The 72,089-nt window shown below is 37.0% G+C and overlaps 1 protein-coding gene across 1 annotated transcript; it reads left to right on the forward strand.

The window, feature by feature from the left end:
* The first annotated feature begins 1,101 nt into the window (after positions 1 to 1,101).
* On the forward strand, positions 1,102 to 27,450 carry XKR9 (XK related 9). Its single transcript, XM_032610332.1, is given in 5 exon segments — positions 1,102 to 1,373; positions 20,406 to 20,626; positions 26,824 to 26,907; positions 26,910 to 26,993; positions 26,996 to 27,450. Coding segments are annotated over 5 exon segments (1,116 nt in total).
* Positions 27,451 to 72,089: the final 44,639 nt, after the last annotated feature.

The raw sequence follows: 72,089 nt of genomic DNA on the forward strand, positions 1-72,089 counted from the left end.
TCAATTTTTTGCTATTTTAAAAAAGGTTCTGCAAAGAGCATATATCTTTGTGCACATTTGTAAGCATTTCCCTATGCTTGATTCTTAGATGGAATTGCTGTATCAAAGCACATTAAGAATTTTCGGGACTTCCCTGGTGGTGCAGTGGTTAAGAATCCGCCTGCCAATGCAGGGGATACGGGTTTGAGCCCTGGTCCAGGAAGATCCCACATGCCGCGGAGCAACTAAGCCCGTGTGTCACAACTACTGAGCCTGTGCCCTAGAGCATGTGCCTAGAGCCCGTGCTCCACAACAAGAGAAGCCACCGCAATGAGAAGCCCGTGCACTGCAATGGAGAGTAGCCCCAGCTCGCTGCAACTAGAGAAAGCCCGCGCGCAGCAACGAAGACCCAATGCATCCAAAACTAACTAAACAAATAAATTTTAAAAAATGCTTTAAAAAAAGCATATTAAGAATTTTCACAGCTACTGTACCTTTGTTAAATATATTTTTAGTAGCTTTGTAATATTCCATTTTATGACTCTACCATTATTTATTAATTCCTTTTGTTGACACTTTTAGATGATTTCCAGTTTTTTGCCACTATAAATGGTCCTGTGGTAAATGTCTTTGTGAGCAGGTTATGTGTTTTAAAAGGTAAGTAGTCTGAGAGGAAGTTGTCAACTATTAAGTATATCTCTGACACTTTACTTTCCCAAAGCTATATATTATAAAAAGTATATTTAGTGGTAATATATTATTTTTAGAAAAAGTAGGACTTTGATAAAGTCATGGCCTAGGGTTTTTAATACTATACTCAAGATTTTTAGCATCTTTTATGATGTTTCATTTTAGGTGTTGGCAGCTGTAATGAAGAACACTGTGAGACAGAAGATTGAATAAAGCCTTGTAACAACTGGATTAGAGGTTTAGAAAAGAAAGTTAAAATTAGTCACTTTGGTTTTAGTGTTCCAATTTCATAATATTTATTCTTTTAAATAGATTTAGGGAGTAGAAATTAAAATTCAGTGCTACACGAAAGGATGCACTAATATTTGTTCTTTTTTTTTTCTTTTTGTGTGAGAGAAGGAGGTATATAACCAAGAGATATAGTGATTCATAATGAAATATACTAAGTTAAATTTTATGATGTCGGTTCTTGGCATTATAATCTATGTAACTGATTTAATTGTGGATATCTGGGTGTCTGTCAGGTTTTTCTATGAGGGACAGTATGTTTTCGGTATTTTAACAGTGAGCTTTATGCTCTTTGGAACACTTGTGGTCCAGTGTTTTAGTTATTCTTGGTTCAAGGACGATCTAAAGGAATCAGGCCAAGAAAGTCAGCATTGTTTTCTTCTACTTCATTGCTTGCAAGGAGGAGTTTTTACAAGGTGAGCATATACTTTTGATCATTAACACTATTATTCTTTTATTCAGACAGAAGCTACCTTTCTGTATCTGGGTAGTCAAATGTACAAAGGTTCCCTATTTGCATGTAGCACAAGGGTTACTTGCTTCTCACTAGCAGTGCTTGTGTGAGTCATTGAACTCCCAGAATTTTCCAGGTTCATTAACATAATCTTTTAATTTACCTAATTAAGTTACTTTTTCTAATATGTTATTACTTTTTTATGAGAAGGAAAAGGACTCATTTCTATGTCTTGTGAATCTTTTCTCATCTATTTTATATTTTAAGACTGATTATGTAAATATAGCCTTTCACTTGCAACTCTGATAGAGCACTTAATTTTTTAAGTTAATTGTACCATTGAGTTAATGAAGTGAAATTTTTACTGCAATAACGCAGTAACCATGTGGTTAGCTTGGTACAGAATCATCCACAGAACTAAAAACAACCTTAAGAATCATGTTGTTTAAAGCCTGTTTTCTGGTTAAAGAAAATAGAATCTAAATAAGCCTTGAGAATTCTGTGATTCTCCATATACCTAATTTCATATGACCTTTTCTTCATTATCTTAAGAGATTTAATTCTGTTCAAAGTGATATATATATTAAAGGTAAAGAGAAGAATTAAAGACAGATATAAAATCATTGTTTTTCATAGTAAATTTTATCTGTATAAATAGTTGAATTGAAGCCTAGCTGTTATGGCAACATGGTAATTCAGCTTTTGAAAATGGACATTTACAATGTATAAATGTAAAATTGCAGCTTATAGCTGTTGTCACTTTTTAATGTTATAATTGACCTTGCATGGTGTGAAATAAAAGTTTAAAGACTGGTGTAAAAAAAAAAAAGACATATTAAGAGGATAACGTATTATTTTGCTACAGTTAGGTTTTGAAGTTGGGCCATTTTTTTTTTTTTTTTTTTTGTGGTACGTGGGCCTCTCACTGTTGTGGTCTCTCCCGTTGCGGAGCACAGGCTCCGGACACGCAGGCTCAGTGGCCATGGCTTACGGGCCCAGCCTTTCCGCGGCATGTGGGATCTTCCTGGACCAGGGCACAAACCCGTGTCCCCTGCATCGGCAGGCAGACTCTCAACCACTGCGCCACCAGGGAAGCCCTGAAGTTGGGCCATTTTAATAGTCATCTTTCCTGAGAAGGATTTTAGTGGCAGTAGAATTCTAGATGAGTAGTTATTTTCTCTCTGTATATTATATTCTCTCATCTTTTTGTTTCCATTGTCACTATTGAAGAGTTAAATGTCAATCTTACTGTTGCTCTTTAAAAGTATTTTGTCTTCTTTTTTTCCCTCTGGCTGCTCTTATGATTTTTCTCTTTATCTTTGGGTTTCTAAAGTTTGTGATATATCCAGGTATACATTTACTTTTATTTCTCCTGCTGGGGATTTGCTGGTTCTCTTGATACTATAGATTATTATCTTCCATGAATTCTGCACAATTCTCAGCCATTATCTTTTCTAACATTTTCTTTACCATATTTCTGTCTCTTTTCCTTCTGGGACTCCAAACAAATTTAAGGTAGACCTTCTTGCTGTATCTAACATGACTGTTACATGTTAGATTGTTGATTTGAGATTTTTCTTGTTTTCTGAGGTAAGCTTGTATCACTATAAACTTACCTCATAGAACTGCTTTTGCTGTGTTCCACAGATCATTGTGTTTTCATGTTCATTTGTCTCCAGGTATTTTTTGTTCCTCTTTGATTTTGTCAGTGATCCGTTGATTGATTAGTAGCATATTGTTTTTGTTTTTTGCATTCTTTTCTCATAGTTGATTTCTAGTCTCATGCCATTGTGGTCAGAACAGATGCTTGATATAATTTCAGTGTTCTTAAATTTATTGAGACTTGTTTTGTGGCTTGTCATGTGATCTATCCTGGAGAATGTTCCATGTGCACTTGAAAAGAATGTATATCTTGCTGCTTTTGGATGGCATGTTCTATATATAATCTGTTAAGTCCATCAGGTTTAATGTCATTTAAGCCCAGTGTTTCCTTACTGATTTTCTGTCTGGATCTTATATCTCTCCACCGATGTAAGTGGGTTGTTAAAGTCTCCTACTATTGTTGTGTTACTGTCAATTTCTCTCTTTATGTTTGTTAATATTTGCTTTATGTATTTAGGTGTTCCTATGTTGGGTACATATGTATACCCATATTGTTATATCTTCTTCTTTGATTGATCCCCTTATCATTATGTAAGTCCTTTTTTGCCTCTTGTTACAGTCTTTGTTTTAAAGTCTATCTTGTCTGATATAAGTATTGCTACCCCAGCTTTCTTATGATTTACATTTGCATGGAATACCTTTTCCTATACTCTCTCTTTCAGTCTGTATGTCTTTAGATCTGAAGTGAGTCTCGTGTAGGCAGCATATATACAGGTCTTGTTTTTGTGTCCTTTCAGCCAGTCTATGTCTTTTGACTGGAGCATTCAGTCCATTTACATTTAAAGTAATTATTGTTAGATATGTCTTATTGCCATTTTGTTAACTGTTTGGGGGTTGTTTTGTAGTTCTTTTTGGTTTCTTTCTTCTTCTTTTGCTCTCTTCCCTTGTGATTTTTTTTTTTTTTTAAACATCTTTATTGGGGTATAATTGCTTTACAATGGTGTGTTAGTTTCTGCTTTATAACAAAGTGAATCAGCTATACATATACATATGTTCCCATATGTCTTCCCTCTTGTGTCTCCCTCCCTCCCACTCTCCCCATCCCACCCTTCCAGGCTGTCACAAAGCACCGAGCTAATATCCCTGTGCCTTGCGGCTGCTTCCCCCCAGCTATCTACCTTACTACGTTTGTTAGTGTGTATATGTCCATGACTCTCTCTCGCCCTGTCAAAACTCACCCCTCCCCCTCCCCATACCCTCAAGTCCGTTCTCCAGTAGGTCTGCGTCTTTATTCCTATCTTACCCCTAGGTTCTTCATGACATTTTTTTCCCTTAAATTCCATATATATGTGTTAGCATACGGTATTTGTCTTTTTCTTTCTGACTTACTTCACTCTGTATGACAGACTCTAGGTCTATCCATCTCATTACAAATAGCTCAATTTCATTTCTTTTTAAGGCTGAGTAATATTCCATTGTGTATATGTGCCACATCTTCTTTATCCATTCATCCGATGATGGGCGCTTAGGTTGTTTCCATGTCCTGGCTATTGTAAATAGAGCTGCAATGAACATTTTGGTACATGACTCTTTTTGAATTTTGGTTTTCTCAGGGTATATGCCAAGTAGTGGGATTGCTGGGTCATATGGTAATTCTATTTGTAGTTTTTTAAGGAACCTCCATACTGTTCTCCACAGTGGCTGAACCAATTCACATTCCCACCAGCAGTGCAAGAGTGTCCCCTTTTCTCCACACCCTCTCCAGCATTTATTGTTTCTAGATTTTTTGATGATGGCCATTCTGACTGGTGTGAGATGATATCTCATTGTAGTTTTGATTTGCATTTCTCTAATGATTAATGATGTTGAGCATTCCTTCATGTGTTTGTTGGCATTCTGTATATCTTCTTTGGAGAAATGTCTATTTAGGTCTTCTGCCCATTTTTGGATGGGGTTGTTTGTTTTTTTGTTATTGAGCTGCATGAGCTGCTTGTAAATTTTGGAGATTAATCCTTTGTCAGTTGCTTCATTTGCAAATGTTTTCTCCCATTCTGAGGGTTGTCTTTTGGTCTTGGTTATGGTTTCCTTTGCTGTGCAAAAGCTTTGAAGTTTCATTAGGTCCCATTTGTTTATTTTTGTTTTTATTTCCATTACTCTAGGAGGTGGGTCAGAAAGGATCTTGCTGTGATTTATGTCATAGAGTGTTCTTCCTATGTTTTCTTCTAAGAGTTTGATAGTTTCTGGCCTTACATTTAGGTCTTTAATCCATTTTGAGCTTATTTTTTTGTATGGTGTTAGGGAGTGATCTAATCTCATACTTTTACATGTACCTGTCCAGTTTTCCCAGCACCATTTATTGAAGAGGCTGTCCTTTCTCCACTGTACATTCCTGCCTCCTTTATCAAAGATAAGGTGTCCATATGTGCGTGGGTTTATCTCTGGGCTTTCTATCCTGTTCCACTGATCTATCTTTCTGTTTTTGTGCCAGTACCATACTGTCTTGATTACTGTTGCTTTGTAATATAGTCTGAAGTCAGGGAGCCTTATTCCTCCAGCTCCTTTTTTCGTTCTCAAGATTGCTTTGGCTATTCAGGGTCTTTTGTGTTTCCATACAAATTGCGAAATTTTTTGTTCTAGTTCTGTGAAAAATGCCAGTGGTAGTTTGATAGGGATTGCATTGAATCTGTAGATTGCTTTGGGTAGTAGAGTCATTTTCACAATGTTGATTCTTCCCATCCAAGAACATGGTATATCTCTCCATCTATTTGTATCATCTTTAATTTCTTTCATCAGTGTCTTATAATTTTCTGCATACAGGTCTTTCGTCTCCTTAGGTAGGTTTATTCCTAGATATTTTATTCTTTTTGTTGCAATGGTAAATGGGAGTGTTTTCTTGATTTCACTTTCAGATTTTTCATCATTAGTATATAGGAATGCCAGAGATTTCTGTGCATTAATTTTGTATCCTGCTACTTTACCAAATTCATTGATTAGCTCTAGTAGTTTTCTGGTAGCATCTTTAGGATTCTCTATGTATAGTATCATGTCATCTGCAAACAGTGACAGCTTTACTTCTTCTTTTCCGATTTGGATTCCTTTTATTTCCTTTTCTTCTCTGATTGCTGTGGCTAAAACTTCCAAAACTATGTTGAATAAGAGTGGTGAGAGTGGGCAACCTTGTCTTGTTCCTGATCTTAGTGGAAATGCTTTCAGTTTTTCACCATTGAGGATGATGTTTGCTGTGGGCTTGTCATATATGGCTTTTATTATGTTTAGGAAAGTTCCCTCTATGCCTACTTTCTGGAGGGTTTTTATCATAAATGGGTGTTGAATTTTGTCGAAAGCTTTCTCTGCATCTATTGAGATGATCATATGGTTTTTCTCCTTCAATTTGTTAATATGGTTTATCACATTGATAGATTTGCGTATATTGAAGAATCCTTGCATTCCTGGAATAAACCCCACTTGATCATGGTGTATGATCCTTTTAATGTGCTGTTGGATTCTGTTTGCTAGTATTTTGTTGAGGATTTTTGCATCTATGTTCATCAGTGATATTGGCCTGTAGTTTTCTTTCTTTGTGACATCCTTGTCTGGTTTTGGTATCAAGGTGATGGTGGCTTCGTAGAAGGAATTTGGGAGTGTTCCTCCCTCTGCTATATTTTGGAAGAGTTTGAGAAGGATAGGTGTTAGCTCTTCTCTAAACGTTTGATAGAATTCACCTGTGAAGCCATCTGGTCCTGGGCTTTTGTTTGTTGGAAGGTTTTTAATCACAGTTTCAATTTCAGTGCTTGTGATTGGTCTGTTCATATTTTCTATTTCTTCCTGATTCAGTCTTGGCAGGTTGTGCATTTCTAAGAATTTGTCCATTTCTTCCAGATTGTCCATTTTATTGGCATAGAGTTGCTTGTAGTAATCTCTCATGATTTTTTTTATTTCTGCAGTGTCAGTTGTTACTTCTCCTTTTTCATTTCTAATTCTATTGATTTGAGTCTTCTCCCTTTTTTTCTTGATGAGTCTGGCTAGTGGTTTATCTATTTTGTTTATCTTCTCAAAGAACCAGCTTTTAGTTTTATTGATCTTTGCTATTGTTTCCTTCATTTCTTTTTCATTTATTTCTGATCTGATTTTTATGATTTCTTTCCTTCTGCTAGCTTTGGGGTTTTTTTGTTCTTCTTTCTCTAATTGCTTGAGGTGCAAGGTTAGGTTGTTTATTCGAGATGTTTCCTGCTTCTTAAGGTGGGCTTGTATTGCTATAAACTTCCCCCTTAGAACTGCTTTTGCTGCATCCCATAGGTTTTGGGTCGTTGTGTCTCCATTGTCATTTGTTTCTAGGTATTTTTTTATTTCCTCTTTGATTTCTTCAGTGATCACTTCATTATTAAGTAGTGTATTGTTTAGCCTCCATGTGTTTGTATTTTTTAAAGATCTTTTCCTGTAATTGATATCTAGTCTCATGGCGTTGTGGTCGGAAAAGACACTTGATACAATTTCAGTTTTCTTAAATTTACCAAGGCTTGATTTGTGACCCAAGATATGATCTATCCTGGAGAATGTTCCATGAGCACTTGAGAAAAATGTGTATTCTGTTGTTTTTGGATGGAGTGTCCTATAAATATCAATTAAGTCCATCTTGTTTAATGTATCATTTAAAGCTTGTGTTTCCTTATTTATTTTCATTTTGGATGATCTGTCCATGGGTGAAAGTGGGGTGTTAAAGTCCCCTACTATGAATGTGTTACTGTTGATCTCCCCTTTTATGGTTGTTAGTATTTGCCTTATGTATTGAGGTGCTCCTATGTTGGGTGCATAAATATTTACAATTGTTATATCTTCTTCTTGGATCGATCCCTTGATCATTATGTAGTGTCCTTCTTTGTCCCTTTTAATAGTCCTTATTTTAAAGTCTATTTTGTCTGATATGGGAATTGCTACTCCAGCTTTCTTTTGGTTTCCATTTGCATGGAATATCTTTTTCCATCCCCTTACTTTCAGTCTGTATGTGTCTCTAGTTCTGAAGTGGGTCTCTTGTAGACAGCATATATAAGGGTCTTGTTTTTGTATCCATTCAGCCAATCTGTGTCTTTTGGTGGGAGCATTTAGTCCATTTACATTTAAGGTAATTATCGATATGTATGTTCCTATTTCCATTTTATATATTGTTTTGGGTTCGCTACTATAGGTCATTTCCTTCTCTTGTGTTTCGTGTCTAGAGAAGTTCCTTTAGCATTTGTTGTAAAGCTGGTTTGGTGGTGCTGAACTCTCTCAGCTTTTGCTTGTCTGTAAAGGTTTTAATTTCTCCATCAAATGTGAATGAGATCCTTGCTGAGTAGAGTAGTCTTGGTTGCAGGCTATTCTCCTTCATCACTTTCAGTATGTCCTGCCACTCCCTTCTGGCTTGTAGGGTTTCTGCTGAGAGATCAGCTGTTAACCTTATGGGGATTCCCTTGTGTGTTATTTGTTGTTTTTCCCTTGCTGCTTTTAATATGCTTTCTTTGTATTTAATTTTTGACAGTTTGATTAATATGTGTCTTGGCGTGTTTCTCCTTGTATTTATCCTGTATGGGACCCTCTGTGCTTCCTGGACTTGATTAACTATTTCCTTTCCCATATTAGGGAAGTTTTCAACTATAATCTCTTCAAATATTTTCTCAGTCCCTTTCTTTCTTTCTTCTTCTTCTGGAACCCCTATAATTCGAATGTTGGTGCGTTTCATGTTGTCCCAGAGGTCTCTGAGACTGTCCTCAGTTCTTTTCATTCTTTTTTCTTTATTCTGCTCTGCAGTAGTTATTTCCACTACTTTATCTTCCAGGTCACTTATCCGTTCTTCTGCCTCAGTTATTCTGCTATTGATCCTATCTAGAGTGATTTTAATTTCATTTATTGCATTGTTCATCGTTGCTTGTTTCATCTTTAGTTCTTGTAGGTCCTTGTTAACTGTTTCTTGCATTTTGTCCATTCTACTTCCAAGATTTCGGATCATCCTTACTATCATTATTCTGAATTCTTTTTCAGGTAGATTGCCTATTTCCTCTTCATTTGTTAGGTCTGGTGGGTTTTTATCTTGCTCCTTCATCTGCTGTGTGTTTTTCTGTCTTCTCATTTTGCTTATCTTACTGTGTTTGGGGTCTCCTTTTTGCAGGCTGCACTTTCGTAGTTCCCGTTGTTTTTGATGTCTGTCTCCAGTGGCTAAGGTTGTTTCAGTGGGTTGTGTAGGCTTCCTGGTGGAGGGGACTAGTGCCTGTGTTGTGCTGGATGAGGCTGGATCTTGTCTCTCTAGTGGGCAGGTTCACGTCTGGTGGTGTGTTTTGGGGTGTCTGTGGCCTTATTATGATTTTAGGCAGCCTCTCTGCTAATGGGTGGGGTTGTGTTCCTGTTTTGCTAGTTGTTTGGCATAGGTTGTCCAGCACTGTGGCTTGCTGGTCGTTGAGTGAAGCTGGGTGCTGGTGTTAAGATGGAGGTCTCTGGGATATTTCCACCGTTTAATATTATGTGGAGCTGGGAGGTCTCTTGTTGACCAGTGTCCTGAAGTTGGCTCTCCTACCTCAGAGGCAGAGCCCTGACTCCTGGCGGGAGCACCAAGAGCCTTTCATCCACACAGCTCAGAATAAAAGGGAGAAAAAGTAGGGAGAATTAGTAGAAGTATGAGTAAAGAAAGAAGGAAAGGAGGAAAGGAAGGAAGGAAGAAAGAAGCAAAGAAGGAAAGAAAGGAGGGAGGGAGGGAGGGAGGAAGGAAGGAAGGAGGGAAAGAAGGAAAAAAGACAGAAAGAAAGATGATACAGTAAAAATAAAATAAAGTATAATATAGTTATTGAATTAAAAACTTTTAGAAAAAAAAAAAAAGGGACGGATAGAACCTTAGGACAAATGTTGGAAGCAAAGCTATACAGAGAAAATCTTACACAGAAGCATACACATACACCTTCACAAAAAGAGGTAAAGGGGGAAAAATCATAAATCCTGCTCCCTGAGACCACCTCCTCAATTTGGGGTGATTCGTTGTCTAAAGGAGGGAAGGAAGGAAGGAAAGAAAGAAAGAACGAAGGTAAAGTATAATAAAGTTATCACAATTAAACTTAATTATTAAGAAAAAGAATTTTTAAAAAAAAGTCATGGACGGATAGAGCCCTTGGACAAATGGTGGAAGCAAGAGTATACAGACAGGATCTCACACAGAAGCATACACGTACACATTCACAAAAAGAGGAAAAGGGAAAAAAATCATAGATCTCGCTCCTAAATTCCACCTCTTCAATTTGGGATCATTCCTTGTCTATTCAGGTATTCCACAGATGCAGGGTATATCAAGTTGATTGTGGAGCTTTAATCCGCTGCTTCTGTGGCTGCTGGGAGAGATTTCCCTTTCTCTTCTTTGTTCTCACAGCTCACAGGAGCTCAGCTTTGGATTTGGCCCTGCCTCTGCGTGTAGGTCGCTGGAGGGCGTCTGTTTTTTTCGCTCAGACAGGACGGGGTTAAAGGAGCCGCTGATTCGGGGCCTCCGGCTCACTCAGGCCGGGGGTTGGGGGATGGGGGTAGGAGGGGCACTACGTGCGGGGCGGGCCTGCGGCTGCAGAGGCAGCGTGACGTTGCGGCAGAGGCCGGCGTGATGTTGCACCAGCCTGAGACCCGCCGTGCGTACTCCCGGGGACGTTGTCCCTGGATCCCGGGAACCTGGCAGTGGCGGGCTGCACAGGCTCCGCGGAAGAGGGGTGTGGAGAGTGACCTGTGCTCGCACACAGGCCCCTTGGTGGCGGCAGCAGCAGCCTTAGCGTCTCCCGCCCGTCTCTGGGGTCCGCGGTTTTAGCCGCGGCTCGCGCCCGTCTCTGGGGTTTGCGCTTTCAGCCGCGGCTCGCGCCCGCCTTGGGGGCTCGCGCCCTCAGCCGCGGCTCGCGCCCGTCTCTGGGGTTCGCGCTTTTAGCCGCGGCTCGCGCCCGTCTCTGGAGTTCCTTTAAGCAGCGCTCTTAAACCCCTCTCCTCGCGCACCAGGAAACAAAGAGGGAAGAAAAAGTCTCTTGCCTCTTCGGCCGGTGCAGGCTTTTCCCCGAACTCCCTCCCGGCTAGTCGTGGTGCACTAACCCCTTCAGGCTATGTTCAAGCTGCCAACCCCAGTCCTCTCCCTGAGCTCCGTCCAAAACCAAAACCCGAGCCTCAGCTCGCAGCCCCGCCCGCCCCGGCGGGTGAGCAGACAAGCCACTCGGGCTGGTGAGTGCCGGTCGGCACCGATCGTCTGTGCAGGAATCTCCCCGCTTTGCCCTCCGCACCCGTCGCTGTGCACTACTCCGCGGTCCCGAAACTCCCCCCTCTGCCTCCCGCAGTCTCCGCCCGCGGAGGGGCTTCCTAGTGTGTGGAAACTTTTCCTCCTTCACAGCTCCCTCCCACTGGTGCAGGTGCCGTCCTTATTCTTTTGTCTCTGTTTTTTCTTTTGCCCTACCCAGTTACGTGGGGAGTTTCTTGCCTTTTGGGAGGTCTGAGGTCTTCTGCCAGCCTTCAGTAGGAGTTCTGTAGGAGTTGTTCCACGTGTGGATGTATTTCTGGTGTATCCGTGGGGAGGAAGGCGATCTCCGCGTCTTACTCTTCCGCCATCTTCAAGGTCCCCCCCCTTCCCTTGTGATTTGATGACTATCTTTAGTGTTATGTTTGGGTTTCTTTCTCTTCTTTTGTGTGTATATCTATTATAGATATTTGGTTAGTTATTACCATGAGGTTCATGTATAACAATCTGATCATTATACTGATAAGTGATTATTTTAAGGTGATGATGGTTTAAGTTCAAGCACTTTCTAACAACCGTGCATTTTTGCTTCCTACCACCCATGTTTACTGTTTTGACATCATATTTTACATCTTTCTGTTTTGTGTATCCCTTAACTACTTATTGTGAATATAGATGATTTTACTACTTTTATCTTTTAACCTTCCTACTAGCTTTATGAGTGGTTGATCTACTACCTTTACTGTATATTTGCCTTTACCAATGAGATTTTTCCTTTCATAATTTTCATATTTCTAGTTGTGGTCTCTTTTCCTTAGAGAAGTTCCTTTAACGTTTCTTGTAAAGCTGGTTTAGTGGTTCTGAACTCTTTTAGCTTTTGCTTGTCTGTAAAACTTTATATTTCTCCTTCAAATCTGAATGATATCCTTGCTGGGTAGAGTATTCTTGCTTGTAGGTTTTTTCCTTTCATCACTTTGGCTGTATGGTGCCACTCCCTCTGGCCTGCAAAATTTCTGTGGAAAAGTCAGCTGATAGTCTTATGGGAGTTCCCTTGTACATACAGAGATTCTTCATTCTTACTGATTTCTTTGCTTAGTAGTTAGGGATGTGGGGACAAGTAGGTAGCCATTTGGAAAAAAATATGTGAATTATAACTGGACCTTCACACAAAGTTCAGGGTTAGCCCATGCTCTAACATGGCACGTGATCTTGAAAAGAGTTTAGCCTGTTCTGTGATAAAGGTGAAATCTTTAGAAGTATATTGATAGAAACATAGAGATGAGTACAGTATTGGGAGAGTTTTAAAATGTTGTAGTTTATGTCTTCAGCTTCCCAGTCTTTGATATGACAGAACATGTGCTCTAACTCCTCCTAACCAGAAGAAAATCTGAAAGGATAAACTGGCAGAGTTTTGTTTCTGGAGCAGCACTAGGCACCCCACCCCTCCCCAACCCCCAACACTAAATCCCAAACCACAAGGACAAGAAAATAGTTTTTTCCCCTGTTTGCCATTCAAGTGGACAGACCACAGATTGTAGAAATTGACCAGAATGGAAGTAAGAGGAAGCAATGGCCAGTATATGCAGCATAAGAACAGTAACGGTTTTGATTCACTTTAGAGTTGGGATAATTTCAGATTGCATGTTATGGACTATACATCTAGGTAAAATACCAGACACCAGGATAAATTTCAAATGAATCAAATATTTAATGTAAAAATACTTATATTATAAGAAAACATGGGAAAATTCCTTTATAGCCTTGAAATGGGGAAAGCCTTTCTAACCATAACTTAAAATCCCTAAGCTATAAAAATTATAGATTTGATAATAAAAAATGCATGCTAATTAAAAAAAGCAAAAATCTCCCAAACAAACAAAAGCAAAGCAAAAAGGAAAACAGCTTTAACAGGAGAAAATATTTGCGATTTTGAATAGAAAAAGGGCTAGACTTTTAGTATTTAAAGAGCTTCTGAAGTCAAAAAGAAAAAGGTCATCCATCCAATTGAAACATGGGAAAACAGTGAGGATAGTTCAGAGAAGAGGAAATGCAAATGGCTCTTAAGTTGTCTGAAGGATGCTAAGCCTTGTTCATAATTTTAAAATTGCCAATTAAAACTTCGCTGAGGGCTTCCCTGGTGGCGCAGTGGTTGGGAGTCTGCCTGCCGATGCGGAGGACGCGGGTTCGTGCCCCGGTCTGGGAGGATCCCACGTGCCACGGAGCGTTTGGGCCCGTGAGCCAGGGCCGCTGGGCCTGCGCGTCCGGAGCCTGTGCTCTGCGGCGGGGGAGGCCACGGCAGTGAGAGGCCCGCGTGCCGCAGAAAAAAAAAAAAAAAAAAAAAAAAAAAACTTCGCTGAGATATTCTTCACCTACCAGACTTGCAAAAATCCAAATGATAATACGCTCTCTTGGTAAGGCATGGGAAAACAGGTATTCTCATACTTTGTTGATGGGAGTATGGATTGGTTATGGGAGTATGGATTGCCCACCATCCCTGTGGAGGGCAGTTTGACCATATTTCAAATACACATACCTTTAGGCCAGAGGTTCCTCTTCTGGGAATTTATCGTACTTGCAGACATGTAAAATGACATATGCACAGCTTTTCAATTGTAGTATTCTTTGTAACAGCAAAATATTAGAAACAATTGAAATGTCTGTTGGTAGAGTTTATGGTATACCTATGCAATGGCACACTACATAGCTATTACAAAGGATGATAAAGTAGTTTATGTACTGAAATGGAAAGATCTCCAATATGTACTTTTAAGTGAAAAGACAAGGTGCAGACAGCAGGTATGATATGCTACAGTCTGTGTAAAACAAAGTGGTGAAAAGGCATATATACTTATGCTTGCTTGTATATGCATAAAGAAACTCTAGAAGGGTACACATGAAAGTAGTAACCGTGAATTCTCATGGTCATAGGGGAGGGTGAAAACTGGGTAGTTAGGTCATAGGAGTGGCATGGAGTTTTTTCAGCGAATAACTTTTAAAAAAATGTTTGAATTATTTGAATATTTTGCCTATTCAAACAAAAAAAGAAGAAAAGGAAAAATTGAATTAGGTTTGCTATTAGTGATAAACAGATTCTTGATAAACAGACACTTCCCTCTTTTTGTTTTTCTTTTTCTTTGTATTTTCTTAGTGCAGGAAGTGGCAGAATACTGAGATGAATAGTGAGAAATGAGCAAAAATTAAAACATAATTAATTTAAAACATAAGTTCATAAAAATGGGAAAATTATCCAAGGGTCTGTCTAAACTAAGTATGGAAAAACCTGAGATTTACTGAACTACAGATTCACTTCCCTACAGAATAGATAAATTGAGTTTGTGTTGGTAGATGAAAGACAAGGAATGTCAGCATGAATTATTTATTAGGTGTAAGTGCCTGTTGCTACTAAGTATGTTCTCACTGCTCAGGGGTCTGTGGAGTAGAACATTTCATTTTCCAGAATATAAATTAGATGACACTTCTGTATTTCCATTTTATGTACTATTTGTGATAAAACCTTTCTCCTTGCCAAAGGAGACTTTTCCTTTGATGGGTATATGAAACGCATTTGTATTATTTAAAATATGGAAGTTACTGTTGCTCTTTTAAAATAACTGGTAAAAAAAGTTCAAATCGTGTGAAAGAAAGTACAATGGAGATGAGTCTCCTTCCTTCCGCAGGTCCCTGGGCCCTTCTTTATAGAGTTTCTTAAATGGGCATTAAATAGTTGAACATTTTTTCTTACCTATTCTTCTATTTAAAATGCTTTAGAGAGAGGTCATCTGGTAATGTTCAAATTTCCTAGGGTGCAATATTTATGAAACTTGAGGATCTGGGCCCTTTACTTAAATCTCTAAATATTTGAGGATTTTCCGAGGTATCTTATTGTTGTTGATTTCTCATTAAATGTTGTTTTGATCAGACAACATAATTTGTGTGATTATAGTCTTTTTACATTTATTGATTTGTTTTATGGCCCAACATATAGTCTAACTTGGTGAATATTCCATGTGCATTTGAAAAGAATTTGTAAATTGCTCTTGTTGAGTGTAGTGTTCTATAAATGTATAAATTAGGGCAGTATGTATCAACATATTATTAAACATTATTATAAAACGTATTATTATTAAACATATTATTAAAATCTGCTATATTCTTACTGATTTTTTTCTTTTGGCCTACCTTTTCTTTCAATTACTGAGAGATGAGTGTTAAAACACTCTAATATTGTGGACTTATCTTTTTCTCCTTGTACTTTGACAATTTTTGCTTTGTGTATCTTCAAATGCTATTATCAGGTACATTCAGATGTCTTCTTGAAAAATTGATTCTTATATCATTATGACATGACTCTTTATCTCTGTTAATACTCCTTGATTTGAAATCTATTTTGTCTGGGATACTAATATAGCCATACTAACTATTTTTTTGTGATTTCCTTTCAAACTATTTGTGTCTTTTTTGTTTTTAAATTTTATTTTATTATTTATTTTTGGCTGCGTTGGGTCTTCGTTGCTGCGCGCAGGCTTTCTCTAGTTGCGGTAAGTGGGGGCTACTCTTTGTTGCAGTGCACGGGCTCCTCATTGCTGTGGCTTGTCTTTGTTGTGGAGCATGGGCTCTAGGTGTGTGAGCTTCAGTATTTGTGGCATATGGGCTCAGTAGTTGCAGCTCGCAGGCTCTAAAGTGTAGTCTCAGTAGTTGTGACACATGGGCTTAGTTGCTCCGCGGCATGTGGGATCTTCCCCTACCAGGCCTTGAACCCGTGGCCCTTGCATTGTCAGGCAGGTTCTTAACTACTGTGCCACCAGGGAAGTCCCTCAAACTACCCGTGTCTTTATGTTTAAAGAGAGTCTCTTCCAAATCATATAGAGTTGAATCTTGATTTTTTTATCCAGTTTGACAATCTTTTATTGAAACTTTTAATCCATTTACATTTCATATATTACTGTAATTATTGATATAGTTGTCTTCTGGGCCAACATATTGTTTTGTTTTTATTTTTTCTGTTTGGGTTCGTTGAGCTTTATGTTGTTTTTGATCAAATTTGGAAAATATTTTTCGCCAGTATGTTGTCAAGTTTTTTTTTTTTCCTGCCCCATTCTCTCTCTCTGTTTCTTTTGGAACTTCAATTACACCTTTGTTATTGAGGTTCTGTTAATTTTTTTCACTAATTTTTTCTCTCTGTGTTTTGTTTGCTAATTTCAATATCTGGGTCATCTGTGGCTATGTTTCTATTAACTGATATATTTCTATTAACTGATTATGCTCTTTAGCGTAAGTTACATTTTCCTCTAAATTTGCATATCATTTAATTTTTTATTGTATAGTGGACATTGTGATTGATACCTTGTAGAGACTCTGGTTTCTGTTATCTTCCGTTGAAGAGAAAGCAGATAGTTAAATTATTGGCAAATTACCTTGACGTGATACAGAGGCTTGGTTTAGGCTTTGCTAGGGAAGGTCTATTTTGCTTTTGTTCTTAGTCCTAGGGGAAGTCTTACAGACCTGAAGTATGGTCTTTACTCCTAACGTATCACCCTTTTGGTGTTTCAGTGGGATGCTTGAAGTATTTACCAAGCCCCTCCAGTTTGGTGGAACTTAAACTCCAAACTCTTCCCTGTGGTAGATAGCTGCCAAAATCTCTGCTCATTCTTGCCATTTTTCCTCAGTTCCTTGGAGCCTCACCCTAGATATACATAGTAAGGGGTTGGCCAAGGATTTAAGGAGGGTATATGCAGATTTGGGAGGTTTTTTACTCTGTGGCTCCCTCTTTTCTAGGATCCCTCTTAATTTCTAACCACTCTGGCAGATTCAACCTTAGTTCTCTCACTCTTTGAGCCAGTAATAATTCGACTTTCTGCTTGAGCTGTATCTACTTTTTGCCATTTGGACTGTGGGATGCTGGTAGAGGAAAAGCCAGATAAATGCATCTCATGCAGTGTGGTTCCCTTCTTTCAAGGGTTAAGTGCCCTCATCCTTCTTTCTACTTTTGGTTGCTCTTTAGTGCCTTGTTTTCTTTAATATTTTGTCTGTAATTTATCATTGTCATCAGTAGGAAGATGAGCTTGATACAAGGGAATCTCTCATCACTGGAAGCTGTTTCCTCTTTATCTCAAATAAAAGAATACATTGTGATAAGATATGCTAAGAAAGCTCCTTCTGTTTCTTTTTCTTTGGCCTCTTCATCATTTCTCCCATAAAACTGAAACAATATCCTATTGATTAAAAAATTATATTCATACTCCCCTTCTCATGAAATTATCCTCAGATAAGCAGAACTTTGTATAGGTTTGCTATTAATTGCTACAAAATTGGAAAATATTCCTCTCTAAAGTCACTGGAAATATTAATGTGCACATCTGTAAACAGCTCCATCTTTCTTTTGTTGTTGTTGTTTGTTTAACAGGCCCTGATATATCACTTAACATGTGCCAGTTACTGGTCTAAACATTTTACATGTATTAACTCCTTTAATCCTCATATCAACCCAATGAGGTAGATATGATGATTACCCCCTTTTTCAGATGAGGAAACTGAGGCATCACTAGGAAGTGATGGAGCAAGGATTTGAATCCAAGCGTCCCGGCTTTTTTAGAGTCTGTACACTTCATCACTGTACTCTAGTGGCTTTCTCACTCTATGTGTCTGTACTGATTTTGTTCTAGGCATGTACTTGTTAATATTTGTGAATTTTTCAAGTTTTTCAATTAGCAGTATCTATCCTCCTGCTTTAAAAGGATAGATACCTTTAAGAACATACTGTATTACATATCAGTCTTACATAATATACATACAGGAACTCCCTATTGTGCCAGATACCCAGAAAAGGCTCAAACATAAATTCACTTATAAATCTCACCTATAAATCCTAGACAGTGTTAATCATTTTTTTTCCTATACTTTTACAACATAGTATTTACATTTCTGTTGAGTGGTTATTTCTTCTCCCTTGTATTGCAGCTAGCAGTTTATAGGCTTGACCTTCCTATTAGGTTGTAAGGTCATTGAAAGTGGAGGTCATGTCTTCATCATTTTTGCAGACATTCTACCCTGGCATCTAGTCCACATTGAATATAATGGACCATGTTATTCTAAAACTGTGATGGTAAAAATATACTTTTATTTGCTAGGTGAAGAATCTTTGCATACCCATATATGTATACATCTTGTTTAAAATGAGAATATCTTATATTTATGTTTTACTTTCAACTTTCCAAAGTCCTTTCATATCTACTGTCTCTTTATCTTTATGGAAAGATTGTCATGAGCTCTCATTTATTCATTCATTCAGTAAATATTTTCTTAGAGCAGCTATGTACCGGTACTATTTTAGTTTCTCAGGATATAGCAGTGAACAAAACGAAGTCCCGGCTTTCATGCAGATTTCATTCTTGTGAGAAGGTACAGATAAGCAAAAATGTGTCAAGTGATGATAAAGAAAAATGATGTAGGATAAAGAGATAGAATGTGATGGATGGTGTGATCTGGAAAGACCTCTGTGAGGAACTGGTATTTGAATAGAGACCTGAATGAAGTTAAGGAGTAAACTTGCAAAATCTCTGGGGTTTAGGAGAGTTCCAGGAAGAGGGAGTAGCAAAGACAAAGGCCTTTAACTTGGGAAAAACAGTAAGAAAGGTACACTGAAATTGTGGGAAAATTAGAGGGAAAGGCAGATTATGGAGGGCTTTGTAAGATGGGGTAAAGACTTTGTGTTTTATTCTAAGTATGATGGAAATCATTGGAACATTTCGAGTGGAGGGATAACATCTAAATTATGGTTAACAGGTTCAATCTAGATGCTGTGTAGAGAATAGGATGTATAGGAAGCAGGAGTAGAATCAGAGAGACCAATTATGAGGGTATCAAAGTAATCCAGGCCAGAGATATTGGCTGCTGAAACTAGGATGGAGGTAGTGGAAGTGATAAGATGTGTTTAGATCTGGATATATTTGAAGTTAGAGCTAAGAACCAACAGAACCTGCTGAGGAAGTTTTATAGGGTATGAGAAAAAGAAAGAAGTTGGAAATTATTCCCACATTTTTGGTCTGAGCAACATGGCGCATGTTAGTGCCATTTACTGAAATGGGAAACATTGACAGAAGGAGCAAGTTGAAACAGGATATATATCACTGCCCTCATTTTATATATGGGGAAACTGAGGTGTAGATAAAGAGTTTTGATAAGCTTTGGGCTAGAATCCTGGTTGTCTTATTGCTAGCCTCAGATATTTTTGAAATAAGTGTTTCAGTTATTTTTGTTATTAATTTTACTTGGATGATGATAAGTCATGTTCATTTAAAAATTCTTTGTAAAGAAGAGCCTGAGCAAGGATGTTTTAGGAGACTTTGAAATTTTATGTTTTCCAGGGTGGTAATGGTCACAGAGCCTAGCACCTTGTAGATTATGGAGTACAGCTGACCCTTGAACAACATGGGTTTGAGCTGTGTGGGTCCACTTATATGCGGATTTCTTTCAGTACTAAAGACTACAGTACTACACGATCTGAGGTTGGTTGAATCCACGGATGTGGAACTGAGGATACAAAGGGCCAGCTATCAATTATGTGTGGATTTTTTTGACTGCACAGAGGGTTGGCATCCCTAACTCCACGTGTTCAAGGGTCAACAGTAATTATTTGCTAGATTAAACTGAAAGGAGATTGAATCTCATCTTCAACCTTGACATTATCATAAGGGCATGTATTTGTCTTTTAGTTAAGATAAATTGCATGAAGTGGAAATTGCAGTTTGTCTTTCAGAAAATAGTGGTTAAGACTAGGAATGATAAGATATAGGTTTGGACTTTAGGTCTGCCCCTTACTCTCTGCGTAACTTTCAGCAAATCACTCTACTGTTCTCAGCCTAACTTTTCCTGTCTGTGATTTGGGAATAATACCTACTCATCTCTCATAATAACTGTGAAGATGAAAGAAGATCATGTATGCTTAACAGTGCTAGCACACACTGGCACATCAGACATGCAATAAAAATTGTGGCGTCTTAAACCTCAATAAAGCTACAATGAAATATTTACATAGTTGAGAGAAATTTGTAGTAGAGAAAGTTTGTGGGAAAATTCTATTCTTAAACACATGTTGCTTTTTTTTCCAAAATTATTATGTAATTAACACACATGTTATAAAGAATCTATTACTGAAGATAAATATTCATGTTTACTTTACAGGTATTGGTTTGCCTTGAAAAAGGGTTATCATGTGGCTTTCAAGTACACCAGCAAAACGGATAACTTCGTGGAAGAACAAATCGATCCTCATAAAGAAGTTATAGACAGGGTGACAGACTTGAGCATGCTCAGGCTATTTGAGACCTACCTGGAAGGCTGCCCACAACTTGCTCTTCAGCTCTACATCCTTCCGGAACATGGTCAAGAAAATTTCACTCAGTGTAGGTCTTAATAGCCTGTGTTAGATGGATGCCACTGATATTTTATGTCAACTGTGTAACTCTTTGGCAGGTTTTAGAATTATTTTTATTGTTTTTCTTTTTAGAATTATGTATTTTTTTTTTGAAAAAGAAGTACATGGTTCAAAGATACTTTGAGGTATATAAAGGTATACTGTCTCCCTCCCCCTTCTTCCTTTCCCTTCCTTTGTCTGCCCAGAAAACAAACTATTTTTTTGAACATTTTATTTATTTTTATCTTTTTAACAGATCTTTATTGGAATATAATTGCTTCACAATACTGTTAGTTTCTGTTGCACAACAAAGTGAATCAGCCATATGTATACACATGGCCCCATATCCCCTCCCTCTTGAGCCTCCCTCCCATCCTCCCTATCCCACCCCCTGTAGGTCATCGCAAAGCACCCAGCTGATCTCCCTGTGCTATGCTGCTGCTTCCCACCAGCCAACTATTTTACATTCAGTAGTAAAACAAACTATTATTGTCAGCTTTCTGATGATTCTTTCAGAAAAAAAATGTAAAAGCCTATCTTTCTCTTTCCTTCTCTCTCTCTCTCTCTCTCTTTTTTATAGAAATGGTAGCATAAAAGCCACCTTTGTTTTTTGCACTTAACATATCTTGGAGATCTAAACATATCAGTACAGAAAAAGCGCCCTCATTTATTTTTCTTATCAGCATAGTATTACAAATTATGGATGTATCATGAATTATTTAACAGGCTCCCTCTTTATGTTAATATAGGTTGTTTCTAATATTTTACTGTTGCAAAAAAGCTGCAGTGAATAGTCTTATGCATGCATTCTTTTGCATGTGTGAAGTTTAGCCATAGGGTAAATTCCAGAATCGCAATCATTGGGTGAAAGTGCAAGTGCTACAAAACTAATGAAAGTTTTGCAAATCGGTTGATATGTTGCTCTTTTATAGCAGATTTCCTCATTAGGGTTAAATGTACATTTTTAAAGGACAATTTGGTATTTCCATTAAGAAAATCTTTTAATAGGTGTTTAATTTGAGATGTTAAAAGAACTATTTATTTGCTAAAAATAGTCCCAGTTTTCATTAGTGACTAGGATTCCATGCAGACTTGGATTCACCTCAGAGTAACAGATTGTCCTCTCCCCTGGAGTTCCCTCTATGCTAGACTCACCTGTGAGAACACTTCATTTCCCCAAACAGTCTTCTTGGTCCCAGTTTCCCACAAACCTCTAGATTGTAGTCCCTTCTAATATTTTTACCTTTACTTTGATTGTTAGTGCACCACTGAAATGAACCTACTGTGTATGAGACCTCTTTTTCCTTGTGATGCAAAGAATTTGTGGGTTGGGATTTATTAGTCCCTGAAAGCTAAAGTTCAGCATATAGACTTTACAACCTGTATTATGGTAGATCTACTGATGTTAACTGTGGCTGCTTCTGTGTGGTGGGATTGTGAATGATTTTATCTATTTCATCTTCCTTATACTTTTCTGAATTTCCAAATTTTCTACAGTAATAACCATGTATTGTTTTGATAATCAGGAAGAATAATTCAAAATGTAAAAAAAATCAGTTTATATATAGAACTACTTCAGAAGACTGAACAAATTCTTTTATCTTTGTTCCTTCTGAAATCATGCTAAAGAGGAGAGTAACAAGTAAAAACGGTATAAACCCATAAGGACAAAGAGAATGCAGAGTAGAATAGCAGATTAGAAATGTCAACAAATATTTAGGAGATGGAAAGCAGTTAGAAAACTTGGGTTATTCAAATCAGTTCCACCACCACTAAAAGGCTAGATTATTTGAATCAACTCTCCCCCTGAAATTATCTAAAAGAATTGGTTAAGTACTTTCAAAAGTCTTCATAAAAGCTTAAAACAATCTGATACAACAGGCAAAAATATGCATGAAAGTGGGAATGCAGCAGGGTTGAGTAGGACTGTGAAGGCTTTATGCCCTGAGGGTTTTTACTGAACCTTATAAACAAGCAGATTCAGTTTTGATGGCTTCCCAGGGTGTGGAGGACTGGAGACAAAACTCAGGGTCTTCACAAGGGAGGGACATCTGGTAGAAAATCCTAATCCGTAAAACTGGCACTCCAAAAGTCACCCTCCTCAGGGTAAAAGTGAAGTTACCTACCTCTAAATGAAACTTGACTGCATAAACAGAAATAGTGCTATGTGGCTAAGAAAAAGATAGAATGAAGACAAGCAGTAGCATGAAAGTCAGGTGGAAGATGGATGGAGTTAAACTGTTTTAAATTCCTTGTATAGTTCAGGAGAAAGGTAAAGCAAAAGTGGATCCGCGTGTAAAACAAAAACAATTAGACCCTATTTTTGAAAAGAAGAATGTAATATTAGGAAAACAGAATTATGTTAGTGTGCTTGGGCTGCCGTAACAGAATACTATAGACTGGGCAGCTTAACCAACAGAAATATATTTTCTTACAGTTCTGGAGACTAGAAATCCAAAATCAAGGTGCCAGTAGGGTTGGTTTCTGGTGAGGACTCTCTTTGGGTTGCAGATGGCCACCTTCTTGCTGTGTCCTCACATGTCTTTCCTCTGTGTATGGAGAGAAAGAGAGATCTCTGGTATCTCTTTCTATTCCTACAAGGATACCGGTCCTATTAGATTTGGGCCCCACCTTTATGAACTTGCTTAACCTTAATTATCTCCCTAAAGACCCTATCTCAAAGTATAGTCACATTGGGGGTTAGGGCTTTAACATATGAATTTTGGAAGAATACAGTTCAATTCATAAAAGACATGAAAGTAAGCATTTTTTAAAAAAGAAAATAAAGAACAGTAAATTACAGGGATAAGAAAGCTGACCAATACCACAAATTTCACAAGAGAAAGAAAAGTAATATATTTTTATTATTTTAATACTCTTCTATCTAATTTTTTTGGCTGTGTACTCTGATTGGGTTTTGATTTGATAATGATTTTATGATATAATTTCCACAGAGAGAAAAGAAAAATTCAATCTTTTTTTCTAGCATAGTTAATAGAAATTAGTTTTTTGTTTATTTTTAATTTAGAGAAGTTTCAACTTCACAAAGTATTCATAATATTATAAGTATATTTTTTGATTGTTGTCACATTTGGGGACAACTCTACCAATGTCTTCAATAATGTGGTATAAGATCAGAGTATATCAAGATTTTTTTTGATGAAGTAACTAATTTTAAATACTGTTTGAATTGACAACACTTGTTTATTGTCAATGTGTCCTTTAGTGAATAGTGGGAGTCTTTTGTTTTCTTTACTGGTGTCAATAATGTCAAATCAGAAGAAATTAATAAGAATCTGTATAGATGTGATTGGGCAAGGTCATTTCATATCGGGAGAAACGCATAAGCAAAGGCGTGGTTTGGCAAAGACAAGGAATTCCTTTTGGATAGAGTATAATGTACAGATTAGATTAGCAAAATGAGAAAAAATATTGGAAACAGGTAGGTAAGTGGGAAATGGGAAATAACGTCAAACTAATAGTGCCAGCTGGATGAGGATAGACCATCATGCCTTAATATTAAGGAATCAAAGGCCTGTTGACAGCAAGATAGTGAAGTGTTAAGATCAGGCAAACTACTTGAGAATCCTAGATCTGTTACTTACTAATCATAATTATTCAAGCAAATCTTGTAAACATATCCCCCTAAGCCTAAACTGTTCTCAACTCAATTTCCCTTTAGCCAGATCCCCAAAATGACCACAGCTTGCTTCAGTGCACCTAGGGAAAATGTGAGAGAGGAAACGTAAGAGACAGGGAATTTTAGCAACTGCAATGAAAATACCTTTCCAACTTTTATAAAATATATATGACAAAGTGAACACATTGCCAGGGCTTTGCCAGGCTTGGAAGGAGTCTGGGCAAGTGTAGGTCCCTGAAATTTAAGCTTCACTACCTTCATGATCAATCTACCTGTGAGGTAAAAATACTGATTAACTTTAAACTTTGATATGTTTAATATGCATGTTGTGATTTCTAGGGAAGCCATCAAAGAATAAAAACAGCATATCTCCGAAGGATGTGGGTTACTAGATTGAAAGGTTGATAAAAACGGCCCATACCATTATAACATTTCAGAGACGCAAAGGTGAAGATAAGATTCTAGAAGATTTGAGAGAAAATAAAGATCATTTAAGGATAGGGAAATTGAATGGCTTTGAAATTCTTAACCATAACACTTGAGATTAGAATTTAATAGATCAATGACTTCAAAGTTTCAATGGAAAACATTTTTAAACTTTGAATTCTATTTCTGTTGAAACTGTGTATCAAACATGAAGGTAGAACAAAGACATTTTGAGACATACATGGTCTCAAAAGTTTAGCTTAGGTACAACTTTTCTCAGGAATGTCTGGAGAATGCTTGATCAAACCGTGAGAACGAAGCAAGAAGGAAATATTGGAACAGGAAACAGGAAGTCAGCACTGAAGAGAGGTGAAGGGAAGTTCTGGGAAGACAGGAAGCAAACCTTGACAGCAGCCACCTTTAAGCAGAAGGATCATATTATTAAAAAACAAAAAACAAACAAAAAAACCCTAATAGATGTATATAGGGGAGTTTAATTAATTAATTTGAAGAATTTGCTGAGAAATACTGATAAGAGTCATGAAAAACTAAGCCAAGTAAGTAACAATGAAAAGTTTTAAAAGAAAGGAAATATGATCAGAATGTAGTACTTGGCTGAGCAGTCAAAGAGGCTGTACTTATGTAGTCATAATAGGGTAAACACTGAGTATTGATTTTACCAAAAATTGTGATGTTACTCTTTTGGGTAGAAGGAGGGAGAGGAAAATGGAAGGAGGGTGTGTATATATGTGTGCATGTGCAAAAATTTCCCCTTCCCACGTAGGAAATTAATAATCAGAGTCTAAAGTAGATAAATTAAGAAATAACACAGTATGTGTTTTATTTAGAAATATGGCAATACATGTCAGAAGTAAAGGTAGAAGAGTTGATAGTAATTTTTTCTGAGGGTCATGGCTAAGAGGTGAGAAGGGGTAGAGCAGTCTACTGCTATTTTCTTATAAGTTCTTTAGCACTTACCAACTTTCAAAAACAATGTATATGTACTGGTTTGGTAGAAATTAAAACCAGTTATAAAAAAGATATCACAGGGAAATTTAGGGGAAAGTGATGTTTTAATTCAAATATTTTTGAATTAAAGAAGAAAGAAAAGAAGCCCAACTAATTTTGCAGTTCAGAGTGGTATATGCTAAAACCAGGAGAGTTGACAAAGACACTTATAATCGTCTTCACTAGAGGATCTATCTTAAGTCTGCCTTCCTATCCTAATATATAGCCCTCCAGTGAGGCTAAATGGGAATGATGAGCATTCTCTATTTTACTCCAAATTATTTCCTTCTAATTCTCTATATCTTTGCTTTCAGTTTTATAAGTCCCCAGCTTTGAGTTCACATCCTTCTACTCTACCATCTTGAGCTAATCTCAGTCTCCAGCTTTGAGAGTGGGGCTAATGACATGCCTTTCCAAAGTAGTAATGAACTTACTTTTCTGTTATTTGTTGGGGAAAAAATGGGATAAAGGTGCCAAGCCTACAGAAATTTGTAAGTTTTAGATCGTGTTTGTTCATTTGATCCATCATCTTAAAGATATGGGAAATTGAGCTGTTGATACCTCATACTTACATTAAATTTTCTGTTTAAACCTCTCTCCCTTCCTTTCTTCCTGCCCTCTTCTCTCTCATGATGTCATTTCCTAGTGAATTAGGTATATGCCCAAGGTCAAAGCCAAAAAGACGGAAAAGCTAGGACTATAACTGTAGTCTCTTAGAGAACTTCCAGAGTATGCAGTTTCCATTGTACCAGTTGCTCAATAAAATTTGTCCAGTGAATTTATTCACAATCTTATAAAGCAGTCTGATGTAGTGGTTTAAGCACACCAACTTTGGAATCAGGCAAATTTCAGTTCAAATCTCATCTCTCTGAACTTGGTGGCTGTGTGACCTTGGGTCAAGAAATGTATATATATTCTCTAAGCATTAATTCCCTCATATGTAATACAGGAATATTAATATCTATTTCAAAGGATTAAATGAGATGAGTATATAAAGTACCTGATGTGTTTATGGGTGTGTATATACAGATGAAGCATGTATGGCATATAGTAATTTAATATTGCTATTATTATTCCTATAACTGTATCTTAAAAAATTTTTTGTTTTGTAGATGCAGCCATCATGGTCTCTTGCTGTGCTATTTCTTGGTCGACTGTTGATTATCAAGTAGCTTTAAGAAAATCCTTACCTGATAAAACCTCCTTAATGGACCCTGTCCTAAACTCGTATATCTCTTTACAAGTTTGTTTACATTATTATCTTGGATGTTGAGTGTTGTGCTTCTTTATTCTTAAATGTTAAGATTGCTTTATTCCTGTTGTTTATTTCTTTGGTTTTAGGTATATTGTGGGCATTTAAAGAACAAACTGATTTTTGTGCTTCCATAAGTATGGAATTCATGTACAGGATTGTTGTTGGATTCATTCTTGTCTTTACATTTTTTAATATTAAGGGACAGAATACCAAATGTCCAATGTCTTGTTATTATGTTGCAAGGGTATTGGCCACATTGGGGATATTGATTGTGTTCTGGTCTTACCCACTCTCTGTTTTTAATTCAGACTATTTTATACCTGTCAGCATCACTATAGCTCTTACTCTTCTCCTTGGAATTATTTTTCTTATTGTTTATTACGGGACTTTACACCCAAACAGAAGTGAAGAAACAAAACTGGATGAAGTTGATGGAAAACCAGTTCAAAGAGATTGTAGAATGAAGTATTTCCTAATGGAATAAGGTATTCACTTAAGAGATATGTTTTCTTATTTTTTGTTTCATTGGTTAGTAAAGAAAAAGTTTGTGTATATGTGTGTTATGTCTTATTTTTGCCTTACTCTAATTTGAGGGCAGTTCTAGTACATTAATTATGAATGTTAGAGAGTGTAATAATGTTCTTATTATCTAAGTTAATTTCTCACTTGGTTTTGAAGATCTTGGGTACTTAGATATATTTGCCTATGGCCTGGTAGAGTTGCCATCTTGAGCCTGAACTGAAAGAAATGGTCTCATTCCCATAATTAGAAGGCTGCAATTGAACTTCCCTCCAACTTTTCCCTCATTGTTTCTGAACTAAAACTGATGTACTCGTAGTGGGGAAATAAAAGGAAGAGAAGAGCAGGATACTCATTCTTCTTTCCTCTATTTTCTTGATTCAGTGAATATATTTTGAGTTGGGGACAGATTGAGTAGAGGAAAAGGGAAAGGAGGGAAGAGGAAGAAAAAACAGAGAATTGACCGTTTTAACCCATCTTAACCTTTTTTTTTTTTCTTTTTTTTTTTTTGCGGTACGCGTGCCTCCCGCTGCCGCGGCCCGTTTGGCTGCGGAGCACAGGCTCCGGATGCGCAGGCTCAGCGGCCATGGCTCACGGGCTCAGCCGCTCCGCGGCACGTGGGATCCTCCCAGACTGGGGCACGAACCCATGTCCCCTGCATCGGCAGGCGGACTCTCAACCACTGCGCCACCAGGGAAACCCTCCTTCTTTTTAAAGGATGGATAATATTCCATTGTATATATATATATGCCACATTTTCTTTATTTATCCATCATTGGGTTGCTTCCACCTCTTGGCTTTTGTGAATAATGCTATAATGAACATGGATTTGCAAATGTTTCTCCAACAACCTGCATTCAACTCTTCGGGATATATACCCAGAAGTGGGATTGGTGGATCATATGGTTTTCCTATTTTTAATCCTTTGAGGAATCTCCATACCGTTTTAGTATAATGTCTGCACCATTTTACAGTCCCACTAACAGTGCACAAAGATGACAATTTCTCCACATCCTCACCATCACTTATTTTCTGTTGCTGTTTTTTGTTTTTGTGGCGATAGTGGCTATCCTAATGGGTATGAAGTGATACCTCATTGTAGTTTTGAATTGCATTTCTCTAATTATTAGTGATATTGAGCAACTTTTCATATACCTGTTAGCCATTTGTGTATCTTCCTTGGGGAAGTGTCTATATTTGATAAGGGGTTAATATCCAGAATATAGAAATAACTGCAACTCAACAACAAAACACCCAAAAACTTGACTAAAAAATGGGGAAACCACTTGAAGTAACCAAATCATATTTAAATAGTTTTCTGTATTATTCCTTCTAGTAAGAACTAAATTTTGGTCCTAGGAGTAATACGTAAACCAGTTGTGTTAGGTTGAACTCCTGGAAATAATGACACATTTTCCATCGAATTATCCTTTCTTTTTCAGTTCTTTACCCTTTCTTTTCCTTGGGTCAGCTCTTAATGAGTGAGTCCCCAAACAATAGCCTTCTCTATCACCAAGATAAAAAAATGTCCATTTCTATATTTAGTCTTGTAACTTAATATAAAATTGCTATATAGCTTTTGGGGAGAAGGGTTCAACTACCAAAGCTATTAGAAAATAATAAGTATGTTAAACATTAACTCTGTGCCTAGCATTCTGTTAGGTACTGTTGTGGATACAAAACAAATGTAGAATAGAGTTATGTTCCTTGAGAAGGTTATGTACTGAGCATTTATAGAAACTGACTTTCTGAATGTTTACTGTTTTCAATTTTGATTTTACAGTAAATGAAACAAATAAATACTGAATAACAGAAGTGGTTATATTTATGTACCTACATAGAGTATATAAAACTCAATCAGATGTCCCCTGCACTACTCTTAGAGAAAGTTAGGCAATGTGGAAGAACCATTTATTCTTGCAGGAGTTAGAGAATCTAGAGTTTACTTTGGGCACATGATCTTGGTATGTGTGAACCACACTTACTGTATTTCTCCCTCTCTCTGCATGTTTTAGTGTGTATGTATACATGTGTATTTGAGACAGTGAAGATGGGAAAAGTTAGGCTCATTTAGCAGCACTTGAGTCAGAACCTCTGAGTCATAAAAGACCAAAAGACTTTGAGTCATAAAATGAAAGTGCTCTTTATTCCTTCCTAAAGATTTAGATGTCCATGTGTTATTTCCCTTCAGCCACGAGAAATTCTTTTAGCATTTTCTGTTTAGGTTTGTTGATGATGAATTCTTTTTTCTTTTTCCTTTATCTGAACATGTCTTTATTTCTCCTTCATTCTTACAGGATTATTTTTGCTGGATATAGGGTTCTGGGTTGACAGTACTTTTTTCCTTTAAGCATTTTTAAAAATACATTTATTTATTTTATTTATTTTTGGCTGTGTTGGGTCTTTGTTGCTGCACACAGGCTTTCTCTGGTTGCAGTGAGTGGGGGCTGCTCTTTGTTGTGGTGTGCGGACTTCTCATTGCAGTGGCTTCTCTTGCTGTGGAGCACAGGCTCTAGGCAGGCTTCAGTAGTTGTGGCACGCAGGCTCAGTAGTTGTGGCTCGCGGGCTCTAGAGCGCAGGCTCAGTAGTTGTGGCACATGGGATTAGTTGCTCCGCAGCGTGTGGGATCTTCCCGGACCAGGGCTCAAACCTCTGTGTCCCCTGCGTTGGCAGGTGGATTCTTAACCACTGTGCCACCAGGGAAGCCCCTTTTCCTTTAAGCATTTTAAAGATAATTCAACTAATTTCTAGTATTCATTGTTTTTGTTGAGAAGTTAGTAATAATTCAAATCATTGTCGCTCGATATGTAATTTGTTGTTTTTCTCTGGCTGTTTTGACACTTTACCTTAGTTTTTGGTTTGCAGTAGTTTCACTACTATGTTTATGGGTATAGCTTGTATTTATCCTACTTGGGGTTGTCTGAGATTCTTGAAGCTGTACATTTTACCATGTTTAATGTTTCTGGTATTCTTCACATATTCTTTCTATCACTTTATCTCTCTTCTTGGACTTCACTAACACGTGGTAGACCTACTGATATTATCCCATAGACCCCGAAGGCTCTGTTCATTTTTTTCCAATTTATTTTCTCAGTCCTTCATATTAGATTTGTCTTCAAGTTCACTGACTTTTTCATTCATTCATTTAATCTGTTAAGCTCATCCAATGAATTTTTTTAAAAAAATTCAGATATTTTTATGTTCTAGAATTTTCATTTGGTTCTTTTTTATGGCTTCTATTTCTCTGCTAAGGTTTTATATTTTTCCTTATTAAGAGCATGTTTTCCTTTATATCTTTGATAATACTTATAATAGATGCTTAAAATCCCTGTGTGTTGATTCCAATATCTGGGTCATCTCAGGATTGGTCTCCATTAATCACCTTTTCTCTTGAGTATGGGTTACATTTTCCTGTTCCCTCTTATGTCCACTAATTTTGAATTGTGTCCTGGATGCTATGAGTGATGTACTTTAAATCCTCTTGATTGTTTGTTTTTTAGAGGAGTATTTTTTTTTTAGCAGGCATTTAACTTGAACTTTAAACTCTGAACTCTAAACAACCTTTATTTGTTTAACCTTCAGTGTACTACTTGGAGCCTACTCCTCATGTATATATAGTTCAAAGTCAGTCAGAGATTGGGGAAGAGTTAATATATGGAATGAGGCTGTCTCTGTGTTGGCTGTCTCCTTTCTAGGATTTTCACCATCACTTTTCAGTTGCTGTGATCACTCCATACTCTGTCCTCTGGGACTTTAAACCATTAAGACTGCAGCTTTTCTATCTGGGTTTGTGTACACAGTGTACTGACTGGGGTCTATCTTCACTCAGTGCCATTCCTTCTCCCCAATGTTGACTGCTTTCCAATGTCTGCCTGCTTTTTTGCTGTCAAGTGTTTTCAGGTAGTTTTTTTCATATTTTGTCCAGAGTTTACCATGGTTGTTTGTGAGAGAGTTTAAACAGTGGGAGTTATACCCATCTTTTTTATTAATCAGTAACATTTTCAGCAATCTTTCTGTAATGTTTGTATTCTTTCTGTGATATTTGCTTAAAATGATGTGTAAATTCCTTTTGTTTAACATTTAATCCTCTCATATCCTTACTTATTTGACCCTCGCAAAAAACTGGGCAATATAGTTATTATTATTATCACTACCCTTTAGCTGGGAAAAGCAAGCCTCAAAGAATTTAGGTAACTTACCAAAGTTCACACAGATCAAATCTCATAACTTTTGACGTCAAGTCTAGTTTACTCTCATTCTGTTCTTTATCTGATAAATAGATGAACTGACCATCAGCAGCCTAGAGCTGTACTAAATTAAACATGATTTTAAAACTATTATTAAATTACTTATTTGCCCACAAAACAATTTTTTAAAAGTCTGGCCCCAATATTTTTTGGCCTTAGTTCAGCATGGGGCTGAGGTTGTGTCACTGATAGTTTGAATAATTCAAGTAACAATGTATGTAGTGGGAAGTAGCAATTTATGTAATGGAAAAATGGGTAGAAAATAATATACACCTGCTAAAGAGTCTGAATATTAAATGCCCCATCCAAACCTGGCTTGAATATTCATTCCATTCAGCAAACATTTTTCCATTGATTTTATATCAAAGAAACAATGTAGTGGTTAAGCATACCAACATCGATCCTGGATCCTGGTCAGATGTTTTGGCTAGTTAGCCAGCTCTTAAAGTGAACTTTTAATATGGAATTAATTTACCTTTATTCATTTTATCCTATTTTCTATATCATTCAGTTATAGATTTATAGCACTTTTAAATCCCCCACCAACTAAGTGTCAGCTTTTTCTAGATTATTGCACACATATGAAGGGCCTAGGAATAATTATGAATAATTATGAGCAATAGTCTCATAAAAGAGCACTCATATGCACTGCCCTAGTCAGGGTTCTCCAGAGAAACAGAACCAATAGGATATATATGGATGCCTGTAAGAGGGGATTTATTATAAGAAGTAGCTCATGTGGTTATGGAGGCTGAAAAGCCCCACCATCTGCTCTCTGCAAGCTGGAGAACCATGAAAGCCTGTGGTGTAATTCTGTCCAAGTCTGAAGGCCTCAGAATCATGGGGCTAATGATGTAAACAATGATCTGACTCCAAAAGCTTGAGAACCTGGAGAACCAATGTCTGAGGACAAGCGAAGATAGATGTTGTAGTTTGAGCAGAGAGAGCGAATTTGCCCTTCTTCTGGCTTTTTGTTCTATTTAGGCCCTCAACAGATTGGATGACACCCACGCACACTGGGCCAGGCATTTGCTTTACTCAGTTCACCAAATCAAATGCTGATTTCTTCAAGAAACACCCTGACAGACACTCCCAGGAACAATGTTTTACCATCTATCTGGGCATCCCTTAGCCCAGTCAAGTTAACCCATAACATTAACCATTACATGCACCTATGTACTTCCACATTTACTTCAAATACAAATAGAATGCTTCCCTTAGACTAGTGGTTCTCAAATGTTAGTGTGCGTCCATTAAAACAGGTTACTGTGCACCGTCCACAGAGCTTCTTTTCAGTGGGTCTCAGGTGGGGCCTGAACTTCGTTATGTCTAGGAAGTTCCTGGATGTTGCTAAGGCTGCTGATCTGCCCATCCGGCTTTGAGAACTGTTGCTGACTTCTGAAGGCAACAGTTATATGTAACTGTTAATAACTAGTTCTAAAATAGCCACTAGGGGGCAATGGACCCACAGACAAATTGGATGTGCAGCTTAATAGGTTCCCTGCTTTATGCTATCAGTTACAGTATTGGCGCAAGCCATAAGAAAACCGAAGCCAAACATTAATTTCCTGTACAATATCTTGAGGCTCATTCTCAACTGTAATATAAATCAAAGCTTGTCTTTATGATTGCGGGGGTCATAGAAGTATAATGCAATTCTAGCTCTGGCTGATGCCTGTTTTGTGATCACAGTAAATTAAAAGTTGGACTTTTCTAAGTGGGCATTTGCATATATACCTAGTAGTTTTGGGGGTTAACATGAACAATTTGTGGTTTCCCAAAGAGACTACATTTTGATAATAGGTTTAGTTTGTTATGGAGATAATTCTATACTTAAGTGGTATTTATTGTTTTAAGACATGCACTTTTTATTGTGTGAAAATGAGACCTAAGTACTTTTAAAAAAATGTTAAACCTAGTATACACTAACCTCAATTCACAGAACATAAAGATTCACAGAGTATAGGGAATTTGTAATTATTTTCTCCTAGATATATTGTTTGATGGTACAAAAGGACTAGAGAAAAATCAAAAGATGTAGTTTGCACGGTGTTGTTATGTTTTCTTTTTCCTTTTTGCTTTGAAAGCCCAAAGACCTGAGTTATTCCGTGCCTTGACATTATTACCTGGATGACCTTGATGATTTAATCTCTCTAAGTCTCAGTCTCTATATATGTAGAGCGAGAATTATATAATACAACTATCTCTCTGGGCTGCTGTGAAAAATCAGTGAGATACTATATATGATAGTATTTTATAGATTGTAACTATCGCTGAAATTTTCTATTTTTGACATACTTCCACTAGCATGCAGTATATTTTGAACTTGGTTTTGATGCCATTGTTATACCTTTGTAAACTTGCTTCCACACGTATAAAATAGTAATACTCATATAAAAAGTTTGGAATTATATGGCAAAGAAGTTTATTTTTTTTGCATGTAACATCTTAGTTTTTCATTAGTTTTTTCTTGTGTGGTAAGTATTGTTCCTGATATGTAGAAAGTATAATCTACAGGGACTGCTAAATACAACTAGTTAGTACTGAAATCAGGATGAAGCTTAAATTGCAAATCATTTTCTGGCCTTTGGAAGTATACATGAATATGTGTGTGTGGGGTGTAGATGTGCGCATGCACTTAATGAATGGTAGGATTTCATTAAATATTTGTTGGTAAGTATTATTTCTCTTATTTTTCTGGACCACAGAACCCCTTAGTTATGGTTGCTTTACGATTAAACATTAGTTTTACTTATAGCTTTTGTTATGTGTCTAACAGTATGCTTGCTAACTAGACTATAAGCTTGTATAGATCAGGGATTGTATTTCTGTGCCCGCTTGGAGGTCTTTGCATAGAGTTTTCAGGAGTTTCCAATAACAACAAAGTACTGTTACTTTTTGTGAACCCCTGGAAAAGTGAATATATCTCATTCAATAGACTACTAGGAAAGTCATCTTATTCCTCTTCGGAGCAATTAATCAATCCAGCAGTTTGTACTTCTGAGCGCTGTCTATGTATTCAGCATGGTGGTAGGATAAGGCTTAGTAAATACCTGTTTCTTAATTGATTGGTCACCACTCCAGAGAGTGATTTGTGTGTTTTGGTGGTCTATGGATAAAAAGCACTTTTTAAAAAATTGTGGGAAAATTACTGTGGTAGTCTGTTCTTTTTTTTTTTAACAGCTTTATTGAGATATGTCACATACAACTCACCTACTTAAAGTGTACAGTTCAGTTCAGTGTTTTTTAGAATATTTACAGACATGTTCAACCATTACCACAGTCAATTTTAGAACATTTTCATCACCTCAAAAAGAACTTCAGTACCTTTATCACACCTGTGATGGTTAATTGGTGTGTAGATTTGGCTGCACCAGAGTACCCTGATATGTGGTCAAACATTATTTTGGGTTTTCTATGAAGATGTTTTTAGATAAGATTAACATTTAAATAGGTAGACTTTGAGTAAAGCAGATTGTTCTCCATAACATGGGTGGGCCTCATCCAACCAGTTGAAGGCCCGAATAGAGCAAAGGACTGACCTCTTCCAGAGCAAAAGGGAATTCTGGCCTTTGGACTTGAACTGCAGCATGAGCTCATCTTGCTTCTCCAGGCTGTTGGCCACCCTTCAGATTTTGGACTTATCAGCTTCTATAATTGCATGAGTAAATCCCTTAAATCTTTTTCCATATATACACATCCTATTGGTTTCATTTCTCTGGAGAACACTAACTAATAACCCACCCTCCCCAATCCCGGCCTCCCCATCTTCCCTTCCACTGCTCCCCGCCCTAGGCAACCACTAATCTACTTTCTATAGATTTTCCTATTCTGGGATTCCATGTGAATGGAATCATATGTGGTCTTTTGTGATTGGCTTCTTTCATTTAACGTAACATTTTCCAGGGTCATTTATGTTGTAGCATGTATCAGTGCTTCATTCCTTTCTATGTATAATAATATTCCATTGTATGAATATACCACATTTTGTTTATCTGGTTGTCCGTTAATAGATGTTTAGATTGTTTCCACTATTTGGCTATTATGAATAATGTTTCTATAAACATTTGGTACAAGTTTCTGTGTAGATGTATGTTTTCATTTCTCTTGGGTATATACCTAGGAGTGGAATTGCTGGATCATATGTTTGATTCTTTGAAGAATTGCCAGACTGTTTTTCAAAGCAGCTGCACCATTTTACATTTTACTGTCAGTAGTGTATGAGGGTCCCAGTCCCTCCACGTATTTGCTGACAATTGTTATCTGACTTTTTGATTTTAGCTATCCTAGTGGGTAGAAATGGTATCTCATTGAGGTTTTGATTTGTATTTCCCTGATGATGAATAATGTCAGGCATCTTTTCATACAGGTATTATTGGCCATTTGTATATCTTCTTTGGGGAAATGTCTGTTCAGATCTTTGCTCAATCTTTTTTTTTTTTTTTTTTTTTATGCGTTACGCGGGCCTCTCACTGTTGTGGCCTCTCCCGTTGCGGAGGACAGGCTCAGCGGCCATGGCTCACGGGCCCAGCCGCTCCGCGGCATGTGGGATCTTCCCAGACCGGGGCACGAACCCGTGTCCCCTGCATCGGCAGGCGGACTCTCAACCACTGCGCCACCAGGGAAGCCCTTTGCTCAATCTTTAACTGGGTTATTTGTCCTTTTATTATTGATGTGTGAGGTTTATTTATATGTTCTAGATTCAAGTCTCTTATCAAATATATGATTTGAAAATATTTGCTCCCATTCCTTGATGGTGTCTTTTGAAGCACAAAAGTTTTCAATTTTGATGATGTGCAATTCATCAGTGTTTCCTTTTGCTACTCATATTTTTAGCGTCGTACCTAAGAATCCTTTGCCAAATCCAAGGTTGTGAATATTTGCCATTATGTTTTCTCCTAAGAGTTTTATAGTGTTTGTTCTTACCTTTATGTCTTCAATCTATTTGAGTTATTTTTTGTATATGGTGTGAAGTAAGAATCCAGTGCCATTCCTTTGCATGTGGCTATCCACTTGTCTCAGCACCATTTATTGAGAAGACTAGTCTTTCCCCATTGACTGGTCTTGGCACCCTTGTTGAAAATTAGTTGGCCAAAGAGGTATCGGATTATTTCTGGACTCTCAATTCTATTCTATTGGTCTGTATGTCTGTCCTTGTGCTAGTACCACACTGTTGTGATTACTGTTGCTTTGTAGTAAGTTTTAAAATTGGGAAGTGTGAGTCTTTCTAGTTATTTCTTCTTTTTCAGGGTTGTTTTGGCTATTCTGGGTCCTTTGCAATTCCATATGAATTTTAGAATCAACTTGTCAAAGAAGTCAGCTGGCATTCTGATAGGGATTGTGTTGAATCTATAGATTAGTTTGGGAAGTATTGCCATCTTAACAATGTTAAATCTTCCAGTCCTTGAATGTAGGATGTTTTCCCACTTATTTAGATCTTTAATTTCTTTGAACAATTTTTTTATAGTTTTCAGAGTATAAATTTTATGCGTTTGTTAAATTTACTCCTAAGTATTTTATTCTTTTTGACGCTATTGTGAATGGAATTGTTTTCTTGATTTCATTTTCAGATTGTTCATTGCCAATGTATGGAAATACAACTGATTTTTGTGTATTGATCTGGAATCCTGCAACCTTTTTAAACTCATTTATTAGTTCTAATAGCTTTTTAGTGGTAGGATTTTTTAGGATTTTCTATATACAAGAGCATGTCAGCTACAAATAGAGATAGTTTTACTCCTTCCCTTCAAGTATGGATGCCTTTTCTTTTTCATGCTTAATTCCCTTGGCTAGAACTTCCCATACAGTGTTGAATAGAAGTGGTAAGAGCAGACATCCTTGTCTTGCTCCTCATTTTAGAGGGTAAGAGTTCAGTCTTTCACCATTAATTATGATATTAGCTGTGGGTTTTTCATAGATGCTCTTTATCAGGTTGAAGAAGTTCCCTTCTATGCCTGGTTTGTTTAATGTTTTTATCATGAAGGGGTGACGTATTATTTTCAAATTCTTTTGAGATGATTATGTGGTTGAGATGATTATGTGATTTTTGTTCTATTGATATGATGTACTACCTTAATTGATTTCAAATGCTAAACCAACCTTGAATCCTTGGAATAAATCCTAGTTGGTCATGGATCTTCTTTCACCTCTCCTTCTGGTACTGCCTGTATCTGTATGTTGGTGTGCTTAGTGGTTTCTCACATTTCTCTGAAGCTCTGTTTATTTTTCTTCCTTCTTTTTCCTCTCTGTTCTTTAGCTTACATAATCTCTGTCAATCTGTCTTCAAGTTTACCATTTTTTTCTTCTGGTAGTTCAAGTCTATTGTTGATCCCTTCTAGCAAATTTTTTATTTCAGTTATTGTACTTTTAACTCCAGAATTCCATTTGGTTCTTTTTAAAAAAATTTCTCTCTCTTTATTGGCATTCTCCATTTGGTACAGCACTGTCAGTATTCTTTCCTTTATTTCTCTAAATATGGTTTCCTTTAGTTCTGTGAACATATTTATAATAGTTACTTTGAAAAGATTTTACGTTGAATCAGGCATCTGGTTGCTCTCATAGGAAGTTTCTGTTGCCTTTTATCTTTTTTGGAGTAGGGGGTTATAATTTCTTGTTTCTTTGCATGCCTCATAATTTTTATTGGTAACTAGACATTTTAGATAATATGTTGTAGCAACTCTGGGCACTGGTCCCTTCATTCTGAGGCTTGTTATTGTTATTTGCTTGCTTATTTGTTTAGTGATTGGCTGGATCATTTTAGTGACGTCATCCTTCCCCCACCCTCCACCCGCAGTATTAAGCCTCTGATGCTGCTAGGCACAGCTTTAGGTTTGCCCACAGTCACTTTGGGATGACTGCAGCACTCCTAGGGGTCTTTTCCTCTCTGTCCCTGACCACACTCAGCTGTTAAAACTCTACTAAGTGTTGGCTGGTTGCTCTACTTTTTACAAAAATGCCCTGGAGCATAAATTACTCTACAAATGAATCCAATCAAATCATGGCTTTTTGGACAGAAAAGTTTCTGAGATCAGTGTTTGATATTTGTCTGACCCCAGAAAGACTCCCCCTAGCTGTCTTATTGCCCAGTTCTCTCCTGCAAATTAGCCAGCCTACTCTAAGCTTTTTCTTTATTACACACAGAAATCTCCTCCCAGGTGCCTTTCATCACAGCCTCCACTGTTCTTGAGAGTGCTCTTAGGTTAATTTCTCCAAGCTCTGTTGCAAATGAAGTCAGTTTCTATGGGAAGAGATCAGGAGCTATCTGTTGATGACTGCTTCTCCCCCAGGTAAAATCTCTGAGCCAGGGCCCTGGAGCTGAGTGGGGAGGGACAATGGCAAGCTTCTCTCTGTGTGATAGCCCCACTGCCTCAGTTCCATAAGTGGGAGTGGGGTGAAAGTAGGGAGACCCCACCTCTTGACTGCGCTTGCCTGAGACTTATCCCCAGCAACAGGCAGCTGGGTGCAAGATGAGGAACACTGAAGTCTTGCTAACTCTCAGGAAGAAAGCACTAAGAGGGAGCCCTGTGTTTCTGGCTGCAGGAGTCTTGAGTGGAGTGTCTGCTTCATTGTGCCGGGTGTGGAGTGGGGAGAGTGGTCTTGATTCAAATACCACAGATTCTCACCTTTCTTCTAGAAACTTTCTTAGGTTTTCTTGAATAGATGTTTCTTCATTTGCTGTTTACACTTAGGACCACTTCCAGAGGCTTTAATTGCTTGCTTTTTAATAATTCTCACAGTTTCACTAGGGAGTGATTCGGTGGAGCCCTTCATTCTGACATGCCACTATTCACAGCAGTGTGTTGTTCTTGACAACTGTCCACTAGCCTGACATTATGAAGATTCATAAAACTCAAGCCAATAAGACAGTTCCTTGATCCACTGTGGGAATTCAGGGCCCTTCAGGCACCCATTTAAACATAACTCTTCTTCATAATGGAGCTGCTCAGATAACTTGAATCTAGGATGCTCTAGGAGACCCAGCTCCCACTTCAGTTCTTTCTATCTTTCTAAACACTTTTCTATGATACAATGGTAACATTTTTTGTCTTTCACAAATAACAGCTGTATTTAGACAGTGTCCTTTTTAAGTCAGTCAGTCTTGATGACATAATTTCTTGGGGTTGAGATTAGAGTAGTTCAACAGTTAGCATTTTAAGTTGTTGCTCACCCTCTTGTTTATATTATCAGGAATAGCCAAGCCAGCAGGCTTGGGCAGTGCAGTTAGAATAATAGCAGAGCACTGCATGTGTGGCCTTACCCTACTGGCACTTCACATGGAGCTGCCTGGCTAGTCAAGAGGCAAATCCCTGATGTTCTGGCCTGTGTTACTTGTGATTGTTAGGGATGAATTATGTAGAGGTCTGTCTAGCAGTTTGTGACAGGCAGAGATCTCTGAGTTTCCACTGCTAAATAGTGATGTGTAAACAAAAAGGGCAGAAGCCCTTTTTAACTGTATTGTATAGGGAAACATAAAATTTCTATTTCCGTCACGGAATATACTCAAATATCTTAAATCATATGTATCATTCTCTCTATAAAGGAAAAGATACTTTGCCTACCTAGAAAGCAAAACTGAGTCAGTTAAGGACTTATATAACAAGGAAAAATTTAAAATAGTTAGAGATAGTTTTAACAAATGTGGCAATATTGGTAAGAGACAGAATTCTTAGGTTTATGCTAATCACTCAGGTCTGATTTTTCTACATCTTTCACTGGGATTTGAAAATCAAACGTCAAGAAAATTTCCCACTCTTGGTTATAATATGCAAATGCCTGCTTTCATTAAATACTTCATCCCTTCCCTTTTCATGATTAGTACATTTGGGCTATATAGGGACTTCCAAAAGTCTTGAGAATTAAAAGTCTTTCCAATTTTCAGTTGAAATGGGTTTGTTGTTCTGCCAGAATTGTCTTGCCAACTGTTTTCTTTCTGGTAATGAAGAATATAAGTTTTTATCAAGGAATTTTTCATCCAGCTCAGGTCCATGCAATGATACAGCTGAATGTGTATTGGCCCAGGTACACTAAGCGTTGTTAACAGGACTCACTTCTTCAGGAAATAACAGCTATTTTAAAAGGGGAGTGGAGGACAAGGAAGGGAAGGAATAAAAGAAAAAGGAATCACTTTTCTAAGGACATAGTTCAGTCATGGGATATATGCAGATGAGATTTTTTTCCCTTTTTATTGTGAGGAATGTTTGAAAATCATCTGTCTGACAGATCGTACATCATTCTTAACCTTGTCCTTTTAATCCAACAGTAAATAGAAAACAAATGTTTTTTTTCCCCTGGAAGGTATGATCATGACATCTTGCAACTTACATTTTTAGTAAGTTAAATTAAAGATAATAAGCTATTTTTCCTTCTGTCATTGTGTAGGAGAAGACAGCATTCCAAGGAGTTGTTTTAATTACCCTATTGGTATGTACTGTGACATCTGGTGGCATTGGTGAGCTTACCTGATGGACCACAAAGAACCCTGATTTATGAACCCATAATTGGGTTTCCAATAAACATTTGTCAAAATAATGTATTAGTTCAAACCAAAGCCTTCTCTATTTATTCATATAAAAGAGCACTTAACTTTCAACAAAGAATTGCCTATCATCAAAAACACTCTATAAAGGAATCAGATTTAGGAAGACACGATTTTAGAGGGTGACTGCTCAAAGAACACAGCTTATTTTAACTCCTTAGAGGACTTAGTGTTCTAACTTGCTTGTTTTCACCATATTCCTTCATGTTTTTAAGTTCAAATAAAGATTTTAGTATTCACTTGTTAAGGTACTTGTTACAAAATGAATCTAGTGACTTAAAAATACTTATTCAGTTATGAATCTTTAGCAGGTATCATAGCTATTTCAAATTCTGTGATGACAACATATATCCATTCTTATTCAATTTACTTCTAAGTAAGAGCAAAACATACACTGCCCACATACTAGTTTGTAAATTGCTAAGGCTTCTGATAAGGGAATCATCATTGATCTTTATTTTAAATTTTACTTGTTTACTCTTTAACAGATTAGTCTTTGTTCCTGTTGGAGTTTCACGTCAATAAGTAAGATATGTTATTTACACAGCATGTATACCTTGGAGCCTTCACTCTGTACATTATTTTTTATTTTTTGTGGCACGTGGGCCTCTCACCATTGCGGCCTCTCCCACTGCGGAGCGCGGGCCCAGCGGCCACGGCCCATGGGCCCAGCTGCTCCGCGGCATGCGGGACCCTTCCAGACCGGGGCACGAACCTGCGTCCCCTGCACCGGCAGGCGGACTCTCAACCACTGTGCCACCAGGGAAGCCCGCTTTGTACATTATTATAAAGCCCCTTATGAAGCATTATTCTAGTATTTAAAAGTTATTATCCTCTTTTTTGTTACGGTATACATAACATAAAATTTACCATTGTAACTAGTTTTGAGTATCCAATTCAGTGGCATTAAATACTTCACAATGTTATGCAACCATCATCACTATCTACTTCCAGAACTTTCTCATCATCTCTAACAGAAACTCTGTACCCATTAAACAGTAATTCTTCATTCCTCCCTCACCCTGCCCTGGTAACCTCTATTCTATTTTCTTTATGAATTTGACCATTCTAGGTATCCCATGTAGTTGAATCATACAATATTTGTTCTCTTGTATCTGGCTTCACTTGTAATGTTTTCAGAGTTCATTCATATTGTAGCATACATCAGAATTTTATTTTTTTTTATGGCTGAATAATATTCCATCATATGTATAGACCACATTTTGTTTATCCATTCATCTGTCAATGGACACTTGGGTTGTTTCCACCTTTTGACTATTGTGAATAATGCTACTATGAACATTCATGTACAAATATCTGTTCGAGTCCCTGCCTTCAACTTTTTTGGAGTGGAATTCCTGGATCATATGATAATTCTGTGTTTAAGTTTTTGAGGAACCTCACTATCCCCTTTAAAAATTTATTAAAAGTGTCATTCCTTATGCTAAGTATTGGAGTCATCCTAAGTCATGATATTATTTGAAAAAGTTAATTTATAAACAGGTTGAGTTCAGCTGTTCACTTCAATAAGTATTTAAAGAACATTGATCATGTTCCAAGTAGAGTTCTAGCCATTGAGGTCACAAGAATAAATAAGATAAGGTCCCTGATCTTAAGGGGTCCTTATAGTCCCCGAGTCTTAGGAAATTCAGTCACTAGTAATATTCTCAAGTCTGCTGTACTTTATTTATTTGAGTTACGAACTAGAAATAAGTTTTTCATGCTCTTGTTATCCTTTTAAGAAAAAATATAGAGGCACTACTGAAATTATGCACCATACGTGGTAGATTTTGGGTAAAGAAAGGTTGATCCTGAATAATCTTGTGATCAGATCCAGAATAATTTTGTGATTGGAGGATGTAAAAAGGGATTTATATGAAGGAATCTCAGCTTGGGGTCTGTGAGAAAAAGATTAGAGACGGAAAACTGTGGGATGTAAGGTAAATTAAGGGATTCCCACTGGTATATTCTCTACCTATAATTTGGGGGAAAGCTTAATACATGTAGGGGTGGAACATGGTTCACCACTGCTTCAGAAGAATGGTGATTAATTTTGAAAAATGTCCTGAGGCAGTGGTCTTGCTTACTTATACTTGGTCATGGGACCTTCTGGGCCTTTGTAGGATAGAGCAGGGATCATTCAGCTGAAGTTCTTTAAGAACCTATGGGTATCCTGTCAGTTTGTGCTCTGCTACTTTTCAGCATTTCTAGAGATTTGGGTTTGAGGTCAAAATTCCCCTGTAGGCTTCACCTGAAATAGAATTTATGATTGGCTGCTCTGGCCCTTGGGAGGTCCCAGTAATGTTTTCCTTCTATTTATAATAAATAATTTTCATAAACAGTGCATGCATTCAATTTATAGGTGTTTGAACTTTTTAGCCTACGTGGAAATTTCAGATTAGAAATTAGGAAAAAGCAGATCTAGAACTTATTGAAAAAAAATGAAAAGAAATTCTTTTTCTCCTGCCATCTTATAGTATCAATAAGTATAAGGCCAGTGAGCTGTCTCCGTCTCCTATTTGAAGTACAAATGCAAACAGTGGTGTTGCTGCGGTTCACATTAGTCTTCAAGTGTGTTGGGGGAGGGGAACTTATGCCCTAGTCTTGTGTTGATCTTGAGTATACACTGGCTGATAACTGGTGAGCTGGATTTAGTGGACTCCATTTCTGGGTAATATATTGGCATTTGCTTCCGAAGTCTGCAGTGGATACAACTCCTGTAAATTTAGACTCAGCTTTGTCAGGACCTGTTGGTTCATCGTATGGGTCGTGGCTTTACCTCAGCTCTCACTGATGCAGCCTTTGTCTCAAGTCTCTTGCCATGAACTGCAGAGAACACTGACTGCCTCCTTGAGCTGCTTCTGTGGGTCTCTTGGCTCCACAGCATAGAAAGCCCTGTCATAACTGCTATCCTGTTAACTTCTTCTTTCCTCAGGCGCATGTGGAAATCTTTGAGTTTACTCCGCTAAATGAGAGATTAGGAATGATAATTAGGCTTCTTTCTGCCTGACTATCCTTTTCTGCCTTCTTTACTCTGCTGGGGCTGTGCCGTGTTAGCATAGTGTTGCCTTTTGCGCAGTGGTTTTGTTCCTGAGACCCAAAGGGCAAAGAACCCCTTTGCCTTCAACTTTCCCTTTATCTCACCTGAAGATTCTTTTTCCCCCTCTGAGACTTCAGCTTGGAGAGGGTGGGTCAGGAGATACTTTTCTTTTGCTGCTTCCCTTCCCTCTGTCTTCCTTCCTCTTCCCAAAAGCCACTTGCAAAAGAAGGAATAGGCTTTCACACTTCTTGCTGTCTTATCTGGACTTCTGTTATGTAAAAATCTCTGATCAAGTCAGCCAGATCTGCCTCTTCACCCATAAAAGAACCTTAAAAATCCTTTCTCTCATACAAAGCCTGACTTGCCAGATTATTTCCTATCTTTGTTGACTTGAAAATTCTATTTGGTGGCCCAAGTGATTACAAACTTTTATTTCTCTTTATATTAATGCTGCAATAATTCTGACCTCCTCACCTCATTTCTCAAGGAAGATGGATACTTTAGGATGTCTAAATGGTATATGTAAAAGAAGAAAGCCTGGTAATATATTTCAAAAAATATTATGTGTGCTATCTATGGATCAAGTGACTGTTTTAGTTCATCTGTCTTGCATGTGACATTAGCCTGTAAGTAAAGATAGGGTTAGACTAGCTCAGAAGAAAATGTGGCCTGTACTGATTGATTCGTAGGCTGGTAGTACCTAAAATGTCCCTCGACTGTATCCACTAATGACAGCTTATACATTGACCTTCAGATGATCCATTCTCACTTGTCAAGCCCCATTTCCTAAGATTTGGGTAAAGCAAATGGCCCAGTCCTGCTGTAGAATGAATCTTTTAGGACCTGGCAAAAAGAGAATTCTGAATATTGACAAATCTTTGCAAGATAACTTTTTAAAAATAAATCAAAATTGGCTTATAAAAAAACCTAAGAAAATACTCAAAATAGGTTTTAAATAAACAAAATAAAATATACAAAATAAAAATGTTTTGTTTCCCATGTGTAATGTTGAACACTTTTTTTTGAAGGAATTTAAATTTTATTTTTTAGAAGTTATTAGTATATTGTGTAAGAGGTGAGAATGACATTTTAAAAGTCTTTATTCTTGATGGGATTGAACTTCCATTATTTTCGGCCTTATGACTTCTCAAAATTTGAACAGTTTGCCTATAGCAGGTATTTCTTTTGTAAATCTCTTGGATAATAAGGTTCTTCCTACAGGAGAATAAAGAAATTCCAAGTTCTCCAAATATGTATATGTATATGAGAATATGGAAATTGTATAAGATAATGATAATTTTGTCAGAACTACCTTCAGTATGCATCCAATTATGTTTTTTTAATTTAATTTAATTTATTTTTTACAGAGTAGGTTATTAGTTATCCATTTTATACATATTAGTGTATACATGTCAATCCCAATCTCCCAATTCATCCCACCACCACCCCCTCCCCCGCCACTTTCCCCCCTTGGATCTAGAGACTGTCATACGGAGTGAAGTAAGTCAGAAAGAGAAAAACAAATATTGTATATTAACGCATATATGTGGAACCTAGAAAAATGGTACAGATGAACCGCTTTGCAGGGCAGTAATAGAGACACACATGTAGAGAACAAACGTACGGACACCGGTGTTGAACACTTTTATAGTTAGACTTTATTTAAGATGGTCCAGCCAAGCACCAAACTTATATTATACATGGCAAGTTAATGCCATAATACCAAGAGAATACCTCTTTCTTTGCATCATTACAGTATGTTTTCTCTACCAGACTATAAGCAACTTGAGACCAAGACTGTGTCTTATTCACTTTTGTCATCCCAGACTCTAAGGTGATAACTGGAACAATGTAAATATTAGCACGTATTTGCTGTCTGTTTAGATCTTTGCTGATCTCTGAACAAAAAGCATGTGAAAGAGAACCGAAAGAAAATGATGTATATCTCTTTTTAATGTTGTATGCTTGGGACAATACTCCATGACAAAGGAACCTAATAATTTGAGTTTTAACTTGTGTTGACCCCAAAATGAATTTGAATGGCCCAACTTAATAACAGGCAGGGCTTTGGGTGAAAAACAGATTTCTTGGCAATCTAATCTAGTTTATAACAGCATGAAATGCCTTGGTTAGCACAGTCTTCACAAGCTAACAAAGCCAGGAGTTCTATAACATTTATGATACTGATAGGAGCGTAAAAATGTGTAAGGTTTCATTTGATGTACTACAAGTACTCTGGATTGTGATATCTCCTGGTCATAACATCATACTGAAATACCATGGCAACTTAAAAAAAATATTTATACAAATGTTAAAAAAATAAAATTAAAAAACCCTTGTGAGATGAACAGCAAAATCAGTCCTTTGATTTTTAATTTATGAGTTGCAAGTCTTTGCTTTTTAGGACTTGAAAATGTTTCAAATTTCCCCATTTCTAAGGGGAATATTTTGGTATTGAAAGTTTAAAGAATTTTAATGGCAAGAATAAAGCATTGTTAGTTCGAATTGAATAAGTGTTTTGAGAATTGTTATTATTATTGTTTTATATAAAAAGGTTATTTGTGCATGTAAGGGGAACATATTTTTGTGATAAACCTGTCACATAGTCATTGTGCTATAACAGAAGTCTTGTTACTTTGTAAAAAGCCCGAATATTATGATTACTGAGTGCTCAAAAATGTTCCTTGAGTGGTTATAAACAGATCTGACCAATAGATACGGTGAGGTAAGCAGTTCATAACTGTCTTTGAGGGATTCTTAGTTTGGGTTGCCCAACTGAAAAAGGAGTATTATTTGACATGTCTATGGATATAATGGTATGCTGGGCAGCAGGTCTGTGGCCTAATTCAGCCAGAGAACGTGCATTAACAAATTGGCTCTGTCAATGATGGATTATGCCTGAAAGAAGTTAACTGAATACAGTCTACTGGTGTAGTCATAGAGCAGCTCAGCTTTTTTTCTTCTTCCCATCAGGCTGACTTTTGGCTCAGCACTTAACAAGCTCCACATGCAAAACTGGATGATCCTGGTTGCCGTAAAGCGCCCTCAACGTGTGCGTTTGGGGAAAGTGAAGAAATACTTGGATTAAATTTTGTGTGTTAATCTTTTGGAATGTGTGTGGATCAGACTCTGGGAAGGAAATTGATAGCTTCATGGTGAAATGTTGGCATACAATTTCTAACTTCCATTTGTCAGCTAAAACGGGAAGTGTTCAGGGTCAAAAACATTTATTTGCTACCTACAAAGATAATGAATGGACAAAAATGAGTGTGTTATTGTAATATTTGGAATTAAAGCCCAGCATAAAGTCAAGCCATTTAATTAGTCCTTAAGCCAGTTGGTTGCAATGGACTCTTCATTTCTTTGTAATTTTTGTTAGATTTAGTAAGAAGGCAGAGCATGGCTGTTAGTATGGGGTTGCCTTTATGCAGAATAAAAATATGGAGCTTTAAAATTTAGAGCAGTGGTTCATTAGAAATAACTCCATGCCATTCTTTTGGACTCTTTAATAGCACTTTTCAGTTTTTCTTTGCACTGCCCAGGAGATGAACACGTATCACCTTTAATAGCACATTTCTTCATTGAGGTTATACTTCTAATTTCATGCTTGATGGAAGTTCTCAACTGATGATATGCCAGCTTTCTGTATGAGAAGTGTCAGTAAGTCTTTACATTTCTAAGAAAAATAGCACTTGAATTGTGTAACCAATCCATTTATTACTGATCAGGCTAGAATATGCTTTAGTAACAAAGAATGCTTAAATCTCAGTGGCTTAACAAAACAAAGGTTTAACCCTCACTCATGCTACATATCCACAATTGATTGGCAGGATCTCTGACAGAGGTTCCATTTGGACAGACGCTTTCATGATTACATGGCAAAGGGAGCATGTTAAATCATATCCTGGCTCTTAAAGCTTCCTCCTTATATCCATTCACATTTTATTGGTCAAAGCAAATTAGTATTTGCCTACCCCAAAGTCTCACAGATTTTTCTCCTATGTTTTCTTCTAGAAGGTCTGTAATTTTTACATTTAGTTTAGTGAGCCATTTTGGGTTATTTTTGTGTGTGATATGAGGTAAGGATTGAATTTCATTTCTTCCCATATGGATTTCCAGTTGTTCCAGAATAATTTGTTGAAAAGATTGTCCTTTCCCCATATAATTATCTTAGCACATTTGTAAATAGCAAATTAACTATCTATCTATCTATCTGTGTGCCTATCTATCTATCTATCATCCATCTGTCTGTCTACCTATCTATCTATCATCTTTATATATCCATTACTGGGCTGTCTGTCCTGGTCCATTGCTATATATGTTTATCCTTAGGCCAGTGCATACTGTTCTGATTACTGTAGCTCTAAGTTTGAAATAAGTAGTGTAATTCCTATAACTTTGTTCTTTTTCAAAATTGTTTTCACTGTTCTAGGTCTTTTACAGTTCCATATAAATATTGTAATTAACTTGTCAGCCTTTGCAAAGAAGCCTCCTGAGATTTTGATTAGGATTGCTTTGAATCTTTGGGCCAATTTAGGGAGGGAGAACTTATATCTTCACCCAGTTGAGTTTTCCAATATGTCCTTATCTATCTAGGTCTTTAATTTTTTCTCAACAATATTTTATAATTTCAGTGTATACTACTGAATTTATCCCTAAGTATTTCATTTTTCAAACTAATGCAAATGGAATTATTTTCTAAATTTCATCTTCTAATTTTCATGCTAGGATATATAAATACAACTGACTTGTGTATATTGGCCTTGCATCCCATAAACTTGCTAAATTCACTTATTAAATTTTAGTAGCTTTTGGGGGCAGATTTCTCAGTATCTTCTATGTATATAATAATTTCTTTTGCATGGTAAGATAATTTACCTCTTCTTTTTCAAGTAGTATGCCTTTTATTTCTTTTCTTGCATTATTTCACTAGTAGGACCTCAAGCACAATGTTGAACAGAAGTTGTTAGAGCAGATATCTTTGCCTTGTTTCTGATCTTTGGGGGAAACATACTGTCTTCACTATTAAGTGTGATGTTAGCTGTAGGTTTTTAGTAGCTGTAGGTTTTTAGTAGATGCTTTTTATCAAGTTGAGGAAGTTTTCTTCTAGTCCCAGGTTTCTGAGATTTAAAAGTTAAGGACGGGTATTGAAGTTTGTCAAATGTTTTTATGCATTTATTGAGGTGCTCAGATGTCTTTTCTCCTTCATTCTGCTAATACGGTGAATTACATTGATTTATTTTCAAATGTTATACCAATCTTATATTCTTGGGAAAAACCCACTTGGTCATAATGTATTAGACTTTTTATGTATTACTGGATTTAATTTGTTTATATTTTGTTAAGATTTTTGCTTCTGTGTATATGAGACATATTAGTCTTAAATTTTCTTTTCTTGTAATGTTTTTGCCTCTTATTGTTTTTTTTCCTTTTATAATAGACATTCAAAAAACTTTACTTGTATGAAATAGACATTTCAATAGACATTGTGTAGTGTTCAAAGTATATACAATGACTCAGACTTACCACTCAACTAGGATTTGATCAGCCTGCTCTATGGACTATGTAAGGTATACTCAAGTTTAGTACAATTGTTGAAGGCCTCAGTATTTTCCTTTTTTTTTCTTTAATTTTTTCTTTTTTTTTAATTAAAAAGAAAAATTTTTTTTGGCTGCCTTGGGTCTTTGTTGCTGCATGCAGGCTTTCGCTAGTTGAGGCAAGCAGGGGCTACTCTTCATAGCGGTGCGCGGGCTTCTTATTGCGGTGGCGTCTCTTATTGTGGAGTATGGGCTCTAGGCACGTGGGCTTCAGTATTACTGGCACGTGGACTCAGTAGTTGTGGCTCCTGGGCTCTAGAGTGCAGGCTCAGTAGTTGTGGCGCACAGGCTTAGTTGCTCCACAGCATGTGGGATCTTCCTGGACCAGGGCTTGAACCCGTGTCCCCTGCATTGGCAGGCGGATTCCCAACCGCTGTGCAACCAGGGAAGTCCCAGGCCTCAGTATTTTCTTCCAGTTTAAAGATTTTTTTTTAAAGATCTTTATTGGAGTATAATTTCTTTACAATGGTGTGTTTCTGCTGTATAACAAAGTGAATCAGCTATACATATACATACAACCCCATATCCCCTCCCTCCTGCATCTCCCTCCTACCAAATACCACCCCCTAGGTGGTCACAAAGCACCGGGCTGATCTCCCTGTGCTATGCGGCTGCTTCCCACTAGCTATCTATTTTATATTTGGTAGTGTATATAGGTCCATGCCGCTCTCTCACTTTGTCCCAGCTTACCCTTGACCCTCCCCATGTCCTCAAGTCCATTCTCGATGTCTGCATCTTTATTCCTGTCCTGCCCCTAGGTTCTTCAGAACCATTTAAATTTTTTTAGATTCCATATATATGTGTTAGCATATGGTATTTGTTTTTCTCTTTCTGACTTACTTCACTCTGTATGACAGTCTCTAGGTCCATCCACCTCACTACAAACAGATCAGTTTCATTTCGTTTTATGGCTGAGTAATATTCCATTGTATATATGTGCCACATTTTCTTTATCCATTCATCTGTCGATGTACACTTAGGTTGCTTCCATGTTCTGGCTATTGTAAATAGTGCTGCAATGAATATTGTGGTACATGACTCTTACTGAATTATGGTTTTCTCAGGGTTTATTCCCATTAGTGGGATTGCTGGGTCATATGGTTGTTACATTTTTAGTTTTTTGAGGAACCTCCATACTGTTCTCCATAGTGGCTGTATCAATTTACATTTCCCACCAAGAGTGCAAGAGGCTTCCCTTTTCTCCACACCCTCTCCAGCGTTTATTGTTTATAGATTTTTTGATGATGGCCATTCTGGCCGGTGTGAGGTGATACCTCATAGTAGTTTTGATTTGCATTTCTCTAATGATTAGTGATGTTGAGCATCCTTTCCTGTGTTTGTTGGCAATCTGTATATCTTCTTTGGAAAAATGTCTGTTTAGCTCTTCTGCCCATTTTTGGATTGGGTTTTTTTTTGATATTGAGCTGCATGAGCTGCTTGTATGTTTTCGAGGTTAATCCTTTGTCAGTTGCTTCGTTTGCAAATATTTTCTCCCATTCTGAGGGTTGTCTTTTCATCTTGTTTATGGTTTCCTTTGCTGTGCAAAAGTTTTTAAGTTTCATTAGGTCCCATTTGTTTATTTTTGTTTTTATTTCCGTTTCTCTAGGAAGTGGGTCAAAAAGGATCTTGCTGTGATTTATGTCATGGAGTGTTCTGCCTATGTTTTCTTCTAAGAATTTTATAGTGTCTGGCCTTATATTTAGGTTTTTAATCCATTTTGAGTTTGTTTTTGTGTATGGTGTTAGGGAATGTTCTAAGTTCATTCTTTTACGTGTAGCTTTTATGTGTCTAGTGTTCCCAGCACCACTTGTTGAAGAGGCTGTGTTTTCCCCATTGTATATTCTTGCCTCCTTTATCAAAGATAAGGTGACCATATGTGTGTGGGTTTATCTCTGGGCTTTCTATCCTATTCCATTGATCTATATTTCTGTTTTTGTGCCAGTACCATACTGTCTTGATTACTGTAGCTTTGTAGTATAGTCTGATGTCAGGGAGCCTGATTCCCCAGCTCTGTTTTTCTTTCTCAAGATTGCTTTGGCTATTCGGGGTCTTTTGTGTTTCCATACAAATTGTGAAATTTTCCGTTCTAGTTCTGTGAAAAATGACATTGGTAGTTTGATAGAGATTGCACTGAATCTGTAGATTGCTTTGGGTAGAATAGTCATTTTCACAATGTTGATTCTTCCAATCCAAGAACATGGTATATCTATCCATCTGTTTGTATCATCTTTAATTTCTTTCATCAGTGTCTTACACTTTTCTGCATACAGGTCTTTTGTCTCCTTATGTAAGTTTATTCCTAGGTATTTTATTCTTTTTGTTGCAATGGTGAGTGGGAGTGTTTCCTTAATTTCTCTTTCAGATTTTTCATCATTAGTGTATAGGAATGAAAGAGATTTCTGTGCATTAATTTTGTATCCTGCTACTTTATCAAATTCATTGATTAGCTCTAGTAGTTTTCTGGTACCATCTTTAGGATTCTCTATGTATAGTATCATGTTATCTGCAAACAGTGACAATTTTACTTCTTATTTTCCAATTTGGGTTCCTTTTATTTCTTTTTCTTCTCTGATTGCTGTGGCTAAAACTTCCAAAACTATGGTGAATAATAGTGGTGAGATTGGACAACCTTGTCTTGTTCCTGATCTTAGAGGGAATGGTTTCAATTTTTCACCATTGAGAATGATGTTTATGCCTCTTACTGTTATTGGGGAAAGACTTGTGTCATAAAATCAGCTGAGAAAATGTCCTTCCTTTTCTATTTTCTAAGAATTCTTTTTAAAGAACTAATATTTCTTTCTCTAGTATTTAAAATATTTCACCAGTGAAGTCATCTGGGCCTGGAATTTTATTTATGAGAAGAGTTTATTCTAATTCAGTTTCTGTAATTGATATGAGGGCTATTCAGATTATCTGTTTATTCTAGAATCAGTTTTTGTAATTTGTGTCTTTAAGGAATTTGTCTATTTCATCTAATTGATCAAAAATATTTTGCTAAAATTGTTTTACAATAGTCTCTTCTTTTAAGTATCTGTAGGATCTTAATGATTTTCCTTCTTGTAATCCTAGCATTATTAGTAACTGAGTTTTCTTTTTTTTTTTTAAACTAGAGATTCTTTTCAATTTTATCAGACTTTTCAAATAACTGGCTTATATTTCATTGATTTTTCTCTTTTGTTTGTCTTCTGTTTTATTGTGTTTCACTCTTATCTTTATTATGTTATATCTTTTTACATGTTTTAAATTTGAATCTATCAGTGTTTTTAATTTGATGTGAATTTATTGTAGATAGCATATAGTTGGGTCTTGGTATTTATTCAGTCTGACAATCTCTGCCTTTTAATTGGAGTGCTTAGACCATTTACATTTAATGTATTTATCAATATATTTGTGCTTAATTCTAACAATATAGTTTGTTTTCTATTTGTTCTATCTGTTCTTTGTTCCTTTATTGTTTATTCATAAATAATTAATAAACTTTATTGTTTTAGTACAGTTTTAAATTTACAGAATAATTGAACTCATACATAGAGTTCCATATACTCACTACCTCTGTCCCCACAGTTTCCCTTATTATTAACATCTTACATTAGTGTGGAACATTTGTTACAATTAATGAGCCAATATTATTATGAACAATAGTTTATAGTTTACATTAAGGTTTATTTTTTGCATTGTATAGTTCTGTGGGTTTTAACAAATGCATAATGAAATGTATTATTACAGTTTCATGTATAATAGTTTTGTTATCCTAAAAGTACCCTGCATTTCACCCATTCATCCCTTTTTTCATTCCTCCAGAACCCTTGGCAACTATTGATATTTTTCTGTTCCTTTTAAAAAATGTCATGTAATTGATGCAGGATCCAATCAAGGTATATGCATTACATTTTTTAATTATGTCTCTCTAGCCTATTTAAATCAGAAGAGAACTTCTGCTTTCCCCCACCCCTGCCCCACCATGACATTGACATTTCAAAAGAGTTTGAGCCACAGATGTAGAAAACAAACCAGTGGGGAGGGGGAAGGGGTAACATAGAGGTTGGGGAGTGGGAGATACAAACTATTGGGTGTAAGATAGGCTCCGGGGATGTATTGTACAACATGGGGATATAGCCAATATTTTGTAATAATTGTAAATGGAGTGTAACCTTTAAAAATTGTATAAAATATTAAAACAATTAATAAAAGGGAATCTCAAAAAGAAAAACGTCCTAGAAGAAAACATAGGTAGTATGGTCTTTGACATTGGTCTTGGCAATGTTTTTTTGGATCTGTATTCTCAGGCAAGGCAACAAAATTGAAAATAAGCAAATTGAACCTATTCAAACTAAAAAGTTTTTGCACAGTGAAGGAAACTATCAACAAAATGTAAAAGGAACCTACTGAATGGGAGAAACTATTTGCAAATGATGTGACTGAGAAGGGTTTAATTCCAAAATGTATGAAGAACTCATACAACTCAAAATCAAAAAATAAACAACCCAATTAAAAAATGAGCATAGGACGTGGATAGGCATTTTCCCAAAGAAGACATACAGATGGCCAACAGGCATATGTAAAGATACTCAACATCACTAATCATCAGGCAAATGCAAATCAAAACCACAATGAGATATCACCTCACACCTTTCAGAATGGCTATTGTCAAAAGACAACAAATAAAAACTGTTGGCGAGGATGTGGAGAAAAGGGAACATTAGTACACCATTGGTAAGAATGTAAATTGGGGCAGCCACTATGGAAAACAGTGTAGAGGTTCCTCAAAAAATTAAAAATAGAACTACCATTCAGTCCAGCAATCCCACTCTTGGGTATTCATCTGAAGAAAATGAAGACAGTAATTTGAAATGATATATGCGCCCCAATGTTCATAGCAGCATTATTTACAATAGCCAAGATATGAAAGCAACGTAAGTGCCTATTGACAAATGAATGGATAAAGAAGATGTAGTATACATATGTACAATGGAATATTACTTAAAAGATTGTATCATAATATTATAATATATACTTTAAAAGACATTATAATATAATACTATATAATATTCTATATAATATTCTAAAAAAGAATGAAATCTTGGCCATTTGTGACAACATGGATGGACCTGGAGGGTATTAAGCTTAGTGAAATATGTCAGACAGAGAAAGACAAATACAGTATGTTTTCACTTATATGTGGAATCTAAAAATAAAAGAAATGAATAAATATAACAAATCAGAAACAGATTCATCTATAAAGAACAAACTAATGGTTACCACATAGGGAGGAGTAAGGGGAGGGGGAAATGGAAAGGGATTAAGAGGTACAAACTACCAGTTATAAAATAAATAAGTCACAGTGAATGTAATGTACAGCACAAGGAATACAGTCAACATTTTATAATGACTGTATGGTGTGTAATCTGTAAGCATATTGAATCACTATGTTGTAAACCTGAAACTAATATAGTGTAGCAAGTCAACTATATTTCAAAAAACTGTCTTCTTTCACTCATCATAATCATTTGAGTCTTGTTCATGTATCAGTAATTTATTATTTTTAATGCAGAGTAGTATTTTATTGCATAGATATACCACACTATGCTTATCCATTTGTGCACTGATGGACATTTGAGTTGTGTCCAGTTTTTGGCTTTTCAAATAAAGCTGTTTTGAACATTTGTGTACAAGTCTTTGTATAAACATATATTTCGTTTCTCTTGAGTAAATGTCTATGGGTGAAATGGCTGGTTATATGTTTAAAATTTTAAGAAACTGACAAACTGTTTTCCAAAATGATTGTATCATTTTATATTTCTAACAGCAGTGCATAAGATTTTCAGTTGTTCCATATCTTTACCAACACTTGGTTTGTTCATTTTGTTAATATTAGACATTCTAATTGATGTACAGTGATCTCTCAGTGTGATTTAGATTTGGGTTTTACTAGTGATGAATGATGATAAGCCACTTTTTATATGCTTATTTGCCATCTATAGATCTTCTTTGTTGATGTGTTTGTTCAAATCTTCTGTCCATTTAAAATATAGATTTTTTTCTTTAAATTTATTTTTATTTTTACTTTTTTTGCAGTATGCGGGCCTCTCACTGTTGTGGCCTCTCCCGTTGTGGAGCACAGGCTCTGGACGCGCAGGCTCAGCGGCCATGGCTCACAGGCCCAGCCGCTCCGCGGCATGTGGGATCTTCCCGGACCGGGGCACAAACCCATGTCCCCTGCATCAGCAGGCGGACTGTCAACCACTGCGCCACCAGGGAAGCCCTAGATTTTTTTTTTTATGTTGAATTTTGAGAGCACTTTATGTCTTCTGGATATGAGTCCCTTATCAGATATGTGCTTTGTAAAGATTTTTTTCCCAGTCTATGTCTTGTTTTGTTATTCTCTTAACAGGGTCATTTGAAGAGTAGAAGTTTTTAATTTTGTTGAAGTCCAATTAATCAATTTATTCTTTTATGGATTATTCTTTTTGTTTCATATCTGAGAAATCTTAGCCTAATCCAGAGGGCAGCAAACTATGACCTGTAGTCCAAATCTGCCCTGCTGATTGTTTTACATGATCTGTGGGCTAAGAATTTTTTTTTAAAGTTGTTTATTTTGTTTGTTTGTTTTTGGCTGCATTGGGCCTTCGTTGCTGCACGCGGGCTTTCTCTGGTTGCGGCGAGCAGGGGCAACTCTTCGCTGCGGTGCGCGGGCTTCTCATTGCAGTGGCCTCTCCTGTTGTGGAGCACGGGCTCTAGGCATGCGGGCTTCAGTAGTTGTGGCTCGCAGGCTCTAGAGCACAGGCTTGGCAGTTGTGGTGCACAGGCTTAGCTGCTCTGCAGCATGTGGGATCTTCCCGGATCAGGGCTCAAACCCATGTCCCCTGCACTGGCAGGCAGATACTCAACTGCTGCGCCACCAAGGAAACCCCTAAGAATTTTTTACTAGAAATTTTTATTGAGATAACTATAGGTTCATGTGAAGTTATAACAAACAATAGGAAGGCATCGATGTAAACTTTCTCTAGTTTCTCCCAATGGTAGAAGTTTGCAAAACTGTATAGTTTAATATCATAACGAAGCTATCAATACAATCCACAAACCTTATTCAGATTTCCACAGTCTTACTTTTACTCGTTTGTGGGGGTAAATATGTTTTTTACACTTGTAAATGGTTGAAAAAATCAAAAGAATAATATTTCTTGATGTCTGAATATTATATGAAATTCACATGTCAGTGTCTACAAGTAAAGTTTCATTGGAGCGTGGCTACATCCATTCATTTTTGTATTATCTGTGACTCTATGATAGCAGAATGGAGTAGTTGTGACAGAAACCATATGTGGTGATCCCATTGCCTTCCACTGCTGCTCAGTGCACTATAAATTGCAGTGATACAGTTATAGCTTGACATCATTTTGTGTATCACATATCCCTGTCCCATGACATTATTTTTACTTTTTAATTACCAGGGCATTCCCATTATGTCACAACAAGAAAAGAAGAGAAAAGCAGAATTTGAATATCATACTTTTAAGGCACAGTGGAGTATAACAATTTAAATTAATAATTTCTTAACAAATGAGGTGGTGAAGCATTTATTTATTTATTTAAAAAAATTTAAGATCTTTATTGGAGTATAATTGTTTTACAATGGTGTGTTAGTTTCTGCTTTATAACAAGTGAATCAGCCATACATATACATATATCCCCATATCTCTTCCCTCTTGCATCTCCCTCCCGCCCTCCCTATCCTACCCCTCTAGGTGGGCACAAAGCACCGAGCTTTTCTCCCTGTACTATGTGGCTGGTTCCCACTAGCTATCTATTTTACATTTGGTAGTGTATATAGGTCCATGCCACTCGGTCACTTCGTCCCAGCTTACCCTTCCCCATTGCCGTGTCCTCAAGTCCATTCTCTGTGTCTGCGTCTTTATTCCTTTCCTGCTCCTAGGTTTATTAGAACCATTTTTTTTAAGATTCCATATATATGAGTTAGCATATGGTATTTGTTTTTCTCTTTCTGACTTACTTCACTCTGTATGACAGTCTCTAGGTCCATACACCTCACTACAAATAGCTCAGTTTTGTTTCGTTTTATGGCTGAGTAATATTCCATTGTATATATGTGCCACATCTTATTTATCCATTCATCTGTCAACAGACACTTAGGTTGCTTCCATGTCCTGGCTATTGTAGATAGTGCTGCAGTGAACATTGTAGTACATAACTCTTTCTGAATTATGGTTTTCTCAAGGTATATGCCCAGTAGTGGGATTGCTGGGTCATATGGTTGTTTAATTTTTAGTTTTTTGAGGAACCTCCCTACTGTTCTCCATAGTGGCTGTATCAATTTACATTTCCCACCAAGAGTGCAAGAGGCTTCCCTTTTCTCCACACCCTCTCCAGAATTTATTGTTTATAGATTTTTTGATGATGGCCATTCTGACCAGTGTGAGGTGATACCTCATAGTAGTTTTGATTTGCATTTCTCTAATGATTAGTGATGTTGAGCATCCTTTCATGTGTTTGTTGGCAATCTGTATATCTTCTTTCGAGAAATATCTATTTAGGTCTCTGCCCATTTTTGGATTCAGTGCTTTTTTGATATTGAGCTGCATGAGCTGCTTGTATATTTTGGAGATTAATCATTTGTCAGTTGCTTTGTTTGCAAATATTTTCTCCCATTCTGAGGGTTGTCTTTTCATCTTGTTTATGGTTTCCTTTGCTGTGCAAAAGCTTTTAAGTTTCATTAGGTCCCATTTGTTTATTTTTGTTTTATTTCCATTCTCTAGGGAGTGGGTCAGAAAGGATCTTGCTGTGATTATGTCATGGAGTGCTCTGCCTATGTTTTCTTCTAAGAATTTTATAGTGTCTGGCCTTATATTTAGGTTTTTAATCCATTTTGAATTGTTTTTGTGTATGGTGTTAGGGAGTGTTCTAATTTCATTCTTTACGTGTAGCTTTTACATGTCCAGTTTTTCCAGCACCACTTGTTGAAGAGGCTGTCTTTCTCCACTGTACATTCTTGCCTCCTTTATCAAAGATAAGGTGACCTATATGTGTGTGGGTTTATCTCTGGGCTTTCTATCCTGTTCCATTGATCTATATTTCTGTTTTTGGGTGCCAGTACCATACTGTCTTGATTACTGTAGCTTTGTAGTATAGTCTGAAGTCAGGAGCCTGATTCCCCAGCTCTTTTTTTCTTTCTCAAGATTACTTTGGCTATTCGGGGTCTTTTATGTTTCCATACAAATTGTGAAAATATTTTGTTCTAGTTCTGTGAAAATGACATTGGTAATTGGTAGGGATTGCATTGAATCTGTAGATTGCTTTGGGTAGTATAGTTATTTTCACAATATTGATTCTTCCAATCAGGATCATGGTATATCTATCCATCTGTTTGTATCATCTTTAATTTCTTTCATCAGTGTCTTATACTTTTCTGCATACAGGTCTTTTGTCTCCTTAGGTTAGGTTTATTCCTAGGTATTTTATTCTTTTTGTTGCAGTGGTAAATGGGAGTCTTTCCTAAATTTCTCTTTCAGATTTTTTCATCATTAGTGTATAGGAATGCAAGAGATTTCTGTGCATTAATTTTGTATCATGCTACTTTACCAAATTCATTGATGAGCTCTAGTAGTTTTCTGGTAGCACCTTTAGGATTCTCTATTTATAGTATCATGTCATCTGCAAACAGTGACAGTTTTACTTATTTTCCAATTTGGATTCCTTTTATTCCTTTATCTTCTCTGATTGCTGTGGCTAGATCTTCCAAACTACGTTTAATAATAGGGTGAGAGTGGACAACCTTGTCTTGTTCCTGATCTTAGAGGAAATGGCTACTGTTTTCACCACTGAGAACCAATGTTGGCTGTGGGTTTGTCATATATGGCCTTTATTATGTTGAGGTAAGTTCCCTCTATGCCTACTTTCTGGAGGGTTTTTTTATACATGTGTGTTGAATTTTGTTGAAAGCTTTTTCTGCATTATTCAGATTACCATATGGTTTTTCTTCTTCAGTTTGTTAATATGGTGTATCACATTGATTAAAATCCGTGTTTTGAGGAATCCTTGCATTCCTGGGATAAACCCCACTTGATCATGTTGTATGATCCTTTTAATTTGCTGTTGGATTCTGTTTGCTAGTAGTTTGTTGAGAATTTTTGCATCTGTGTTCACCAGTGATATTGGCCTGTAGTTTTCTTTCCTTGTGACATCTTTGTCTGTTTTGGTATCAGTATGATCATGGCCTCATAGAATTAGTTGGCAAGTGTTCCTCCCTCTGCTATATGTTGGAAGAGTTTGAGAAAGATTGGTGTTAGCTCTTCTCTAAATGTTTGATAGAATTCTCCTGTGAAGCCATCTGGTCTTGGGCTTTTGTTTGTTGGAAGATTTTTAATCACAGTCTCAATTTCGGTGCTTGTGATTGGTCTGTTTGTATTTTCTGTTTCTTCCTGGTTCAGTCTTGGAAGATTGTGCTTTTCTAAGAATTTGTCCATTTCTTCCAGGTTGTCCATTTTATTGGCATATAGTTGCTTGTAGTAATCTCTCATGATCCTTTGTATTTCTGCAGTGGTAGTTGTTACTTCTTTTTCATTTCTAATTCTATTGATTTGAGTCTTCTCCCTTTTTTTCTTGATAAGTCTGGCTAATGGTTTATCAATTTTTTCATCTTCTCAAAGAATCAGGTTTTAGTTTTTTTGATCTTGGCTATTGTTTCCTTCATTTCTTTTTCATTTATTTCTGATCTGATATTTATATTTTTTTCCTTCTGCTAACTTTGGGGTGTTTTTGTTCTTCTTTCTCTAATTGCTTTAGGTGTACGGTTAGATTGTTTATTTGAGGTGTTTCTTGTTTCCTGAGGTAGGATTGTATTGCTGTAAACTTCCTTCTTAGAACTGCTTTTTGCTGCATCCCATAGGTTTTGGGTTGTCATGTTTTCATTATCATTTGTTTCTAGGTATTTTTTTGTTTCCTTTTTGATTTCTTCAGTGATCTCTTGGTTATTTAGTAGTGGATTATTTAGCTTCTATGTGTTTGTAGTTTTTGCACATTTTTCCCTGTAATTGATATCTAGTCTCATAGTGTTGTGGTCAGAAAAGATACTTGATACGATTTCAATTTTCTTAAATTTACCAAGGCTTGATTTGTGACCCAAGATATGATCTATCCTGGGGAATGTTCCATGAGCACTTGAGAAGAAAGTGTATTCTCTTGTTTTGGGATGGAATGTCCTGTAAATATCAATTAAGTCCATTTTGTTTAATGCATCTTTTAAACTTGTGTTTCCTTATTTATTTTCATTTTGGATGACCTGTCCATTGGTGAAAGTGGGGTGTTAAAGTCCCCTAATGTGATTGTGTTACTGTTGATTTCCCCTTTTATGGCTGTTAGCACTTGCCTTATGTATTGAGGTGCTCCTATGTTGGGTGCATAAATATTTACAATTGTTATATCTTCTTCTTGGATTGATTTCTTGATCATTATGTAGTGTCCTTCTTTGTCTCTTGAAATAGTCTTAATTTTAAAGTCTGTTTGGTCTGATATAAGAATTGCTACTCCAGCTTTCTTTTGATTTCCATTTGCATGCAATATCTTTTTCCATCCCCTCACTTTCAGTCTGTATGTGTCCCTTGGTCTGAAGTGGATCTCCTGCTGACAGCATATATACAGGTCTTATTTTTGTTTCCATTCAGCCGGTCTGTGTCTTTTGGTTGGAGCATTTAATCCATTTACATTTAAGGGAGTTATTGATATGTATGTTCCTATTACCATTTTCTTAATTGTTTTGGGTTTTTTATTGTAGGTCTTCTCCTTCTCTTGTGTTTCTTGCCTAGAGAAATTCCTTTAGCATTTGTTGTAAAGCTGGTTTGGTGGTGCTGAATTCTCTTAGCTTTTGCTTGTCTGTAAAGCTTGTAATTTCTCTATCAAATATGAGTGAGATCCTTACTGGGTAGAGTAATCTTGATTGTAGGTTTTTCCCTTTCATCACTTTAATTATGTCCTGCCACTCCCTTCTGGCTTGCAGTGTTTCTGCTGAAAGATCAGCTGTTAACCTTATGGGGATTCCCTTGTATGTTATTTGTTTTTTTTTCCTTTACTGAGTTTAATATTTTTTCTTCGTATTTAATTTTTTTTTTTTTTTTTTTTTGCGGTACGCGGGCCTCTCACTGTCGTGGCCTCTCCCGTTGCGGAGCACAGGCTCCGGACGCGCAGGCTCAGCGGCCATGGCTCACGGGCCCAGCCGCTCCGCGGCACGTGGGATCTTCCCGGACCGGGGCATGAACCCGCGTCCCCTGCATCGGCAGGCGGACTCTCAACCACTGCGCCACCAGGGAAGCCCCCGTATTTAATTTTTGATAGTTTGATTAATATGTTTCTTGGCATGTTTCTCCTTGGATTTATCCTGTATGGGACTCTCTGCACTTCCTGGACTTGATTGAATATTTCCTTTCCCATATTAGGGAAGTTTTCAACTATAATCTCTTCAAATATTTTCTCAGTCCCTTTGTTTTTCTCTTCTTCTCCTGGGATCCCTATAATTCCAATGTTAGTGCATTTAATGTTGTCCCAGAAGTCTCTGAGACTCCTCATTATTACCCCTGAGGGTAATAATGAAATTATTTTCATTCTTTTTTCTTTGTTCTGCTCTGCAGTAGTTATTTCCACTATTTTATCTTCCAGGTCACTTATCTGTTCTTCTGCCTCTGTTATTCTGCTATTGATTCCTTCTAGAGAATTTTAAATTTCATTTATTGTTTTGTTCATCTCATTCTTTGTTTGGTCTTTAGTTCTTGTAGGTCCTTGTTAAATGTTTCTTGTATTTTCTCCATTCTATTTCCAAGATTTTGTATCATCTTTACTATCATTACTCTGAATTCTTCTTCAGGTAGACTGCCTATTTCCTCTTCATTTGTTTGGTCTGATGGGTTTCTACCTTGCTCCTTCATCTGCTGCGTATTTCTCTGTCTTCTCATTTTGCTTACCTCACTGTGTTTGGGGTCTCCTTTTCGCAGGCTGCAGGTTCATAGTTCCCTTTGTTTTTGGTGTCTGTCCCCAGTGGCTACAGTTGGTTCAGTGCGTTGTGTAGCCTCCTGTTGGAGTGGATTGGTGCCTGTGTTCTGGTGGATGAGGCTGGATCTTGTCTTTCTGGTGGGCAGGACTGCCTCCGGTGGTGTGTTTTGGGGTGTCTGTGACCTTATTATGATTTTAGGCAGCCTCTCTGCTAATGGGTGCAGTTATGTTCCTGTCTTGCTAGTTGTTTGGCGTAGGGTGTCCAGCACTGCTGCTTGCTGGTCATTGAGGGGAGCTGGGTCTTAGCATTAAGATGGAGATCTCTGGGAGAGCTTTCACCATTTGATATTACGTGGACCAATGTCCTGAACTCGGCTCTCCCACCTCAGAGGCACAAGCCTGACAACCAGCTGGAGCACAAAGACCCTGTCAGCCACATGGCTCAGAAGAAAAGGGAGAAAAAAAAGAAAGAAGGAAAAATAAAATAAAATACAGAAGTCATTAAAATAAAAAGTAGAAAATTTAGAAAGTAATAAAAAAACAAAGAAAGAAAGAAAGAAGAGAGCAACCAAACCAAAAAACAATTCTACCAATGGTAACAAGTGCTAAAAACTATACAAAAAAGAAAAACAAAAACGGACAGACCGAACACTAGGACAAATGGTAAAAACAAAGCTATGCAGACAAAATCACACAAAGAAGCATAAACATACACACAAAAAGAGAAAAAGGAACAAATATATATATATATGTATGTATATAAATAAAGAAGGAAGAGAGCAACCAAATCAATAAACAAATCTACCAATTATAATGAACTCTAAATACTAAACTAAGATAAACGTAAAACCAGAAACAAATTAGATGCAGAAAGCAAACCCCAAGTCTACAGTTGCTCCCAAAATCCGCCTCCTCAATTTTGGGATGATTTGTTGTCTATTCAGGTGTTCCACAGATGCAGGTACATCAGGTAGATTGTGGAGGTTTAATCTGCTGCTCCTGAGGCTGCTGGGAGAGATTTCCCTTTCTTGTTTGCACAGCTCCTGGGGTTCAGCTTTGGATTTGTCCCTGCCTCTGCGTGTAGGTCCCCTGAGGGCCTCTGTTCTTTGCTCAGACAGGAGGGGGTTAAAGGAGCCGCTGATTAGGGGGCTCTGGCTCACTCAGGCCGGGAGGGGAGGGAGGGGTACGGATGTGGGGCAAGCCTGCGGCGACAGAGGCTGGCGGGACACTGCACAAGCCTGAGGTACGCAGTGAGTTCTCCTGGGGAAGTTGTCCCTGGATCCCGGGACCCTGGCAGTGGTGGGCTGCACAGGTTCCAGGAGGGGAGGTGTGGATAGTGACCTGTGCTCGCACACAGGCTTCTTGGTGGCTGTAGCAGCAGCCTTAGTGTCTCATGCCCGTGTCTTGGGTCTGTGCTGATAGCCACAGCTCGTGCCCATCTTTGGAGCTCGTTTAGGCGGTGCTCCGAATCCCCTTTCCTTGCGCACCCTAAAACAATGGTCTCTTGCCCCTTAGGCAAGACTTTTTCCAGACCTTTTCCAGGACTCTGGAAAAAGCCGTGGTGCACTAGCCCCCTTCAGGCTGTGTTCATGCAGCCAACCCCGGTCCTCTCCCTGGGGTCTGACCTCCAAAGCCCGAGCCTCAGCTCCCAGCCCCAACACGTCCCGGCAGGTGAGCAGACAAGCCTCTCAGGCTGGTGAGTGCTTGTCGGCACTGATCCTCTGTGCGGGAATCTCTTCGCTTTAGCCTCTGAACCCCTGTTGCTGCGCTGTCCTCCATGGCTCCGAAGCTCCCTCCCCGCCACCACCTGTCTCTGCTGGTGAAGGCACTTCCTAGCGTGTGGAAACTTTTCCTCCTTCACAGCTCCCTCCCAGAGGTGCAGGTCCCATCCCTATTCTTTTGTCTCTGTTTTTTTCTTTTTTCTTTTGCCCTACCTGGTGCGTGGGGAGTTTCTTGCCTTTCGGGAAGTCTGAGGTCTTCTGCCAGCGTTCAGTAGGTGTTCTGTAGGAGTTGTTCCACATGTAGATGTATTTTTGATGTATTTGTAGGGAGGAAGGTGATCTCCACATCTTACTCCTCCGCCACCTTGAAGGTCTCCCTGCATTTATTTATTGTGGAATGAGCCAATAGCTGTGCTGAAAGAATGCAATATACATTGATTATACATTACCAGACTATTCACCACAATATTCTCAACTCAGAGGAGAGAATAGTCAGGAAAAATTAGACATTTTGATAGGAAATATCTCATCATGGCAAAATTTCTTTCCAAAGATAAAAAAATGAGGCTGCAACCGAAGTAAGTTTTCAAGTGGTCCATCTGTTAGCCAAGCAGAGATTTCTGATGGTGAGTTAATTAAATCTTGTTTGTAACAGCTGAAGAAGAAATGTGTCTAGGGAAAACATGTGTTTAAAACAATTAGTTGTTTGGCAAAATCGGTTGCTCAAAGAGTTGAGGACATTAGGAGGAACATCAGTAGTTAAAAAAGAAGGCAAATGATGTCAAGCAGGTTCCCTTGGCTCTTGACGAGTTGAAAAATGTTACTGATATTCCTTAATTGTTATTGTTTTTTTCAAAGAATCAATACCAAGTTTGAAGTGATAAAGTATTAGCCCAATGGAGAGTCTGCATGGAACAACTACAGGTGAGAATATTTTCAAATAAGTTATGAAAACACTAATTTAGTACAACCTGAAGGTACTAAAATGTGTTACATCTGATGGTGGTAAAAACATGAGTGAAGCAGGAAAGGTTTGGTTGAACAAATTAACAAAACTTTTGAAAATAAAAGTTGTTTAAAGCCTTTGGTTATTCAGCGGTACTTTCCAGAAAATATTTGAACCTGTTATTTGTTTTTCAAACAGTAGTGTTAACAGTGAACTTCATTCACTCTCATGGGCTTAATGGTTTTGAGTTCTGTGAATTTTTGTCAGAAACAGAAGCGGAATATCCTAGCTTGGCCTTCCACACGATGGTTCAATAATTTAGCAGTGGTAGAGTTCTATTGTGATTTTTCTGAGTTCAGGGCTAAGGTTGCAATTTTTCTGAAAGCGAAGAACCTCTTTGAATTGTTATTATCAACCACTGAATGGCTTTGGAAATTAGCTTTTGCTGCAACTTAACAAAGTTTATTAATGAATTTAATTCAAAATTACAAGGAAAACAGTGCTTACATGAGTAACTTATAATGAGGCAAAGTCATTTTGATTTTTGTTGTTGAAATCTCAAGTAATGTCAAACTGCTTTATCCACTTCCTATACTGTCCAATGTTAAAACAAGAAATGAGACCTTCATTCCTACAGAGATTTGTAGCAGGTATCTTTTCCAGAAGCATTTTAAGACTATAATGCAAATGCAAGAGAACTTCCATGTTTCAAAATCCATTTAACTGTGCAACTGAGGAGCTTCCACCTAACCTTCATTTGGAAGTAATTAATCTGCAATGTAATGACATGCTGAAAGGAAAATACCAAGAAAAGAATCTAACAGAATTCTGTAAATGCCTTTCAAGTGATGAATATACTCAAAATCACATGATTTTGGATCGCTATCAGTATTTGGTAGTACCCATCAGTGTGAAAGACACTTTCAAAGATAAAAATGTGTAAAATCTCATTACAGATTAGCATTAAAAATGTACTATTGCAATTAATTTTTTAAATTTATTTTTTATATTGAGATAGAATTCACATATTATAAAATTCATCATTTAAAGTGTATATTTTAGTAGTTTTTAGTATTTTCACAAGGTTGTACAATTACTATCTGTTCCAGAACATTTACATCAGCACCAAAAGAAACCCCATACCCATCAGCAGTTACTAATTCCGCCTTCCTCTAACTGCTATTTACTTTCTCTCTCTATGGATTTGCTTATTCTGAACATTTAATATAAATTAAATTGTTTATGTGGCCATTTGTCTGGCTTCTTTCCCTTAGCATATGTTTTCAAGGTTCTTCCAGTTGTAGCATATTTCAGGACTTCATGCATTTTATGGCTGAATAACATTCTATTATATGGATATATCACATTTGTTTATCCACTTATTAATTGATAGAAACTTGGGCTATTTCTACTCTCTTTGCTGTTATGAATAATGCTCCTATGAGCATTCATGTACAAAATTTTGTTTGTACACCTATTTTCAATTCTCCTGGGTATATACCTAGTAGTGGAATTGCTGGTTGTCATGGGTTGAATTGTATCCCCCCAAAGGACGTGCTGTAGTTCTAATGTTTGGTGCCCTTGCTATGGTCTTGTTTGGAAATATGATTTTTGCAGATGTATTAAAATTAAGATGAGATCATACTGGGTTAAGGTGGATGCTAATCCTGTGATGGATGGCCTTATAAGAAGAGGGGAATTAGGCCACATGGAGACAGACATAGACAGAGGGAAAACAGAAGCAGAAATTGGAGTGATACAGTGACAAGACGAGGAATGCTAAGGATGCTGGTAACCACCAGAAGCTAGAAGAACCAAGGAAGAATTCTTCCCTAAAATCTTCAGAGGGAGCATGGCCTGAAGTCACAGCTTGATTTTGGATTTATAGCTTCCAGAACTGTGAGAGAATAAATTTCTATTGTTTTACATCATTCCGTTTATGTTAATTTGTTATGGAAGCCCTAGAAAACTAGTATACTGGATCATATGATAATTCTATGTTTAACTTTTTAAGGAAATGTCAAACTGATTCAACAGCAGCTGTGCCATTTTACAATCTCACCAGCAGGATATGAGGACTCCAGTTTCTCCACATTTTCCCCAACAATTTTTTTTTTTTAATTGAAGCCATCCCAGTGGGTGTGAAGTGGTAGCTCATGGTTTTGATTTGCATTTTCCTGATGAACAACGATGTTGAGCATCTTTTCATGTGCTTGTTGGCCACTTGTATATCTTCTTTGGAAAAATATCTATTGAAATTCTTTGCCCATTTTAAATTGGGCTATTTGTCTTTTTATTGTTGAGGTGTAAGTGTTCTTTATATAATCTGGATATTAGATCCTAATCAGATATATAATTTGCAGTATTTTCTCCCATTCTGTGTATTGTCTCTGCACTTTTTTTTTTTTTTTTTTTTGCAGTACATGGGCCTCTCACTGTTGTGGCCTCTCCTGTTGCGGAGCACAGGCTCCGGATGCGCAGCCTCAGCGGCCATGGCTCACGGGCGCAGCCGCTCCACAGCATGTGGGATCTTCCCGGACCGGGGCACGAACCTGTGTCCCCTGCATTGGCAGGCGGACTCTCAACCACTGCGCCACCAGGGAAGCCCTACTTTTTTTTTTTTAATTGAAGTATAGTTGATTTACAATGTTGTGTTAGTTTTCAGGTGTACAGCAAAGTGATTCAGTTATACATGATCTATCTATCTATTTCTTTTTCAACTTCTTCTCCATTATAGGTAATTACAAGATACTGAATATAGTTCCCTGTGCTATACAGTAGGTCCTTGTTGTTTGTCTATTTTATTTATAGTGGTGTATATCTGTTAATTGCAAATTCCTTATTTAACCCCCCACCCTGCTTTCCCCTTTGATAACCATAAGTTTTTTCTCTGTTTGTGAGTCTGTTTCTGTTTTGTAAATAAGCTCATTTGTATCATTTTTTTTAGATCCCACATATAAGTGATATCATTGATATTTGTCTTTCTCTGTCTGACTTACTTCACATAATATGATAGGGTTTACTTCTTGAATCTCACTTCTATTTCATTGATCTATATGTCTATCATTATGCCAAGACTACATTATTGTAGCTTTGTGGTAGAATTTGAAATCAGGAAGTGTGAATCCCCAAACTTTGCTCTTCTTTTTCTAGATTGTCTTGTCTTTTCTGGATCCCTTGTAATTCCATATTAACTTTAGGATAAGCTTTCCATTTCTGTGAAATAAGGCAGTTGGAATTTTAAAAGGAATTTTGTTGCATCTCTGGATCAATTTGGGGGGTATTGCTATCTTAATAATATTAAGTCTTCCAATCAATGAACACAGAATATCTGTATCCACCATTGACATATTTAATTTCTTTCAATGAGACTTTGTAGTTTTCAGTGTACAATTCTTATACTTCTTACGTTAAGTGATACCTAAGTATTTTATTTTTGTTTGATGCTTTTTTTAGATTAATTTGCTTTATAAATTTCATTTTCATATTGTTCATTGCCAGGGTATAACTAATTTTTGCATATTGATTTTGTATCTTGCAACCGTGCTGAACTCATTTATTAGTTCCAATAGTTTTTTAGTGGTACCTTAGGATTTTCTGTATACAAGTTAATGCCATTTGCAAATAGAGATAGTTTTACTCCTTCCCTTCCTATCTGATGCCTTTTATTTCTTTTCTTCTGTCTGATTGCTTTGGCTAGAACTTCCAGTACATTTTGAATAGAAGTCTTCTATTGTCGTGTTCTTCATCTTAGGGGAGAAGCTTTCAGTCTTTCACCATTAATTATTATGTTAGCTGTGGATTTTTCACAGATACCCTTGATTAAGTTGAATAAGTTCCCTTCTATTCCTAGTTTGTTGAATGTTTTTATCATGAGAGGTGATAAATTTTGTTAAATGCTCTTTCTTTTTGTACTGTCTTTTAAAAACCTGTATTCTATTATATGGTGTATTATATTGATTGATTTTTGTATATTGAACCAACCCTCATTCCCAGGATAAATCCCTCTTGGTTGTGGTGTCTAATCTACTTCTGTTAAATGTTTTTGTGTATATATTCATAAGAGATAGTGGTCTGTAGTTTTCTTTCTCTTTCCTTATATTTTTGCAATGTTTTTGTCTAATTTTGGTATCAATCAGGGTAATACTGGCCTCATAGAATGAATTAGGAAGTGTACCCTTCTTTTTTGTTTTCTAGAAGAGTTTATAAAGAATTCGTATTAATTCTTCATTAAATGTTTAATAGAATTTACCAGTGAAGCCATTTGATCTGGGTATTCCTTTGTGGGAAGGTTTTTGATTACTAACTCTATCTCTTTACTTGTTATAGGTCTATACAGCTTTTGAATTTCTTCTTGAATTAGTTTTGGTAATTTGTGTCTTTTTAGGAAAATATCTACTTTATTTATCTAATTTGTTAACATACAATTGTTCATTATTCATTGTATTCCCTTATAATCCTTTATATTTGTGTATGGTTAGTAGTAATGTTTCCCCTTTCATTCATGATTTTAGTATTTGAATCTTCTCTCTTTTTTCCTTTGTTAAAGTTCTGTCAATATTGTTTACCTTTTCAAAGAACCAACTTTCCTTTTCAACTCTAGAATCTCTGTTTGATTCCTTTTTATAATTTGTATTTCTTTATTGATAATCCTCTATTTAATGAAACATCATTTTAATACTTTCCTTTATTTCTTTAGGCATGATTTCCTTACTCTTTGAACATTTTCAGAATAACTGATTTAAAGCCTTTTTCTAGTTTGTCCAATGTCTGACTTCCTCAGGGACAGAATATATTGATTACTTTATTCCTGAGTTTGTATAAATCTTTCTTGTTATTTGCCTGTCTTGTAATTTTTTTTGTTGAAACTGGACATTTCAAGTACTATATGTGGCACTCTGGAAATTAGATTCTGTCACATTTTCAGGATTTGATATAACTGCTACTTGTTGTAGTAGTTTTTTGTTTGTTTCATGGCTTTTCTGAGACCTAATTTTGTAAAGTTTCTATCTTTTCTTTTGTGTGTGGCCAGTGAACTATCCATTGGTTAGCTTAGTGGTCAGCTAATGATTAAACACAGATTCCTTAAATGTCTGGAATCATTAAGTCTCCCAGTATTTTTCAAGAGACGGTGAGTGCTTTTTGAGGCATGCCTTCAATACTCAGCCAAGAAGTTTACAACTCTACTCTATACTTTGCTTCTTTTCTTAGCATATTTACAGCCCTGGGTATTCATGTGGCCTTCTGTATTCTCAGGAATATGCCAGATCTTTTTTTCAAAGCACATATGGACAACTTAATCAAGCTTTCCTCCAGGTTTTCCTTTTAAACCTTTTTGTTAGTCTATTGTTTGCCCTGACTGTTATCCATTGCCTCAGGCATCTATGATGTTAAACATTTGACAAATACTCCTCAGGGTGAGGCATTTAGTACTGGGTCAGTTCAAGTGAGATTAAACACAGCTGTCCTTTGGTATACGCAGGGATTGGTTCCAGGAGCTGCTGCAGATAGCAAAATCCATGGATGCTGAAGTCCCATAGTTGGTCCTCTATATCTGTGAATTCAACCAACTGGGGATTGTAAACCTGTTAGTATATGTATTAAAATATATCCACGGGGGCTTCCCTGGTGGCACAGTGGTTGAGGATCCACCTGCCAATGCAAGGGACATGGGTTTGAGCCTTGCAGGAAGATGCCACATGCTGCGGAGCAACTAAGCCCATGTGCCACAACTACTGAACCTGTGTGCTGCAACTACTGAAGCCCACGCACCTAGAGCCCATGCTCCGCAACAAGAGAAGCCACTGCAATGAGAAGCTTGCGCACTGCATCGAAGAGTAGCCCCCGCTCACCGCAACTAGAGAAAGCCCATGCGCAGTTACGAAGACCCAACTCAGCCAAAAATAAATAAATAAATTTATATAAATATAAATATATATATATATATATATATATATCTCCACATATAAGTGGACTTGTGCAGTTCAAAGCTGTGTTTGAGGGTCAACTATAAATGCAAGCATTTTGAATGGGGAGCTACCAGACGTCAAACAATAATCCTTTGAGAATGTAATCTGTTCTGCTCCCTCTGGTACTGGGAATGTGAGCTGTGATTTTTCAAGACTGCTGCTGGGCTGGGTATGGGACGTGTGCAAGTTAAGACAAAGCTTAATTTCTTACTGAGATTTAGATTTTTTTTTTGATTAAATGTTTCCTGGATTGCTGCAAGCCTTTGGTTAATTTCCAGAGTTAAGAAAAAGCTTATTTTGACATTTTTTGCTACTTTTTTTGCTGCTTTTCTGGAGGGGCAAACTTTTGGAGGTCCTTACTCTGCCAGTTTTCCTGATGTTGCTCTGCAATTAATTTTGTTTTTAGGAAACACTAACTTTGACCTCCAATTAAGTGAAATATTATCCTCCTCAAAGAATTCCATTATTCATATTCTTATCAATATTGTGGACCTGTATTACAAATAAGTTGCACTTCGTTATTTAGTTCCACTAAATTTGTGGAAATATTTTT

Source organism: Phocoena sinus, chromosome 17 (assembly GCF_008692025.1).
Source record: "Phocoena sinus isolate mPhoSin1 chromosome 17, mPhoSin1.pri, whole genome shotgun sequence".
Lineage (NCBI taxonomy): Eukaryota > Metazoa > Chordata > Mammalia > Artiodactyla > Phocoenidae > Phocoena > Phocoena sinus.